We start from the raw sequence: 72,089 nt of genomic DNA, 5'->3' as shown, positions 1-72,089 counted from the left end.
TCAAGTTTGTGTGGAAAAATATGTCTGACAAAGAAAAAATTAACTATAGACCTTAAATCACTTCTCTTTAATATTGAATTTAAATGATATCTAGTATCCTATGCACTGTGTTGTTATGACATCACATTAAATTTAAAAGATTTTGGGCATAGCCATGAATATCAGTCAAACAGTCACAAATCTTTAAAGCCTAACTTCTTTGGAAGCATTATGTTTAAAATAGTTCTTACTCTACCATCATATATTTTTCAAGTAGTTTCTTTCTGCCCATAAGTTTTTATGCCACTCCCAAGGTTCCCCCAGTCTCCAGTAATGATGAATACGTAAAATTGCACTCCATCTTCAACCCCTGCTAAAATCAAAAATGTGATAGCATCTACAGAATACATTTGAATAAACTTTGAAAAAAATGTATTGGGCATCTTCTTGCTCATACTCATATTCTGTGGGTGAATAACTATAACAACTATATTGATAAATGAATAGCTGACTCTTTTTAAAAGTATCTATGATGAGAGAGACTCCAGTCTACCAAGTAATCTGTTCCGCTGTCTGGTCTTTAGCCTGAACCCTTCTCGTTGAAATTTAAGATTATTATTTCTTTTCTTCTCCATATCTGCAATAAAGAACAGATTATTTCTAATGGGAACTTACAGGAATGGGACAGATGGTAACTTTGCATTTTCTTATTGCATGTTATCCTCCTTCCAGGAGAAGGATTAATTCAGCTACTTCTCTGTAGAGAGAAGAGACATGTTTCCTCTCAGGAAGAAACAGAAGCTGGCAGAAAGCAGGGCTTCTGGAAACTGCATGCTGTGGCAAGCAGAAGAGAGTGACAAAGTCACTTGAATTATGTAGAAGTCTGCAGGTGGAAGAGAACCTGAGCTGCTGAGAAGAAATAGGGATCAGAAGAAAATTTTCAGAGGTGTTGCAGGGGTAACACAGAAAACTGGGCTTTATTTTTTGTGCTTTAGTCACTGAACAGGATGGAAGTAAAGAAGCAGTGAGTTGGAAGATATAACTATGTATAAATCCTGTATATTTCTAATCTGTTTGTATTTTAAAAGCTAGGAATTCCAGTTAATAGTTTAATAATCTCTGGCTTTTTGTGAGTTTAAGAACAATTTATTCTTCTTTGGGTATTCCACTCTAAAGAAAAAGTAGGCATAGGCTTACTACAAAAGCCTGACTAACTTAAGGTCCTTGGCTTGGGATATTCCTAAATTTCTGCCGTATTTGTTGCTGTGTATGATTTTAACAATAAATGCAAATATTTTCTGAAGTGCAACATGTGAAACTATGTCTACTGTTCCAACTGAGGCCTTACCAATCTGTATAAAGAAGGAGAATGTGTAAACATCTGAATTATTACACAGTTAGGAATAATGTGATCAGTAGTCCATAAGCCTGTTCATAAAGGCTTTGTGAAATATTTGTGTTCATAATGTTAGTACATTAGCAACCAGTCACCTGCCAAAGACTCCAGATCCTTTCTTGGAGAATTGTCATATTCTGGATTGTTTCTATCCTGTTCCAATACAGCTGGCTTTATCCATTCAGTGTAGTAATTTATAATTATGCCATTTGATCTATTAGTATTTCTTTGGCTTTAATTTTTCAAGAATACAGATATATAATGATGACACAGAAATTAGTCAAGACAGGTCAAGAGTCAAGACAGGTTCCTTTTTGCCAAGAAGAGAAGCTCTACCCCTTAAAAATTAACTCATCATTTTTATGTTATTGTGGTTCAACTCTCTTCTCTGGTTTGCTCTTGGGCATGTCATAGGAAAGAGTATTTAAAGCCACTATGATGTCATAAGTAGCCTGCTCTTTTCTGAATTTGCAGCTATTTAATGCTACTGACCAATTGATGCGGTAACATCTGAGCCATACAGGCACTTTGGAAACTCCTGCACTCCAGTTACTGGCTTTTATAATTTTCAGCCATCCAGGGTGATATTGCTCAGATACCAGCCTCAGCTGTTTGCTTCAAAATGTGTTCCCAATATACTCCTTTCAGGAAAGAATATCCCTAGCCCCATTTTATTTCCCTTTTTAAGTTCTTGGTTATTTTTAACACATTGTGCCATGTGTTCTTCCCCTGGCTACTGCTGTTTCACTTATGTCTGACATGAATATCTTATTTTACTCAAACTTGTACTTGCTAACCAACATGAAGCCAATCACTGTTAGTATCAGGAAGCATGGTTTATAACCACTGACTATCCTGTACGATATTGACAAACCTTTTTTTTTTCAATACACAGATTTGTTTCTTTCCCATATTCAGCTGCTTTTGTTACTCACTTCATCACATAGATGTAAAAATTTCACCAGAGAAATAAGAGTTCGGCTGTACCTCACAATTAACTCTCATCTGCAAAAGAACTAAATCAAATACACATTAATTCCTGTTTATTTAAATTTTATATGAAATGTAGAAAAAGTAAGTTCCAAATTTGGCTTCTATAGCCCTTCTTCATCCTTGCTCCTCTTATTCTTCCCTATCAAAATTTTATTACTCTGTCAGAAGAGGAACACAGCTTAGTTTGATTATTTCCTGAAAAACCTATGCGGGCTCTCAGTCATCTCCTTCTTATCTTCATAGTGTTTAAAAGTAGTAGTGGGCTTGTTTGTTTTAATTTTAAAAAGATCTGGTCTTATTCTGAGGAATGAAGTCAGACAAACTGCAGTGTAATTCTCCAGCTTCTTACTTTCTCTTCTTTTATTAACAGGGATTTTTATTTCTTAAACTCACTTGGTACCACAGCTGCCTTCCACAAGTTTTTGAAGATAACCACTAAGAATTTTTTGATTACATCAGCCAGTATCCTAGATGAAGTTCATCGGATCACATTGATTTAAGCTATCTAAGTGCTTGCAACTTATGTCTTTGCTATTCCATATTGAGATCCGCTCCTTTTGTTGCTGATATTAATTATTCTAGGCACTTTTCCTTAATGGATGTTTTTACTGCAGATTGGTGCAAAAAAAAGTCATTAAAAGCTTCATCCTTCTCTGTGTTATCTGCGCATAGCATTCCTTCTTGATTAGTTGCAGAACAATGCCTTCTTTGGTCTTCCTCTTATACTTAGAAACTGATTTCTTGTCATTCTTACGCCTTTTGCTAATTGCATCTCATTTCTGTCTTGACCTTTCAATTTTTTCTTCTATCCTTAGGCTTTATTTTTCTCATCAGTAATCTCTTCTGATTTTTAGTTTCTAAACACTTTCTTCTTCTGTTTGAGGCCAATGAAGAACTCGTAGTTTATCTAAGCTGATCTCCTACTAAACTTTCCACATTTTTCTGCTTAAATACTTGTACTTTCCGTGTTATAACTTTGAAGAGTTGGCAGCTTTTCACAAATTTCTTTTTTCCTTAGTTTTATCTGCTGAAGGATCTACTCACTGCTGAATTTTCAAGCCTGTTGAAGTTAACCTTTATGAGTAGATCAGTCTTCACAGTTCAAGGTGACTCAGGAAGTGTACTGGGTAATCATTTGTGACCTGGTAATATTTACATTATGTTTTATTTCTTTGCAATGAAAATATTACAAATAATGTTCTTTAAATGCCTTGCATTCATTCAAGCTTGACATTTCTACAATGCTTTTCATTTTGATTCCAGTTCTATTTCTACTGCCATGATTTTACTCTGTTTTTTTCTTTTTTATTAAGTACCAAAAACCATTAAATAAACTTTTTTTTTTTTAGAAGGATGTCCCTAGCTAGGACAAACATAGATGTTTTCCAGGTTCCATAAAAGAAGTGAACAAATATTCTGCTATGAAAGACATGTTATGACATCACAATCAGTCGTAAGGACAGTGATGTGCTGTTACAAAACAAATATACAGACAAAAAAGGAAATAAAAATATTTTCTTTGCTTCCTTTCAGAATTTTTTAAAATTATATTTACTCTATAAAATTCTGCATTCATTTGAGAAAGCATATGGGTATCTAAGACCATAACTGCCCAACTGAATGTTTGTGATCAACTTTGTCAGAAGATCGACATGTATGTGTAATGGAAATAGATTAACATAAATATATCCAGATTTTTGTTACTCATTTATTGAGTCTCTGGTACATATTTCAGTATATCCAGCTCTGCTCTGTAAAGCCTATACTAGGCCCATAAAGTAATTATAAACCAAAAAAACCTGTGACTTTTTCAAAACACTATAATAAGAAGAAAGGATCAAGGCATCAGATGTGATAAAAATGTTCTTGCACAAGTGGCAAAATTTTCCATTGTTACCTGGCTATGTTGTATTTTCAGAAATCGCCAAAGTGGAGATTCTGCTGGAAGTTCTAAAACAGGCCACAGAATATTTTTTTCCTGTTAGGTGCTCACTTTCCTACACTACTCCATGAGTACTACAATAACAGGACCTTCTTTGAAGTGAGTTAGCTGAGAAGTTTTCCTTATTGCCGCCTCCAAACAGAAGGCATCACATATATAATCTATATTTGAGAGTTTGAGATATATTTAAACAGCAACTATCACACAACATTCTAAATCATTGAATTGGAAGACCCTTTAACTCCAAGTTAAATTTCTTGCTGCCTTTTTTGAAGTAGAAGAAACTTTATCCAACTGCTCCTGATCTCCATGAAGACATGAAGATTTCTGTCCATTCCCTCAAAGGTCTGACTGGGGTTGTTCCCGGTCCACCACTGCACTCTCTCTATTGTTGATGCAAAATCCCTACTTTGACTCCCTCACTGCTCCCTTAGCAGAAATTTGCACCCTGAATCCCCAGCTTCAGAGGTTTACCATGAAAAAAAAATATCCCTTCTAAGGCTCTGTTGAACTAATTCACTTTTTAAACAAAATATAACTTGCAAATTGAGCTTGGAATAGTCGACTATTCTCAGTGCCTAACTTAATCTCATTTAGAAATTATCAATTCCTTATCAGTTCAATATATTCTGATTCTTGTCTGATTATAAAAAAGGCCTGCATGATATTGCTTGCAGGAGCAGAAAAAAATATGTAGTGAAGTCATTCATTTTAATGGATTCTTCATGTTGCAATACATAGAAAGAGATTAGACCCACTTAGAAAATCCTAGGAACCATTTAGTAGTTCCGGTGTTTTATTTGTTTATACATGCTTGCCACCTATTCTTGAAAGCAGATGTCAGGGAGAAAACAGGGTCTACAGAGGGCTATCAGTAGCATAGGAGCTAATTTGTCTGATAGAAGCTGTGAGACAATCAAAGCAGAGAGGGAAGGGAAAGAAATGCATAAACACAGGGGACTGAATTAGGGCTGTGTGACTAGAAGTTAAGTGTTTTAGCATAAGACGTGTTGCAGCTTTTCAAAGCTCTTGGGAAAACAAGAAATGTTTGGTTACTAGGTTAAAACTGCAATATTTTTTCTTTGTGAAGATTTCTGTGTGCAAAAAGGGACTATATGTGGCTGAGAACACAGAGATACTGCCATTTACTCAAGGTGTGGAAACCCCAGGTGAAATCTAAAAGCTTGGGCATAATGTGATCTTTTTCTAGAAACTGAAGACATCATCCCTGTGAAGACTGGACAGCTGTCACCACAGCTTCACCTAGAAAATAGGGCAAATGGAAGTAGAAGCATTTTGCAAGTAAGAATTTTAAAAGAGCAATGATGGTAGGGACAATAATTACTACCTTTCTCCAGGAAGAGGTGAAAGGAGAGTGTGATGCTTCTCAGAAATGGAGTCATCAGTTGAGGAAGAAAATACATCCTTTCAGCATGACTGTTTTGGTTTTTAAACAGCATTACATTTGTGAAAAATGAGGATCTTTCAGTCAAAGGACTACTCCTAATTTTCCTAACTTAGTTAAGGTATGAGGAGCCTCACTATCTACCTCTTTGATTTACCAATCTTCTTCTTTTAATTCCAAATTGCTCAGCAATGCAGATGAAGTCCTAAAGATACAACAATACCTGAGAAAAGGTGAGGTGACTGAAAGGATACAGGCTGGTGGGAGAACTGGTGTTTTCAGCTGCCATGGTTATACTCACAAACCTTCCTTTATCTGATTCTTAATTACACCTAAAATTAATTGGCTATTTCTGATGAACATTTTGCTGTTTGGAAAGTGCAGGTACCTGCATGAGACATTTCTATTCACAGGCTTGCAGCAACTCATTTGAGAAAACTGTTTGTCCTTGATTTTCAGGCCTCAGGGACTATCCAAAGTGACACATCTAATAATTTTAGTTTTCTGTCAATCAGAATCAATTAACACCTCTTTTACTTCATCATAGAATACAGCTCCATACCAAGCACTGCCAACCTTGTTTATCAGTTGTGTATGAAAAATAAATTAAGAGATGATTGGCTAAAGTAATGCATTGCTCTTTCTTGAAACACGAAAGCAGCACTGAATATGTTCATATTAGCAAGAAGAATGTTTTAAGGGGACCCTGTCATGAGAAGACTCTTGTTTGAGGCTTTTACCCATCAATAGGTCTGATTATTATATGTTTAATTACATAGGCTAAGTGACATTAAAAATTTAAAACTCCATATATTTAACAGCACTAGGCTAAAGAAATAGAATTGACAAATTAAACTTTTAACTGACATTAGTGTTAATAAAATACTTCCAATGCCTGAAAACTAGCATGTATTCCTTTCTCAGGGAAAAAAATGCTGTGACATGTCCTCATTGAGCCACAATTTATAGATTTTGTTTTAAACTGAAAAATAAGTTTCCTAATATTTGCTGCTGAAAACTGTTGTTCCTCACCTTAGTTCTAGCAACTTTTTGAGGAGCCATTCCAAGCAGTGGATAGAACGAAGATTACCATTACATAAACATTTTAATATATCTTAATGCTTAAAATTTCATAAGCCTGAGGTGAATAAACAAAATCTCAGCTACACTAAACAAAATATTTCACTAACTAAAACACTTTTTTCGTTTAATTGCATTGATACATTTCAGCACAAAAAACATTGCATACTTCAATTGTGATGTTCTAATAAATATTCTAAGATATTGTTTCTTTTCATTGGTTATTTTACTTTACAGGAGTAAAGCACAGCATTTAGTGATTCACAGAGGAATTAGAAATTGTGCTGCATTGTATTCTTTCATACTAAAAATAACCTATTTTACCATCACTGCTTAGCTTATGAACTTTATCTTAATTTTGTGGGAGATACATCAGTGTTGAAAATTTATAGCCAGAAATAAATGCAGATTTATTTCATTTCTCTATCTGATTTTGTAATTATAGAAAGAGTGTTTTGTGCAAAATATGTATATATGTTATAAGAACAACAACTTTGCATTACAAAGATAAAAATCTCTACCACAGAATTAACTAACCAAGTACCTTTGTAGCAGTTTCTGTTACTCTGAAAACATTTTTAATCCCTTTCAGCTACTTCCTCACAAAGAGGTTTTGGTAAAAGATAACACTTTGGGGTTTAAAACCAGGCTTTGTTATTAGGATGTTATTTGGTTTTGCTTCCCTTAAATTGACATTCAGAAAAACTTAAGTACACTTCAGCCAGGAATGTCATATGTTAAAACTTTACCTGATTATTCCCTTTGTGTGTGCATTTGAATAACAGGCTGCTTTTAAAGATTGTGAATAGTAAAAATAAGTTGTATAAAGGAGACCGTTGAATTCTGTATAAAAATAAGAAAGTCGTATCCTTTGCATTTTTTAATAGAATAAAAACATAATAATTAAACTTGAATTGAGTTTTTAAATCAAAATTAGAGATTGCATTGTGTTTGAGAAGGCATACTAATTTTTTCTCCATTGATGACAGAGCCAGAAGGGTCACAGCAGCAGGGATGGCAGGTTGAGTCAGGATAGCATATTTGTAGCATTCATAAAATCAAGGTGCTTATATGAATTTTTTTGAAGGCAATTTCCAAGAAAAACTTCCTGTGTATACCAGACTTTGCAAAATGGGATAAACCTAGATTTACTTTTGGGCATAAAGTGGGGCTCATTAAATAGGGGGAAAACTGAGAAAATATAAATTTCAACATCCATGGAAGACTTTTCGCTCAAAAAAAAGAATTTCTGTTTAGAAATACATATTATGATTGTAATGCTTTTCTAGTTATTTGCAGGGCCCATCTTGTGCCATACTTCTTTTCTAGCAGCTGGGCTCACGGAGTTGTCTCCTGTTATAAAGTGCTCCTTTCTGTTGCTGAGCATTTCTGCGCTGTATGACCTACTGCCGTCGCACGAACTGGAAAACACAGTCCTCATGACAGTGTCACATAGGGATAAAAAATGGGGACTGAAGCAGCTGCACATGATATTTGAATGTTTTATTTCCAGCTTTTTCTCATTTTATATCTTTTATTATTTCCTTCATTTGTGCTCATGCTTCTGAAAAAAACAGACGCTTTCTGTAGGTCAAACTTTCTGTGAATGAGGCTGGAGAGGGAGTGAAAAGCAACAACTGCTAGAAATCCTGGATTTTCATCAAAAAGCAGTGGATGGGATAAATTTGGAAATGCCTCAGATGTTTTTCTTGGAAAACAATTTCTTCACCTTGAAATAAAACAAAATCAGTCTTTGAAATGTTGTTTTTGCAAAATTAGGTCTTATAAAAGAAGTTAATTTAATGTGATGAGTAATTCCATCTGAGAAGAAAGGATTCCGTTTTCCTCACATATTCTTGGTTCTGGAGTTTTTAAAATTTTTCTGTGTTGTAAATAATGTTCACAAAAGTGTCTTTGTTTTGAAAATGTTTATATTTACCTATTTTCACTGTTTGTGAGCAATGATTGTATTGTTTATCCACCTTTACTTACCACTGGAGTATGCTTGCATTATCAAAATTCAAGAATGGAAAGCCAAGGTTTTATTCTTCCTGAGCCTGAGGATCCATTGATCATGCTAATAAGGTAAACTGGTCTGCAAATTCTTTGCCAAATGCTATCTGATGCCTTTTTTCCAGGTTTCTTATAATATAGACTTTAGAATTTAGGCTAGCATTAAAATGCTAGAACCAACAATTTTTTTTTTCTGAGAAATTTGATCATTTATGCTTTTGATATGCTCCTGGATCACCAAATATCTGGTAGCTATTTATTGGTATTGTACATTTAATACTTGCAGGTATGTCTGAATGATTTGGAAAAAAAATTATTTATCACAGTCTTGCGGGGGCTTTTTTAGATACCAGAAAATTTGGGTCTTCATGGCAGTTAAATAAATATTTAAAATAGAGGAATAAGGCATAAGATTTAATTACAATTCAAAAATAAAATGTTTCTTACACCAAGTAATTATTTAAATCTCCAAGAAATTTGGCAAAGAAAGGGAAAACTGACCATTTGGAATTGCTGAAGTTATCAATAATAAAGAAAACAAAAAAAACCAACCCTCCTTAAACAGACAAAAATACTCCCACAGTAAATAAATGATAAGAAATTCACATGCATATAAGGGATTAATTAGTACATTTTAAAAAATATATACTATATTTTTTGTTCTAGATAAAGGTATTGTATTGACCTTGGCTGGCTTCTAGGTGCCCACCAAGCCACTGTACTGTTCCCCTTCCATCAAGATGACAGGGGAGAAAATATAAAGATAAAACATGGGTCAAGAAAAGGACAGGGAAACCAGTTACCAATTACCATCACAGAAAACAGACTCACCTTGGGGAAAATAATTTAATTTATTGCAAATTGATTGTAACAGAGTGAGATAGTGAGAAGTAAAACAAAATTTAAAACACTTTCGCCCTGCCTCTCCCTTCTTACCAGGTTCAATTTAACTTCTAAGTCTTCTACCTCCTTCTCCTGAGTGGTGCAGGTGCATGGGAAATAGGATTTTTGGTCAGTTCATAAAGCACTGTCTTTCCCTCTCCTTCCTCCTCGCACACAGTTCTGCAGCTCTAGCATGGATTCCCACGCATGGGAGAGAATCCTTCACCGAGGGCTCCAATGTGAGTCTTTCCCACAGGCTCCAATTCTACAAGAGCTTCTCTGGGATGGGTCCTTTCCATGTGGTGCTGTCCTTCAGGAACAGCCCACTCCAGTGTGGGTCCCCCATGGCACCACTGATCCTGCCACGAGTCTGCTCCTGCATGGGCTCTTCACTGTAGCTTTCCTCAGGGCATATCCACCTGCTCCATCAGTGGGTTCCCAATGGCCTGCAGAGTGGATACCTGCTCCACCATGGTCCTTCATGGGCTGCAAGAGCCTGTTTCACCAGTCTTGGTCCTACAGAGCTGTTTCTCTCACATATTCTCAATCCTCCTTCCCAGCTGCTGCTGCACAGCATTTTTTTACCCTTTCCTTAAATATGCTGTGCAACAGGTGGAACCAGTGCCATTGGCTGGCTTGGCTCTGTCCCTCTTGGGACTCTGCTGGAACTCCAGTATGGAAGTGTCCAACATGGGAACAGCTTCTGATATCTTCTCTCAGGGGTGATGATGCCACCCCTGCAGTCCATCCCACCTACCTGCTACCAAAACCTTGTCACGTAAGCCAAATATAATAAATTATTTAAATTAATGATTTATTTCTCAGTGGACAAGACCTAACATATAGCTTCTCTTGCATGATCCAATATGATTGCTATATTATTTGTAACAAAGAACTGTGATTTTTTTTCTACCAATGCAATCTTTGTAACAAATCATCATGGACAAGGAAATCCGTATTCAAATGTAAATATCCATTTGCAGACAAATATGCTTTTGAATCTGTGCTGATGTTTTTAAAAATTTTATGTTCAGGACTGTTTTTTGAAGTTATTGTAGTCATTTAAGTCTCATTCTGCTTTGTATTACTGGTGGCTATAAATAGCATGCCAAACACGTTTACAATTATTGCTTAAATCTGACCATCTCTATTCACCAAAATAAAGAACCTGATGACTGACATTTATGATATGGCATAGGAATTCAAAATTTAATAAATTAATATAAGACCAAATGTAATTTTTGCTTGTCCCATAAATAAAACATATTTTCTAGATGTATTTATAACTATAATATTTCCATGGTGTTGCTGTTTCTATGCAAACCTCCTCTAAACTTTATTGCCAATGTTATAAAAACACTCTTTTCTCCATCTCCTTTAGACTGCCATTCTTATCCATTACTGGTAAATTGCAGATATAGTAAGTTAAAACATATTGTTACAGGAAAAGGTCAAAAGTGTTACCTGACTTAACATTTTCTTCATGTTTTCTGATTATTTTTTCCTCCTATATACGTTATATTTTGGTTTGCTGAACATATTGTACATACGCATCATCTAGTCAGTGTCAGTTGCTCAGGAATAACTGACAGTAGAAATATATCATAAACAGACCTTAAAGTAGTTTGCAGTGTAAGTTATGTTTTTAAGATGTGGGTATTTCAGTGGGAGCTGCGATAACTCGGGAACAGACAAGTTAATATGTTTTTTTTTGTTGTTGTTCTTTGTACTGTTTCAGTGTATCTTGTCCCCTAGTTTTAGATGCTACAGTTTATTATTTTAGATACTATTCTATGGTTCTTCTCCATATTTCTGATTGTGAGATGCAGCAGAATTCATCAGTGCATTTACTCTGTCATTGTGACTACGGTTGTAAAGGTATTCATTGGCTGTAAGTTTCAAGTGCTTATAACCTTGAAGGAGTTACCCTGTGGGTTGACATTTTATGTATTCATTGTTAGTTCATAGGTAAGATTGCTCAAAATTATGATGAGTTAGAATACCTTTTTGCTTAGAATTTCATAAGCTTGCACAATTTAAAGCCTTTCCTTCTGATAAGCTCATATACAGAAACACATAAAAGATAATACATTTGCAATAGTTTTATCCTCTGATAGATAAGGTATTTTTCCTACATGTAGAAATACTAGAGTTAAAGGACAGAGAAATAGTTGTAATGTGCTTTACTCAATGAATTATTGCAATAGAATGGGAAAAGAAAAAAGTATTCAAATAAAACTTCAGGAAAGAGAATCAAACAGAAAAAAAATTAACTCCTGATACTGGGGTAATAAGAACTAAGAAAAAGCAGGCTGACAATACAGCTTTTTTACATATTGCTCTGACTGAGTATCTGGATGATCAATTAGGTGTACACAGACTGAATCAACATGATTGGTTCAAGGTTTGATGAAAGATACCAAAACATGTGAAGGCAAGAAAGGGAATGGGAGGCTTTCACTGTGCTGAATTTCACAACTCTCACTGCTTTGTATTCATTCCCCCTCTCATCAGCTTTAAGGCATATATTTTGGAGAAAGCCATATGAGGTTGAAAGTTATTGACAATTGCATTTTAAATTTGGGTAAATAAAGCAGATAAAGGTAAGTAACTTTAGTTTTCTGATTTCTGCCTGAATCTAAGAAACTCCTTTAATACCTTTGTCTCATCCCATATGCATTTTATTTCCAGGGCTTTTAACAGAAAGGCTTTATCTATCATGTAAGTTACTCATATGTGAAGAAGTATTAGGAACTGGTCTCTTAAAAGTCTGACTTCATCCATTCTCTTCAGTGTGACCTTGAATTAAATGTTACATTTTCTCACAAGCATGTCTAAAAGCAATTGAGCTTGTGAAGTTTTGTGAAGTTTGAGCTAGAAATCAGACCTTTCTTCCAAAGGTATTCTAACAGATGCTGCTGACTCTGTTTAAACTTAAGTAGACTCCAGCTGATTCCTTCTGTCATTTCTACTGCCTCACTGAAATCCCCTGCAAGATGAAGGAAACAGCCGAGTGACAGCAGTGTCTGTGACAGTGAGCATCCAGAAAACAGATGTCAGGTGAAACCCCTTCACCGTGTTCTCAGAAACTCCTAGCTGTGAAATTCATCTTCTGACTATGCTCTTCCAATTCATGGTAACAGAACCTGTTCAAGGTTAAAAGGTACATACCTATAAGCCACAGTTTGTTCTTGGCTTTGTCTCTGTGCAAGAGAAAAATACCAGATGCTATGGTCTTATCATGCTGCCCATGGAAAGCTCACATGGCATGGTAAGCAGCAGTAAAAGGTAATTCATATGGCTGCATGCAGAACGAAGCCGCCTCCATATCACTGAGAGGTACAGCAGCTGTTTCTTAGGTCAGGGTTCAATTCCATGGTTCCTTTTTGACAGTGAACAAAAACTTTACTACGTGTAAGAGAATATCTTCTTTGTTTTGGTTTGCATTCAGAAAAGAAAAAAATCTGTAAAATTCTTATAGTGCTAAAATCTAATGAAATCAAAGGAAAAAGTAGTTAGGCCCAAGGACTCATCACCCATCATCAAGTTCAATACCACCATCACAGGAAATGTCTTGTTGTTTAGAATGTCAAATTGTATCCTGGCTGTTATTGTGGAAATTCTTTTCCTGATATTGTTAAATGAACAAAAAATATTTTAAAATTCCTCACTGCACTGATAAATTCTTTCCTCTACAATGAGCTCTGCCCAGGTTTTCACGTATGGACCCCATATTTCAGCACTGGAAAGACTGGAAATAGTGGCCTGCCTGCATCTTCAGAAGTACTTTATATCATCAGCCATAATATTTGGCAACATTTTCTTATAATAATTTGAAGCAATATAAATCTATCTCATTTGTTCATATGTTCAAATCTCATGCATTATTAATTTTCATTGCATTTATTCTCTGTTTGAATATCATTTCCAAATCAACTCTTCAGTAAAAAAGGGGGAGAAGATTTGGAAAACTGGAGATCCTGCTTTCTTGTACATTTTAAATTCATGCATTTTTATCAATTTTATAAATAAAACTGGAAGTTAGTTTCCTACATTTATCTACAGTAAGGAGCTCTATCAGTAATTCACTTTTATCAAACATATTTTTTTGTGTGGTTCACAGAATTGTAACAAAAATGTAAAATCTACTCTGTGGGGAGATTGAAAGAGTACACCTGGGTGTAGAAGCAACAGAAAAAGGGAAGCATGGTTAAGAATGGCAGCAGGAGACAATGCTTAAAGCAGCATGTCATCATGATCACAAGCTGACACATAACAATAAAACATTCATGGAAAACACAAGACTACATGATGAAAATCAAAGTCAGACTTTCAGACACAGGTGATCCCAAGATACTGGTGGAAAGGGAAAGGACTGCAGCTGTAGCTCTGGCCATTCCCTCTGTCTCTAGGAAAGAAAAAAAGAGAAATTCAAATGACTCTGAAAAGTAAGACAGGATGGAAAGAAGACTGATCTCTGTGAGCACCTTGAAGGTACAACAGGCATATCCAAATGCAACAAGACAGCCAACCTAAGAAGAAACTACAAAATACAGGTTGGACTAGGGTAGTCCAAAAATATGTCTTTGCTGTGAGTTTCAGCTAGAGCTCTCAGACGTGGGTGTATTGGTGCCTGTGAACCCTGGCAAGTGAGTGTGAAGGGAATCAGTTTTCTTTATTTAAGATTCAGCTCCTCTTCAGCAGGGTCATTTTCCTCAATTTCTTGGTGCAAATGTGAGATGTTGAAGAGTTGTATATGATGTAGGGTTGGATGAGTGTTTTCAGGGGATAAAACCCAGCTGAATCCTCACAGCCTCCTAGCTGTTGTTAAGAACAGCAGCGGGATCTACAAGCTAAGGCTGCTCCTAGGTGGAAAACACATATGTGAGATATGAATAGAGATGATAATATGGATTATCTCTTTGTTCCCCTTAAACACTGGTAAAGACAGACTCCTTGAAATAAAGAAAAGGCATTATGCTTTGCATTATAATATATTTCCTTCCATTTTAAGCTGAAGACTTTATTTTACACCTTACTGAGATCCTATTGTAAGAAAAAGGCTAATTCATCTTTGCAAATTCTGGCTCTTTTTAGAGGTTAACCTTTTGAAAAAGTAGGAGCTTGACTGTCCTTTTTAAATTGTTATCCCATGAAAAATTGTGTGTGGGAGTTGCTAATCTATTGAGAAAAATCTATTGCTGATATCCTCAGCACTTCAGTATCTAGTTGTCAGTTATGCATTTTTCCTACAGCTACCATTTTATTCACAGTAACTACATGTCACTTTTTTTCTGGCCTTCCGTATTTTATCTGTTGTAAATTCCTTTATTCATTTTTACCTTTCATCTTCAGAAGTCATGTTGTACTTCTCTAATTCTCAGTAATATTTTGCCATTGCCACACCATGCAGTCATTTATTCTTTTCTATAAATAACCTTCCAGTTTCATTGTGGAAGTCCTGTGGAGATGTGCCCCTTGCAATTATACCTTTCTTATAGAGAGATAGCTGTCCCTCTTAGGCCAAATGTACAAAAGATTCTAATATAAATATAATGTGATGCACATTTTAATTTGTCTTTCAGCTCAATAGGGGCCCTTTTCCTCCATGCTTTGTATAAAAAGCAGTGGCACCAGAGAGTTTGATTGGTTATAAAAGATGATAGCCTGGCATGAATACTTATTTCAGGCTAGGCTGATGAATTCTTGTAAGCAGCAAATCATTAGGATAGGCATGGTTATCTACTGTTTTATCTTATTTACATACCAAAAATATTGATCCTAATCTCTCAGAGCCTGTAGTCTCCTTCATTTCTGTGAAATAATGCTGTTTATCTCTAGCTCACTTCAGATTAAGGGTCAGGGAACATCAAGATCCTCTTCCAACCATGCCAGGAACGCAGTTATACAGCTGCCAGGCCTTGGACCACAGCTCTGAGCACAAATAACAGAATTCATCCAGAAGAGAAGAAAAACACCACTGGAAGTGATGGAACAGCTCAGCAATGGTGATGCTGCACCCCATGATGTGGAAGCGACCCTCCTGGCACACCAAAGGCCTGCTCCCAGAGCTGGCCAAGAGGGAGGATGCACCCCCCAGCAATGGGATTGCCTATGAACCCTCTGCATGGGTGGAGGAGGCAGCAAGGGTGTCCGTGCACGGCAAATGGGTGTATTAGCTGAGGGGCTGCTCCCATGTGAAGGGGCTGTGGGTGGACCTGAGCAGACTGTGAAGCACCAAACAATTGATAGAATCTTCACTGAGGCCTTACGAAGACAAGGCTAAAACCCTCGCTGTGTGGTATTTCTGCTCAATTGAATACAATCTCTATGGCTGAGGCCATTAACTCCTATGACATCTTCCTTGGAAATTTGAAACTGTAGAGCGTGAACAGGGTCCTGGTAGCAGGCAAAGGGCAGAAAGTGATGTCTCATCACATATCAGAGCCAACTGTGAGCCTGAACCACTGCTCTGCACCAAAAGTAAGCAGCAGGAGATAGCAGTGGGAAAACTCCTTGCAAGGGAAAGAAATCCATGCTTAGTGTGCTTCCTGTCTCTATGGGGATCCAGTAGTGCAGGGAATAGACAGAATTCACCTGTTGAAGTGGAGTGGGAGTGTCTTTGCCAGTAGGATGACCAACTTGCTGAAGAGACCTTTAAGCAAAGAAGGTGAATACAACAAGCAGTAAATGTGGTAACAATGAACAGAATGGCAAGCAAAGGAACCTAAGGAAAAGAACGGCGATAAGACACCATTCACAGCCTTAAGTCTGTGTACAAAAAATTAATAAAGCCTAAGAAACATGCAGAAAGAGCAAAAGCTCCATGAGTAGTCCCAAAACTACAGTGTTATTGGAGCAAATGAGATGCCTAAGGACAGCTTGCACAAATGGAGTACTTCTGTGAATGGAAACAAACTCAAAGGAAAAGCAAGGAAGATGGTATGGAAGGTTTGCCTCTGCAGTAAAGAGAACTTGGGTGTATCATCTGCTCTATGGGATGGACAGTGGACTCATTAGTGGCTCATGGTTCATGAATTAAGGGGAGGCCAATGAGGGTGATAACATGATGGAACTGTTTCAGATCACCAGATCAGAGTGAGAAAGTGTGCAGAGACTTCTTCAACACGTGACATAAGGAAGTCATGGGATGACAGATTGATGCTCTTGGAGGACTTGAACCCCTCTGACATCTGCTAGAAGGGCAATACAGTGGAGCCTTCTGGAGGATGACTAGGATAATTTACTAATACAGGTAGTGAAGAGGCCAAATAGAGGTAATGCACTTCTGGGTTTTCTCTTCACTGGCAGAGGAAAAGGTTCTTGTATTGGGCAATCAATCACAGCTTTTGCTGTAGTGCCCATGAAACTGAAGTGGCTGTAGAGATGAGAGAGTACCCCAAGAGAGTAGCAGAATATGTATCTGGGGCATTAAACAAACAGACCTCAGCTTGCTCAAAGAATCTGGTCCAAGTTTTGTGTGAAAGGGAGCCTAGATGAGTTTATCTACTGTTAGCAGTAGATTATCTAATACATGACTACGAATGTTAACCAACATGCCTTCAGAAAAGCTTTTGGTACTGAGTCCTACTATCTCTGCATAGACAGACACCTAGCTGGCTAAGCACTAGCTCTGTATCTGGGCTCAGAGGGCTGTGGTTAATGCATCATAATCTACCTGGAGACCTGTGACAGGTGGTGGAGGTCTGTAAGAAATGGAGTGTAGCAGAGATTTCAATTGGGACCTGACCTGTTTAACTACTTTATAAATGATCTGGAGGAGCTAATGGAGGATATTTTCACTGATTTTGTAGATTATAGTACTTTAGCAGAGTGAGTCAGTATGCAAAAAAAAAAGAGCTGTCATGCAGAGGGACCTGGTGAGACTACAGGAATAGGGCAAAAAATGCCTCATGAAATGCAACAATGACAAATACCAAGGGCTGTCCCTGGGCAGGATGTACCAGGACACAGTCTGGGGCCTGACTAGGGGCATGTCTGCAGGAAAAAACTGGTCTGCCCTAGCAGACACAAGCTGATCATAAGCAAGCAGTGTGCCCCAGCTGTGAAAGTTACCAACAGCACCCCAGGAAGTAATCATGGTGACAAAGCCATGACACTGAAAGGAGGGACTATTCCTCTCTATTCAGCATTCATGAAATCCCATCAGGATACTCTGCTCAGTTTTGGGACTCTCTGCTTCAGAAACACATGGACCAACTGGAGAAAGACCAGTGGAGTGCCAAACTAGTCTTAACTGGAGGACCTGACCCATGAGGAGAAGATGAGAGAATGGGCTTGCTCAGCCTGGAAAGTAACAGCTTCAGGGCACCCCAGTACAGCTTGTCCCGACCTGAGAGGAGGTAAGCAAGAAGATGAAACAGGCTCTTTCAGCAGTACGTGGTAGGGAGATGAGTTGATGAATATAAGTTGAAACATGAGTTTTACTCAGTATAAAAGGAAAACTTTCTCACCCTAAAGACAGCCAAGCAGCAGAAAATTCTGCCCAGAAACCTTGCAGTGTCTGTCCTTCAAGGTTTCCAAAATCCAACTAGACAAACCTCGAGCAACCTATTCTGATCTCTTGTTTTGAGCAGGAAGCTGAACCACAGATATCCTGAAATCCATTTCAGCCTGAATTGTTCTTTTATTCAAATTACCCAGCAAACTGGAGCTACTGGAGGCCATTTCCTGCCATCTGTGTTCTGCTAGCAGAACAGTCACCAGCAGAGCAGCGATCACCATTTTGCTGTTCCTGAGATTGTTTTGCATTAGGGATGTGATGGATCCACTGTTTTTGAATGATCAAAAGAAAAACTGAAAAGCTATTCTTTGACAAATATGCATATGAATAATTAATATTCTCAGGATGTTAAACTGTGCTACAGCAGGGAAATTTGGCAGGCAGCTAACAAGTTAAAATGGCTAATGCTGCTGACATGGTAGCCAGAACAATGATCTGTGGTAAATACAGCACTAACAATGCATTTGCCTGGCAACTAATGAAATACTTTCAATTACTTCATTAATGTAAGGAGAATTGTTAATTTTTCTTTGCCACCTTTAAGTTTCAACTCAGATTTCATTGCAAGTTTTTCTCTTTTAAAGGATTTAATTAGTCTTCTGTTGTGAAAAAAACCACCATGCAATAAGAAAAAAACCCCTGCTATATCTGCTTTCACTTTAACAAACATGCAAACTGTGGCTCATCAATAAAGTACTCTGGAATTTACAATGCTCAGTGATTATAAAGCTAAATAAAACAAAGGGACACAATATGTCTTTACACTGTGTCTTTCAAACTACTGTTTTTTAAAAATTATTGTGATTGATATTCACAACTGGAACACTGCTTTCCTTTGAAAAAACATGGAAGAGAGTAAGGAAAATTATTATTGAATTCTGCTCTAGAAAACTGCCAGAAGTGAAATCTTAACACTTCTCTAGATCATTGGTATGTTACTTGTTATCATCCTCCACACAATTTCAAAGATTTGGAATAGAGACCATAATGTATTTTCCTCCTTTCTCAGCCACTAGCATTTACATTAGCAAGCTTTTCTCTGACTCATGAATTATTTTAAAAGTCAGGGCTGAGAATAACCAAAACTTGGAAAAAAAAGCACAGAACACCATGAGGTTCACATGGAACTGATACTGGCAGCACTGATATTCATTTTGTAGGCATGGTTGCATTTCAATAGTGATTTAAGGAGCAGAATAAGTGCATAACTTATTTATTAAATGTTGATTGAAAATACTTAAATTTGTATTAAAATGTATCTCAGCTCAAATTAAAGGATGCGTTGTTGTCTTAAGCTCCAAAATAGACATCTGACACTTACAATCTACCAATTGTAATATAAACTTAAGCTAGTCTTTAGGTTTTTACATTTCTACCTATACCTTTATACTTGTACTCTTAAAATAGAGAATCTTTTGCTCCATTATGTTGTTGGATGAGGATCCATGTATAAGTACAATGTAGTGAACTAAACCCAAGCCAGTCAATCTGATTTTTTTTTTTTTTTGGTCATTTGATGTATTTTTCTTTGCTTTAGATTTTTAATTTGAAAGATTTATTTTGAGGCATTTTCTCTACTGACATGTTCTTTACTTACATTTACTAGCAAATACAATTTTTTTTATTTCAGAAATATCTATCATATTATTTGGGCTATACTGTTACTTATCAAATGTAAAATAGGCTGAATTATTTTCAGTTGCTGAATTAACAATGACTTGTTACCCTGCTTACTCACACCTTGTGCAGAACTAAATACACTTAAAGGCAATATTCCAGCTGTCCTGGAATAAGTTCAGTTACTGCAATTATTTTGGCATTTCTCTTCAAAAACCTAAATTATTCAATTTCAAAAGATTTTTAATTTCCTAAACAATTATTTACAATGCATATACATGTAAAAAAGCATCTAGGCTTTAGTGCACTTGAGTTTCAACTTGCTGTAACCTGGTAGCAAATGCACAGGCTGTGCACAGATACTGTGCACATTTTCAAGATTGCCAGATATACGAATTGGCAAAATGTTCAGCACTGGCTTTAGCATTTAAAAGAAGCATTGCATGACTAATGAGAATAGGGGAACAGTGCTAAAAGTAGAGATTAGCACCAAGGGAGACAGAAGAGAACTGTTTCTTGGCAACAGGACCAGAATCAGTGGTATGTTAGCTGGAATTTCTGCAGATTAAATTTCCAAGGTACCATTTCAGCTGTCTGTTGAAGGCAAAACAGGAATTGTTTACATTTTGTAGTGAGGTTATTGGCAAATTCAGCATGTTTTACAACTTTAATTCTTTCTCATTTGGAAATCAGTCTCATAAAACCATAGATTTTCTATCATTCATCAAAAGACAAAAAATATTATGGACATAACCCACTCAAATAATTGATTTTACTGAAATGTGGCTGTATGTTTTTAGAGGAAAAAAATTGTTATTTATTGTCTTTCCAATCTTTATGACATATAAACAGCTTTTAAACAGTGGAGATACTTAGTGTAAAGGAGGCTTGCTTTTGTGCTATCATTCTTTTTTTCCAGAAAAAGTATTTTGAGTGGCAAAACAATAGGATTAAAATCTTACACCTTTTGAATGCCAGTCCAACACTGAAAAGTTCATTGAACATACAGAGACTACAAAAGACTACAGGGAAGGCTACAAAACCTGGATTTGATACTGCATTTTCATGCCAAGGAAAACATCAAAGAACAAAGCTGAGATGATGAGAGATCTGATAAATATGGATGCAATGTAAGCTTGGTTTTTTGTTTTCTGTTTTTTTTTTTTTTTGTTTAAATCCTAGCATTCAGAAAATAATATATTGAATTGTAATTTGATTCTAAAAATCTGAGTGGGTAAGAACAGTCGTTTTTGAGGAAAAAATGTTAATATTTCTATCAATTCATCTATTTTTTATAGAATCTGAGACATCTAAGCATCCTTTTATACCACAGATCTCAAGCAATCCAAAGGTAACAGGACCAAGGAAAAGAAACTTCTGGCATATCAAAACCAGAAAAGCTGTGAGAGGAAGCCCTCCCAAAATTCCTCTTAAATAAACCCCAATGTCTTATGGCTTTATTTTTGTGTCATAAGGAAGCCTCTTGAGCTATCACTTTTTTAGAGAAATATCTAGAAGGAGCAAAGAACAATCAAAATTAGTTGCTGATGCCATTACAGCTCTGAAAATTGATTCAGTCCACACTACTTGCAAGAAAATGTGTACCAAATTAGTATGTAACTGGTTGCAATTTGAATCAATTTAATCAATCTCTCAAGATAACAATTCTGCTTAAAAATCAGTTTTACCTGCTAAGGTCATTAATGAGGTGAATCCCATCACTATTCATTAGACATCATTCACCATACCATAAGATCTCTTATAAAATTAAATGGTTGATTAGATTCAAATGGAAGATATTTCCTGTGGAAAAATCATTATGATTCATTTCTTCTTCTATCTTTTCATTATGCCTTCTGTACACTAACTATATGGGAGGTTCCCATCCTTGTTAAGGCCTTTTCCATTGTTCATACAGTATGCTGCAAGGAATGCTATTCCAAACCAGTGAAAAGAAAATAAAAGCTTTTTCTCTTCATTAACCAAGACAAAAAAACCCAAACCCCCCAACAATTAAACTCAACTCCCCTCCCAATACCTGAAAAATTCAAGCAGCCTTTGTTTGACTACTACAAGCCTAATTATACATCCAAAATCAATGAACATCTAATGTCAATGATTCACTGATAACCTTAATAATTTTGAAAATACCATCAAGAAACATATATTCAGGCATTATGAGGGTTTCCTAAGTATCAGTTTGGGTGTGCAACACTTAACCCCTATGATAGACCAGTTGTAAAGCCATAAGGTCATTTTCAGGTGTTTCAGTTTTTGCCAAAATCATGAACTGAATACCACACCACTGCAGAATGTTCTTGACCAAAAGCCAGGGTGAATTATGTCCTCTCATTGCATTTTTATCCACTTGTGCATTTATGTACATTTGTTCACGCAATAATTCCATTATTGGACTTGTATACAGAGATTTTAAAAGGTTGTAGTGCTTTGACTTGTACTTTTTTTAACACTGTAATATTTTCTTTATCTTCATTCTCTCAGATCTCAGAAAATCTCTAACAGGAGTTCCATTTTGTGTTGGGATGAGGGCTGCTGGGAGAAAGAAGACACAAAATGACACAATTTGCTTCAGAGCATAATGATTCTAACTGCTCAATGGACAGATCTCCAGAATCTGATACTAAATTGTAGTCTAAATTTTTTAGACAGTTCTTTGGGTTTCATTTTGGGTTTGTGAGTGGGGTTTAATGTATTAAAACTTACATTCAATTTTGTGATAAAGCTTCTGGTGGTCTACTAAAAAGGAAAAATACTAAATCTCATTTGAAGGCAGAAGTAGTAAAAGTTTCTGTTGAACAAAGAAATAATTAACTCAGGTTCCACTGAGTCTGGGGATCCTCCTTCATTTTTCAGTCAGTGAAGAACTAATAGTTTTCAGGCAAAACAGGTCTTTTGACAGCACATATAAATATATATTATTTTAATTTTATTAATTTTTTAATACAATAAAAGCAACAAGCAAGTAAGAAGAGAAATCCCTAATTTGCAATAAAAATAGTGAATAAATGGGGAAATCAGGGGTTTTTTTGTTGTTTTTTTTTCTAACAGTAGCCATTTTCTTTGCACAGATAAAGAGCAAGGAATAGAAAGAGCAAAATCCTTAACATTTTTCCTTAATTAGTCAAATATATGAAAGTAGTTACATTAGTGAAAAATTGAAAAATCACAACTGTCTCCTTTAATCAATTGAGAAAGTTAATCTGGTCTTGTTAAATATTGGACATGAAAAGCCAAAATATCAAAGTATTGCTACACATGATCCTTCTACCTAAACCCAACAGAAACATAAAGAGATCCAAATCAGCAACCCTGTGTGAGTCCTTGTTTTTGCTCTGATATAGCATAGAAAGGGAAGCCATGTACTCCTGTCATGTGGCACTGCCATTGAGAGTAAAGTCTATAAATTCTTCACTGTATCTGAATGACCTCAGGGCTGAGGACTCTCCTTCCTGTTCTGTCTGAGCTTTGTTTGACCTGACTGTAGCTTTTTTTTACCAGACTTAGCTGTGACAACAGGTTGGTTTGTTGCTTCTGTTTTTTTTTAAATTTGCCAAGTGTCTATGTCAAATTTCCTTTATTTCCTAAAATTTTAATCTTGTATGTTGCAACCACAAATTTATATAGAATATTTCTGTGTTACAGCTCTCTACCCAAAATAAGATTCTTACGACTCTAATGCCATAATGTAGTGTAGTAGAATGCAGGTCTGTTATGACTGTAGAGGGCCTGAGAAGTGGAGACACAAGATGTGGTGTAGAGGCATGTGATAAGAGAGGGGACTCAAGCTGACACTGGAGATCCCACATTTACCAGCAAATCACTACTGGTCAGTAAAAGAAATGCAGACCTAGGGCTGGCACAACTGGTTTTAGGCGCAACAAAGGGAACACAGAAATAGTATCTGACATGTAAAATCCACTTTATATAGTAAATTTGGATGCCACACAGTGCTGTAAAACAATGAAGAAAGACAAATGTATAAATGTATGTTAAGAAAATGTCTTTCAGCAGGTTACAATACCAATCTCAGGACCAAGATGAGCAGAGGAAAAGTAAGAAGAACAGCAGAAAACAAGGATAGAAATGGAAAGTACGTATTGCAATTTTAGCTGTATTATTATTGATATCAAGATTCCTTCAGCATAGAAATATTGTAATACTTTTTCTGTACTTCTGTAAAATACTTTTGAAATATTTTAAGTACATTAATGATATACAAATAGATAGATAGATAGATGGAAGATAGATAGATAGATAGATAGATGGTAGATAGATAGATAGATAGATAGATAGATAGATAGATAGATAGATAGAATTGCACTTTCTCTTTTCCTGTAAACAGGATCCTGACCAAAATAAAACGGAATCATTTTCTTGGTAATAACGGTCCTTTTCAGACTTCCTATCTGTTAGCAGTTCCTTTTTTGGGATTTGAAGTTGTTGCATTGATAAGTCATGAGGAAGTAATTGCTGTGCTTACGAATATGTTTCATTAACTTGCGTAGTTTATATTGCATGCTTAAGGAGTTTTAGACAAAACTGCTTTTCTTAATATGGGTTAATCAAAACGATTTCTTTCATAATGTTTTACAGATTAATATTTGCTCTTTCCTTGCGTTCTTGTATTTGGCTATTCAGCAAAAAGTTTACATACTGTGGATGTGAAATAAACTATACATAATCTATAACCTGGGAAATAGATATTTTTTTCATAATTCAACTGTAGCATATATGCAAAAGTAACTGGGAAATCTTGGTGGAGCTGTTTGTTTCAGTAAGTAATTCACAGAATCAAAGACTATCCTGAGTAGAACGGGACCCACCCCACAAGAATTTTTAGAGTCCAGCTCCTGCCCCTGCACAGAACCACAGTAAGAGTCACACCATGTGTCCAAGAGTATTGTCCAAGTCTGTCAGGCTTGGTACTGTGCCTTTTCCTTAGGGAGCCTTTCCCAGTGCCCAATAACTCTCTGGGTGAAGAACCATTTCCTAACATCCAGTTAATCCCTCCCTTGACACATCTACATGCCACTTCCTTGGGTCCTGTCACTGGGCAGCAGGGAAAATAGTGCCTGCCCCTCCACTTCCACTTTTGAGAAAACTGTGCACCAGGATAAGGTCTTCCCTCAGTCTCTTTTTCTCCAGGCTAAAAAAACCAGTGACTTAATCCACTCCTTGTAGGGCTTCTCCTGCTGCAGGGGATCTGAGCCTCCAGCAGACCTCCACCCAGACACCCACTCCCTGGCCATTGGAGCAGCTCAACAAACCTGTGTCATTCCAGAAGGGGTTTTAAATGTGAAGCTTGACTGGCAAAGTAGCTGTTGGAGTAAATGTATGCAGAAAATATACTCTACTCATTCTCAGCAAATGCAAGAGTTCTGCTTTGCTCTATTTAGACCATTTGATATCAATTTGCATGTCTAACCGCAAGAGGTCAATTGAATCTGTAGAATGCCTTCTAGTTTACCCTTCATCTCTCTTACACAAAAGTCTGCATAAAGTTTTTTCTAGCTTTTCACTCCACTGGAAGTGAAAGTGTTCTGAACACCACTTTATGGTCCATGTTTAACACTCAGCAAAAGAATTGACTGTCATTTAGATCCTCATCTATTTGGTAGATGCATCAGCTCTTGTGCATAGTTTTTAGTCACTAGTTTCATACTGACGATCTGTTTTCTTCAATCAAATTTTCAAAGAAGTATAAATAGAAACATGTCACAGACAGCTGAAAAACTGTTGGTTTTTTTTTTCTTTTTTTCCAAAGAATTTTTTTTTCCTGTGTGTGTAATGTCTCATAAAATACTTACATCACCCACAAGGTTACACCCACATGGAGAGAGCAACAAAGTTGGTAGTCCAGAATTTGTATTTGTGCATAACATTTTCTTGATCTATTATATGCAATATGCATTTATTAACTAAACTCATCTCAGTAAGACTTTATCTTTGAGAAATTGTATTTCTGCTTGTCCTTTAATTCAACATATTGCATGCCATTGCTATTTAAAACAAGCTGTTCAGGGTTGCTTAGCAAAGGAATTTTTCCTGTCACTGTCTTATTATAAGTAATTGTAACTGTCTTTCTATGTAGATGTTGAAAACTGTAATTCCTCCTACTTCAAAATTGTTCCCAGTCTTCCTAATTGACAAGTGCCCTTATCCAAGAAAACCCTATTTTTTTCATATTTGAAGATAGCATGTGTAACAGTGAATGTATACTGTAAGGCGGCCAGATTTCTGGGGGTTCAGTGGGAATGAATTAATCAACACCTTCTACTAAAGTGCTTGTGTTTATTTAGTTTTTTAATATGACTTGGTGTTTTGAAAAAAAATGCCATCAAACTGCCAGCCCATATATTGATTGTATGATTTGCTCTTTACATGTGCCACTTACAATCATATGTCGTGACTCAGGTGAATGATTCAGCTGTTTCTTTTCCCTCAATTGGTAACTGCAGCATCAACATAGTGTGAGACATTGGAGCCAACTCTTTAGACATGTTAGAAAAAAGGAATGCAAGATGATTCCAGGCTCATGAAGAATTGTATTCTCATATGTACTATATATTTTGTTTTATTTTTAATCCTAGGTTTAATTACAGTTTTGTCTAACTATTCAAGGCTATTTTTTTCTCTCTTTTTATATGATTTATATATTAAATTAACTTCTTACAGGTGTGTGCAGCTAGTATAAATCCTTGTTTATAAAATCTGCACTTGGTCTTCCCAGCAGTTTTGTGACCCTTTCTACATGAATTAATGTATTCCAGGACTGAAGCTGTACTCACTTAAAGCATTTGATGCTTCAGTCTTGAAAATGCATCTGGAAATATGCCGTGTTCTCATGATATTGAGAATTCCTTGGAAATGTATCTGATAACCTCTGGGTGCATTTTTTCATTCTTTTTTTTTTTTTTTTCCTATTGCTTTGACTTTTTCCAGCTGTCATTGTGGTGACAGTCAGATACACTGGAAGCAATAACTCTGCATATGCAGTCCTAACTATGAAGCTTTTATTCAAGATTTACAGTATTTGTGTCAGATTTAGACCATTTTTTAAGGAGGCAAGAGTATTTTTGTCATCTTGTGATGTAAGCAGCTGCCCACTGATTAAAAAAAATCATAAGGAAAAGTCTTGATTATTTGAATTTGACCATCTTTTTTCAGCCATCGCTTTTTTATGTTATGGACATAAAGTGATTGGAAAGTTCATGTACATGAATCAAGACTGGTGCCATGTTTTGCAGCAATGTCTAAGAAAGTTAAAAATGGCAAAAGGACCACCACTCCAGAAACATCTCCGAAACACACCACACAACTGGACCTTTCCTATATTGCCTTGCATTTCCCACATCACTCATGAAGATCTTGAGCAATAAACTTACAGGAACAGAACACCCAGAGGTCTTGCTGAAAACATGATTTTGTCTAATGCGGATTTCTTTAGCATGGGCTTCATTACAATACCTTTATTGCTGTGCCTGACAGTACCAGCATAGGGTCGTCTTTGTATCTTGTCATTTTTGATAACAAACAACTAAGACAGTAGGATAAAGAATATTATCATCTATCAAACTAGGTTCATGAAGACTATACACCATTTTCCACCTAACTGGATTTCTGGAACCTAAAATATTTTTCAAATTAAAGTGAAGCAGAACTTTTAGCATTCACATGGAAGATTAGTGAATACAGAGAAAGAAAATTAGTTACAAATACAATTTCAGGTTAAACTGATTTTTTTTTTTTTTTTCCAGTTCTAATTGTAGGAAAAGAGTATCATCTGCCTGATAATATTAGTGCTGGTATGCCTTATCTTTGAAAACTAAAGCACACTAAAACATGAAGGTATCTTTTGTTGGTTTTTTTTTTGGTTTTTTTTAATGAAAGGCACACATTTCCTTGCTTTAGGGTGAGATCAAATATCATGCATGTGTTTCAGTATATGTGTTAAAACATCATTTCCGTATATGTGCTAAGATGTCCAAAAAGATCATCTCAAGCGCTCAATCAACAATTTGATAATAACATCTGTTTTCTGGCTACTGTTAATAAGTTATTCCTTCTTGTAAGTAAGAAGTGCTTTTATAAAAGAAAATAAATTTTGTTAATGACAAAGAACAGAGCATCCATCAGAATGTCATCAATTTGCATTCAGATAAATGACTACCTACATCAATATTCTGATGTTTAGTGATTCTATTGTTTTCCATAATATCTCATTCCATGGTGACTGAAGTATAAAAACAAATATATGGATGTATGACACACAGTAGAACCTTTAGAGCTCTACCACAGGTAGAACCTTCAGAGCTACTTGCTCTACGGTGCACAATCCAAAGCCACAACAGGGACTGGGAAAAGAGGAAGGAGGAGGCTCTTCCATCGCAAGGTTCCAACAGAGAAGCATTTATTCCATGTGAAGAGTTCAGGCAAGAAAAGCCCCAAGCACAGGTGCACACAGGACTTTATAGTCTTACAAATCAAGAGGTGGATACAAAGAACCAGTGGAGAGATATCAGGGGAGGAATGAGGGGGGACGGCATCAACAGATCAGAATCAATCAGGGTCAGCAGAAGGAGAGGGTAAGTCACATGGGCCAAGGGGGCCTGGGGGTTTAGGGGAATTCCAAAGGGGTGGCACAGTCAGGTATTGGCCCAATGTGAGAGTGGCAAGGAAGGTTGGGGAAAAAGGGGCTGGGTTGCTTTGACAGGCAGGGAAAGAGCTGGAACAAGGGGCCAGAAATGGCAAAAGGGACCAGCTGTGAGGAAGAGCAAAACTGAGGGGTAAACCAACTTTGTGAGAACATGGGGGTACAATAGAATGAGCCATTTAACAATGAATAAATAAAATAAATTTGAACTGTAACAGATGTAGACATGTGTTCACTGTAGTCTCCCAGACTTCTAGACAAAGCGATGTCTCCTAGCAGCTTTGAGCTTTTATGTAGCCTTGCAATTGCAGTTCATCTTTGCAGTGAGTTTCAGAGCCATATGAAATGTCTGAATTATCTGGGTACAAATTGAATAATTGTACTTTCCACTTCTGTAATCTTCTTGGTATCAGGTGTAACTCAACACAGTTACTTTTTCTCCTGTATTCCTAAGAAGAATTTAAATTATGGTGCAAATTTATTCAGATTTGCCCTTCTATTGGAGACAATTCAGTGAGAAGCAGAACTCTTTCAGGAAAGTTCTGTAATGATACTCTCCTTCTCCATGATGCAAGTACCTCTTCCTGACTGACACAAATTATTGCTATGAGTAAGATTCAAGTAATACTGCTGTTTAGAGGTTTTTTTAAAATCTCTCTAAAATGTTTTTAAAAAAACATCTTTAAAATGTTTTTATGCATATAGATCAATGGATTCAGGTGCATGCTGCACAAAAAAAAATCTTCAGCTTTGTTTGACTCTTCTTCATGCCTACTCAAGTAGAGATTGTGTCTGGTACCGTGTTCATAATTTTCAGAAAGTTGATGCAGACATTAGCTCCCATAATTTCCATACACAACTGCTGTCACCAAAATGCGTCTTTAAGTCCTTGTCACCAAATGCATCTTTAAGCAAGATTTGGACTGCTTTGTTTTGTGATGAAAAGATAATCAGGGTTTAAACACATAGTCTACTTTCACCTTTACTCTGGGTTGTGAATCCTGGAAATACTTGCTCTTGTGGATGAACACTGAGATTATTGTCACTGCACAGAGTATCAGAGTATATACACATCATTACCTGAACCTTTGCTGTTTCAAGGGAAACAAAGTTCTTTCTTTTACTTTCTTTATTTTCTTTTTAAGTAAATATAAGTTATTGTAAGTACTTTTGTGTTGTATATAGACTTCTCAAACAAAATAATCTATTTCAGGTCTCAGTTTCAAGTTTGATGCTGTGAAAATATTTTTTTTAAAATTGCATAACCTAACATATGACTGAGGAGAAAAAAACACATTATATAAACCACAAGTAAAGATTAGCTATCCTGCACAGAAAAAAAATGTTTAATAAATTGACTTTTACCTCTTTTCATTAATGAAGACTAGAACAAACTCATGCTGTGACAGTATGCTTCCCCCACCCTTTCCCCACCTGATATACAACTACCAGCAGGGGTTGTGATGGCTTGCATCCACCTTACAGTGGACTTTGGGGGAGGGATGACAACATGGTAGCCAAGGGTGTTTGGAACAGTGACCCAGATGCCTTGCTGGCACGTAGATATCACTGTTAAATCAATCCTCTTCCTCCATAAGAAGCGGACAGCTCAGGGCCCTTAGAGCTCTCCTGCGTGGCAGGGGCTGCATGCTGGGATCTCCCCTTGAGCAGGGACAGCTTTCCAGCTTACTCCTTAGGGTTGAAAGATTCCTTGCCACAACAGATCCTTGGTCAGTGCTCGATAGTGGGCTAAACTTTGAAATCATATCTAAGTGATATAAAAGATTAATTTTGCACATATAATCCTTTAGACATATACTATTGACTAAATCTAGGACTAGGATTAGGAAGCACCTAGGCTCCTCTCCGAGAAGGAGTTTAGAACTCCAGGGGGTTCTTTCTGAACCTCATGACTCAACAGGATCTCCCTGAGAGCTTCATCTGACCTTGTCCCCTCTGCAGTACATAATCATGTGTGCCTTGCCATCAAATCTAATTAAACCACTGTTGAATTTAACATTGATTTTTTCATTAATTGACTGCTTTAATAAAGCATACGGTTGCTTCTTTCTTACAAGTGAAGTGCATCACTCCATTTACAACGCGTGCACAGGGTTTATAAATGGGAAGCATATCCATTGAATTCAACGGCTCCTGATTTACAGTCATGTGAAGATCACAATCAAGGTGTGTGTTGATTATTGATAAATTGATTTATATTATGGTTGCATTAAAATGATATTGCAGGCAATGGCATGATTTTTTTATTGATATAAATTATTTTCTTTAAATTCAGAGCTGCTGCCAAAAGGAGCAGCTCTGAATGTGTTACTTAGAGAAATGTAAGATAATCTTTCTTTTGGAGCCTTGCCTTTAGATTTGTGCTTTTTGTTTTCTACCTATTTTGTCTGTATTGTGTAGTAGATGGTAGATAGATAATGTGACACATACTAAGTTCTACTCCTCCCTTACTTTGGGATTACTTTGAGTTGGTAAATTCAAAATTGTTCCTCTAACAACGGTAATGAATTTTCTGAATTTTCTGCATTATCTAATTTTTCTTTGCACATTTGAAGTATGTTATAGAGGTTTTTAGAAGAGCTTCAATTTCACTTATTTATTGTGCATGTTGTAAAATAATTTTCTGCAACTCCACAATGTTTCTTATATAAGACTGAGGAATATGTTTTCTAGCATATATTTCTGATATCCAATTATCTTTTAGATCAAATTTTATCTGGAGAAAGACTATACATTTATAGATCAAGCAGAGTAAGCTTAGTTAGGTTTAGTTATGAGAAGGAACAAACATCTAATCTGTCCACGCAATAAAGTTTTGGATTCAAGTATAAAAATGTTACTCCACATTTACTGATGTAGGCATAGATTCTATAAAACAGTTAAAAATAAAAATGTGCTAGTTATATTGCGAAGAGATAGCTCCATTAATATCAATGCAGGACTCCTGAGTGTACCTAAAATCTCTATTTAGAAATGCTGGTATTTGCTTTCTGTGGCATTGTATTTTTTTCAGATTTGTCAGTGTCTGACATTCTGTATAAACTTAGTCATGTTGCCTTTATCTCTGGTGAGAAAATGTGTTTTCATCTTGAGAAATTTATTTATATTTTGAATTAGTCAAGTTCTGCCATTTGGATGTTGAGTATACAGCTGTAGGTGCTTCTAGTATAGTGACATTTTGCTGTAAGTAGTATAATCTCAAAGACAGCCAAAATTTCAATTCTATTTTAGAGAACTAAATCTTACTAATAGAGTTTCATAATAGTGGGTCCTGGAGCTCTGGCTTCACTTCTATTGAAGCAAGGAGTTCACGTTCCAAGAAGCCAAGAGGTGCATAGGCCTGTCTTGCAATCTAAAAGGGAAGAGATTTGCGTGTTAACGTGGTTACCCAGATTGAATTTCTTATGAAATTGTTGAAATCTCATTTCAGGTATGTGACACAACTGCCAGTAGTTTTGAGGACAGGGAAAACCTGGCAGATGAGTAAGATGAGTAGGAGCATCGTAAGTTTCTAATGTCAATTCCATGCCAGCTCCAGGCAGACTTCTTCATCCGGTTTTTCATCTTGTGTTGTAATGCAATTCTGCAGGAGGCTGTCAATGCCTGCTTCCCATCATTGCTTGATATCTGTTTTTCACATCCATCTACAATATCTGAAATGAAACACAAAACCAAAAATAGAAAAGACATATCTATCAAATTCTGTAACTTTTAACTACTGCTTACATCACATCTTCCAGAGCTACAAATTGTACTATTCCTTGAGCCCCACACTGCAGGAAGTAAAAAAGCTAATAGGATGCAGAAATGAAAGTGGGTGGAAAAACACATTTTGGCATTGAATTTGCTGGAACTGAAAGCAGAAGGGGAAATACATCTGGGAGGGACAGAGAATAGGAAGACCCTGGAGAAGGTACCATAAGTTTAGATAGACATCCCAATTCTGAACATTTAGCCAAACCTTAATGTTTGTGTCTTTGACACTGTTCCATCTGTACAACTATTAAACAGAGAGTGTGAAAGTTGGTAAGTCTATAATGCTGTATTCTGATACAATGGATATCTAAATGGAGACCTTGTTTTGAAAAATGTTGCCAATATTCTGTAACTTAAGTTTTTCCTCTGACTCTAAGTCCTAGGTATCACTGGTGGTAATTCTGAGCCTTCGACCCATCTGCTGTTTAGGTGCAGCCTGGCAAGGTTGATGACATGAACCTTCTAAATTAGACCTCCTAGGAAATACTGCTGATGAATTGCCCTGTGTGTAACCAAAGCACAGCTTGTAGGTATATAAACAGATTTACTGTGAAATGGCAGTATTTCTCTTGGTCTTGTTCTTTCTCAGAATCATTAGACAAGAAATGATTTAGGGGAGAAAAAAAACAACCAGAGAAAGTAATTAAGTAATCATCCCTTTTGCTCTTGTCCTACACAAAGGCTTGGGGCGTTTTATTCCAATTTGCTGGTTTTGCTGGTTTTGAAAAAAAAAAAAAAAAAAGAGAATTATAGGTTGAAAACAGGGAAATTAAAATACTAATTGGGCTGCATTCAATTTTAGCTAATAGAAGCTTCCTAAATTTAGTATATTAAATATTAAATTGCTCTATTTTATACCGCATTAATTTAAATGTGCATAATGTTGTTTCCCTCTACAATGTCTTATCCAGCAATGAAAAAGTAAAATGCCCTAAGAATACTTATTGTATCTTAGTTAAATAAACCACAGGCAATAACTGGGGTTTGCATAACAGCATGTCCTCTATAACAGAGAGAGCAGTTGTACCATAACAATTTTTAGGCAACTCAGTCATCTTTCCACTGAAATATTTCAGCTTTCTATGTAAAAAGTTATTGCAGTTGAACATTCTCATATTTGCTATTACCATAATTGCATCTTTCTTGTGAGAAATTCTTACATCCTACAGATATGCAAAATTGAGGCATGCAGAGACTAAAGTTTTTGAAGGTACTTATGTAAGTCTGTATCAAGGTATACAGAAAGTCTTAGATACAGATATAAGGTTCTTGAGAATTCTAAGTCATGTCTTAATTATTGGGGAGGACTGTGGTCCTTTTGCCTACTGATCTGTACGGTGCACAAACTAAGGGGTAATTTCTTGGCAGATTGAGAGCCGTGATTACCTATTTTTCTAATAATAAAGTTCTCAGAAAGGCATTATTTTACCTTGAAATAGAATTATTTCCATTTCCATTTGTAGTATTTTCCTTGGTCTTATGAAAAAACACAGGACAGACTTTATCCCTCTAGGTATATATTTAATGCTTTTGTGTTAATTTTACACAGAAATATGAATGTTCCTTTACCAAATATAGAAGCAGAATATATTTTGAATATGTACTAGGGAAGAAATATAATACTCTTGATACTGGAAATGATGCACAGGATGTTTTACACAATCAGTGTGTCACAGTTCTTGGGTTTTGTCCCAAGCTTTAGTCTTCCAAATGTGCATAGCTTTGATAGACAGCAGACTGCTGTGACACCCAGTTGATGTGCCAGTTTACCCAGCAGACTCTGAAATCTTCTTGATCATCTTGAACTTCTGGGTACTTGTCCTGGTATCTGTGAACTCCTGGGAACCCTTGGAAGAATCTGAGGGACCTCATGGGTCCCCCTGCTGAGAAGTGGCTGAAGAAAAGGAGACTGTTTAGTCTAGAGATAAGAAGGCTCTAGGGAGAGTTTTAAGCTCTCTACAACTGCCTTAAAGAAGGGTACAAGGTGAGTATTGGTCTCTTGACCCAAGTAACAAGAGATAAGATGGAAAGAAATTACCTCAAGTTGCATTAGGGAGGTTTAGATTAGGTACTAGGAAGTATTTCTTCACAGGAAGGTTTTTCAAGCATTGGACCAGGCTGTCCAGGGAAGTGGCTAAGTCAGCATGTCTGGACATATTTAAAAGACATATAGATGTGATACTTAGGGAATTGTCAGTGTTATGTGTCTAAGTAAAATGAAAGATAAGGGTTGATCAAGCAGCTTGTAATAGATTTTCATAGCTGTCCTTGATGATGGTGTGTCTGAAGCCTTAGGGACCTGCAGACTTCAGGAAGGCTCAAGCACCCTTTAAAACATGCTTATGGAGAAACCTCACCCTTTTAACCCATGTATGTGGAGAAACCTATTTAAGAGCCAAGTCTAGAGCACAGCTTCTGACACAGCAGTTTATACAGAAGAGTATGAGGGGCAGAGCAGGAGGACAAATTTTTCTGTATCCAGCACTTACGCCCTGAGATATGGTGATCATATACTTCAGGGAACAGTCTATGGGCACTGCTGGAGTAACTTTGCCTTTCCAGTTGGACTTTGGGACTCAGACTTTCAGAAGCAACATGAGCTGTGCAAGCCTCTGAAGTGGTAGGAATTGCCTAAGGCTTGTGGCTGATGTTGGGATGTGTGGTCTTCTAGTCTGCAGGGGGCATACAATTCTTGAGAAGCTATCATGAAAGAGCTGTGGGGAGGGGGTCATCATACTGTGCAGCATCAGAGAGGGTGAGAAAGAGCAATTGGATTTCGTCTAAGACCTTGCAGCTTCAAGAACCTGAACTTTTCCTAGCAGCAGAGGGGCATGCAGAGCCTTCATTTGTAAAACTGGAAAATGGAAACTACCATTAAGATTGAGGCTGGAAGCCAGTGACTTCATGTGCCAGGAGGTATCCTTATCCCACCCTGTAACTTGCAATTACAAAATGGATTAAATGCCATTGTAGTTGAAGAGAAGCTTGGAGTGTCATTAAATAGAACATCTCTGGGAGATGTGTCTGAGATACACAGGACCACTAGAAGGAAGCTGGGAAGAACAGTATTAGGGGATTACTAAAGATGATTGGAAGCCCCTGCTTGCTATACCTGATTTGTCATCTAGGAATGTTTGCTTCTTCCTCATATTCTGGATGTTGTGAAGTGATTATCTAAGCTCACCCCAGCTACTCCTAACAGGGTGATCTGGAAAGCATCAAACATCAGACATGCTGTACTCGAAATACATGAAGGGGCCAGGTGATCTCTACAATTCTGCTGGTAGGGTGGAATGCCTGGAACAGGAATTGAGGAATTCTGCACTTGAATAACTATTTGTGCAGTGCTGTTGATATCAGGGCCTTTGAGTTTGGGATTCTCTTTGAAGGTTAACAGCTTCTTGGAGGATATGAGGTCCATTTGACTAGACAGCACAAAACTATCTTTGAGATGTAGAAGTGGTGAGTAAGGCCCCCAAAAACTTTCTTAATTAGCCTCTTTAAGGGGCTTTTTTTTTTTTTTTTTTTTTTTTTTTGCTGTACTCTTAATTAGACACACAAGAGAAATAATGACAGGATATTCTCAAGATGTCAAAACAGCAAAAAAACCCCATTGCTGGCAACTTCAGAAAATCAGAGAACTTTGGCAAAATTTTGAGTAACATTCAATCAAAACATTTCGCAAAGCATTAACTTAGCCCATTCAATTTAGCAAGATGTAAGCCCATCCGATTATAAGTTACACAAAACTCTGAAAAGAGGAAATTAGAAGATGAAGAAGAAAGAGAAAATATATAGAAAAGAACAAATACAGCTAGTACTCTTGGTTCCAGAGGTGTTCAGCTGATAGAAATTCCAAGAGGAGATACCGTCAAGATATGTGATCTTCACACACTGCAACTTGTCGGTAGTTTTAATTAATTGAATTTATTTCTAAATATAGATTTAAATGTTACAGCTTTGACCTATTTTCAGTTTGTTCTATCATATATGTGGTGAGGCTGCTGGAGTCAACTGGAACAGATGTGTGCAGCATTGGGCAGCCTTGGCTGCTCCACACATGGGCTCACCCAGCAGTCCACACCTTGCTTGAGGAGAAAAAAAGGAGTAAAGAAAAAACCCCACTAACTTAAATGTTTTGATTTCCGCATGCGAGTGTTCATGTTTTACAGGATTATCCAAATGGAGGTCTCCTCTGATGCTTTAGAGATTCAGCATTATTTGAATAAGAACCATGAACTAACTTGAGTACACAAACCATGTGTACTTAAATCACAAATCATAAACATGTTTAAACATACACTTATAGACAATTTAAGTGCATTAGAACTGGCTTGGTGTGTTACACCTTAGAAGTTGTATTTAGCAGGAGCTCATGAAAGAGGAAAATTATCCTAGACCCAGTATATATGACAGATGAAGACAACTGGAATCATAAGTCCCAAGGGGAAGAAAACAACAATTTAATACCTCATAGTCTTGCAAACAGGCATGAGGTATAACCCGTTTTCTGTGCCTGCAAAGAATGACACAGGAAATAGAGGGCTTAAACTGCAAGAAGGAAGATTTAGATCTGCTATTCAGAAAGTTTTAAAGATAATGCCACACTGGAATAGACTGTTAAAGTGGTTTCATCCTTCCTTGCAAGGATTTTTAAAGAATGAATTCAATAGTCACCTGCGCAGAATGACAGCTATAATGATAAAATATTCCCTGTTGCAGGGGATAGTGTTCAGAGTGCTGCGACCTTCCTGAAGAAGCATCTTGAAAAAGACACCTCGGGGGCATGGCATGTCTGTGCTCACGCTGGGTGATTTCGTCTCTTCTGTGATCTAAGCGATGCAGGAGAGATGGGGTCTTCCTGTGGGGTTCCAAGGAGAGCCTTTATTGACCTTCTCCCTTGAAGCAATCCAGGGACAAAAGAGCTGCTCAGGCTGGGAAAGCAGGGTTATATACAGAGATCTTGAGGGGTGGGACAGAACACCAGAGCGAATGGGATGAGGGCCCCAGGGCAGAGCAAAGGGGGAGGAACAGTGGATTGCAATGGTTTAGCATAAAGCAACAAAGGATTCTGGAGGTGATCTTTTTGCTCTTCCTAACAATGAGGGTTATGGCTGAGGGGTCAGTCCTCCAAGGGAGTGGAGCAGGCTTTTTTTTGGCCAGTTCTCTGGCCTCCAGAATTCCCCAAGACAAGGGATGAACTAATTGAATCTTAGGGCCTCTTTCAGCACTACTGTTTCACAGCTGTGTAAATAAGTAATCATTACAAAAGGGGAGCTACCAAGTTTTCTTATTAAAAAAAGGCCATTTTCAGAAAAAGAAAAGGTCAATGTGGGCAATTTGTTAGGCATAGAAAAGTCTGGTTTGTGTTTTAATGAGTATTTTCTTAGAGGGGGAATTTTTTTTAACATATTTAGTGCTAAGAACAAAATTATTTATTGTTCAGTTGTATAAAAACGGAGCTGCTTTCATATATGTAAATATGATGAAAACATTAATTATTTTCTTCTTTTACCTTCTCACAAAATTTAAACCTCGATTACTCCAAATGTAGTAATTTTGGTGTTAGGGTTAGGGCAAAAAATGATATTAAATGTTTAAATTTTAAATCTATTTGATTTGTTAACTTTCACCTAATAAAGTAAGAGATGATCAAAAGAAAGTATAAGTGGTGCCTGTCAGGCTATAGAGATTGAACTTGGACAGAACTTCTGTATTAGGTAAAGATGATCATGGGTTAAAAAGGTGAATTTACAGGTGATGCTATGAAGAAGTCATCAACTCAGAAGACAGTTTTATCTGATTTGTAAGTTTCTAATTTCTGTTAACATGTTATGAAGTTTTGCTGAAAGTATATGTTATGTTCTCTAAAGACAGAAATAGCAGAACCATAATTCCTGTCATTTAGTTTTGGTTTTGGTATTTTTAAAATAACTTTGAGAAATTGAACGTATTAAAGTGAATCTGCAATACTGTTCAGTTTTCCAGCCTGAAACTATATAATTAGTCTTTGGATACTAACAATTTTTTTTACACTTTGGTGAGATAAAAACAAACAAACAAACAAAAAAAAAACAACCAAAGAAAAAATACCTCAAACAGAAATCATTAGTGTTTATGGATCATATTTATAAGTACTGTCTGGAAATTAAAACGGGTACCTTTGTTATTCTAACTTTTTCAGTTCACAAAGTGAAAAAAGTATTTTATGTTCTGGTATGGTTTATTTAGTAAAGATGATCAAAAAAGTAAACAAAATTCAAAACTTTATTGAGTATAGAATGAAAGTATATCTGGCCTACATGATAGACTATCAGCTCTCACAGAAATCATGGAAGATGTTTCTTTTTAAAAGAAAATAATCACATCTATGTATATAGAAAATAATCACTTTTATTTATATTATTTAGTTCATTGACTTGTTTTCTTCTTGTTTTTCTTTTAATGCAGCTGATAGTATTTTATAAAGAATTGCTTTTGCCTTATCTTCAGGTTGTTTGCCTATTGAATTACACCCGTCTTTGTTGTTTATTAAACTGTATTTTATTATGTTATGCTATATATTATATCATACTGCAATACATCATATCACATAATATATCATAATTACGAAATGTAGTTCATGATGCTACTGTTTCATGACGCCAACTTCCCATCCTCCTTGTTTTCTTTGGTATTCAGTAAAATCTTAGAGGTTTATTTTATACTTACTTCATGCTTTGCAGTACATTATTCACTTTTAACTGCTCTGTCCAGTCTAATAAAATGCTTTTTTTAAACATTATTTGCAATAATATGCATAAAATGCAAACTGTTGAAACTTCTGCATGTGCATAGATTCTTGAAATAGGCCATTGTATCATGTTTAAATTGTTCTAATCTTATTTATGAATCTTATCAAGTAAGACTACTGAACTGCATTCCTCCATATTACACAGATACATTTTGCTATGCTCGGTACACATTGTTGACCATAATACTTCTTATTATCTGCAGTGAACATAATCGCCCACAGCTGTAGAGTGAGAATATTGAGTAATTTGAAATTATAGCTTTTTTAAAGGTCAATGTCCTGTAACAGAAATTACTTGCAACAAGCTTTTTATATTGCTATCTTCCATGCAATTCAAATTTATTTCCTCTATTTTTACTACAACTGGTGTAAACCAGAAAATCACAATAACTTCCAGCTCCATGCCGATTCCCTGCTGCTGTTGAAACTGGCAGTCTTGCATATAAATCAAACCAGAAATCTTTCAGATCCTTAAGGTCCTTAAGGTCTTCTGGTGGTAACCTTAACTGAGGTAAAAATCAGATATATTCTTATTTGTAATCTTGATGTATCTGCAGTGAAATAAAGAAGAAAAGCCATACTTGCCTTTGCCTCTGCTCATGTGGAGGTAAGATTGGAAAGAATGGGGGCAACGATGCAGCTGTGATTCTGTTGAGGATAACCCTTTTATACTTAGCATACTCTTCCACCGTGTCTGGCCTAGGTTAAATATACTTTATATGTCCAGAACTGGGGAAAAGTATTCTAGAACAACACGTAATTGGGCCCAACATGTCTGATATTTCATTGCCTTGTATCTTCTGAAGACCTTTATCTTTGTAAAGTAAAACAAATGTACAGGTGTGATGTTGTCTGACTCTAATTTAGTTCTGCAGTCACTGCATGGGGTGTAAAGTAACAGAGAATATATTGTGCTGTGAAATGAGTGTGAAGGTGCCAATTTGTAACTTCAACCAAAAAGACTTTTGAGTAGCTGATAATTCTACTGTGTGCTGCTGAACATTATGGACTACTTAGCAGATATTGTGTTGGTATGGAGTTTCTGAAATTAAGCAGAACTTGCCTATTGCTTTATAGAGAAAGGATTAGTTTCTAGTGTTTTTTAAAGTATTATCAGTGGGCTAAAAACCAAAATATTTTTCTATGGATAGTACATTTTCAATTATACTGGAACAAAAGTTAATATAAAAGTATGTAATTATATTTATCCCTTTTCTATTTATCTTTTCATATAACTCCATATAACATCTTGATCATAATAATATTTGGGGTTTTTTATGTATTTCTTTTCTTTCTCTGAGCAATGTTAGGTAAGTAAAGAATTGTGTTTAAAAAGTGGAATCTTCAGGACTAAAATGATATACTAATTCTAGAATGCTTTTGCATAATTGTGTGTGACAATTATATGGATTCATCTTAGTCCTGCAAATGTGTAAATCTGTCATGTCTGTGTGTTTTTAATGTATCAACTTGTAGGAGTTTAAAGGACATAGTTTCTTCTTTTAATCACTATGCTGCAATTATTTCTGGGATCAAAAAATGTGGGTTTCTTGGGAACCTGCATGTAATTAGCTGCTGTTAACCCAGAAGGCTTAGAATATCTGAGAATTATCCTGTAGGAAAGCAATTGGCCCAAAAGGCTTTCCTTTTATGCACGAGAAAGGATGAGTTGGAGGGAAGAATATGATGTTTTCATTATATTGTAGACTTGTCAGGAGAGTGATGCTCTAGGCAAATATCATTAGAACTATTATTTGAGTGGAAGTTATATTATTAGATTGGTACAAATACTAAAGAACTTCCTATGAACTGAAGCCTTATTGTCATAGAGGTACAGACACTTCTATCACATTAGAAATGTACTATGTCTGATGGTTGAAATAATCAGAAATTATGAATTTCAGCCAAAGTCTTTTACAAACTTGGCTATGTTAGTCTCTTGAAAGGGTCATGCAATATTCTGACGATGGCACAGCAGTGGAAATGCCAGTCTTGAAGAATGAAACCTTCCCTACAAGCAATACATTTGTTTTCTCTGTTTTGAGACCTTAAGAGATTAACTGAGAGGTGAGTCAAAATGTGCTCCTCCTAGAAACTTAAGTATTTTGCACTCTATATCACTTGAGGAATACCCATAGTTTAGGATGAAGAGTAAATTCCATACATTCTGTTCAAGATTGAAGGCCAGAGTCCATTGACTGAGTAATTTGTGGTTAAAAAAATAATTAAAAGCAAGGCTTCAGGAATATCTTTTTTTATCAAATTCTTCTAAAGATATATAATTTCTAATTGTCTGGTTTGGTAGGAGGATGTGAAAGTGAACCTATTTAACAGCAGGAATTTTCTCAGGTCAAATGGTACCCAATTTTCCCTCTTTAGCATCAATCATTTTTCAATGTATTTATGAAAATATATTTTATTTTGGAGTCTATGACTATATTAAAGCATTCCAACTACCCAGATGCAAAGTAATATTTTTGATCAATGTCTGGTAAGTAAAGGAAAAATACAAAAGGAATGTAAATTACTGTCTTTAATCAACCATTTAGTATGGTGCTGTCGTACAAAATTTAATTTCTTTATTAAAAAAAATTTAAAATTTTCTGGAATTTCATGTTTTGAGATCGTAAATGAGTGGCTCTGTTCCCATATTTGCCCAAAAGTTTTGGAAAGAAAAGTATTCAAGTCCAGTAGTCAAATATTTATAAGCTTTTATTTATCTCCAGCTTTTTTGTATCAGACATGCTGGTATTTACTTTATTATTTTTTAGTGTGAGAGCACCATGCAGTTACTTTAAGGAGGACTGCAGCTTCACCACTTTTTAATATTGCCATATTTCGCACTGAGATTCTTTCTACAAGCTAAAAGCCTTTTGAGCAGCTGTAGAGACAGCAAACATTTGGACAGGATTGGTTTTGTCTAGAGCAGACATACTTTGTCAAGTGGAAAACTGTTGAGAGGCATTAGACTGCAAAAACCCTTTTGTTTTTTGGTTTCTCCATGGTAGGAGAGAAGCCATAAAATTTGTACTTCAAACAAATATTCTTTATGGGGGAAAAATCAGAACAAGTCCTTTGTATTGAGACAAAAATTATATTACATTCTGTCTTCTTTATTACGCTTTTTTAAAACTTGAAGCTTTAAAACAATTTCAGTGTTCTCCACTCTGTTTCTCTTTTCATGTACATCATTCCAGCCCACAAGTCTCATGTCTGCTTCTTTCATTACTGATCTTAGTTGTGTAAGAGCGGAATTTCTGGGTTTGGCCAAAATAACCTTTTAACTGTTAAATTTTGTTACAGATCTGGCAATTCTTGGTGTCATTCAGCATTAGCTGAGTATCTCCAGAGGTAAGAAATTAGTCAATAGCTTTCAGATTAGTAAACTTGAGTGACAAAGGCAAGGAGGATCTGGCCCAGTACAGTTACCTTACAGCTGCAGTTGGTTAGACTTCTGCATTTATGTGCACACGTGTGTGTGCATGTGTGTGTGCACAGTAAATGTGTAAGATGTCTCGAGAAGAGAAATTTCTGTTCAACCTTGTCAAGTAAACATGCATAAACAACAACTTTAAAATTTAGTTAAAATGGAGGAATGCCAAGTTAACTTGTTGAAACAGTATTGTGACAAAAATATGTAATCGAGACAGAAGTGACAAAACAATAGTTTCCTGTGTAGCTAGAATACCCAAGTATTCTTTTAGATCACAGTTTGGAAACATTTCCCCATGAAGGCAACTTTTGCTTGCAAGTACAGTTTTCTCCCTGATTAATGTTTGTATATGTGTGTGCATTATATGACAGTTAGGGAACTACTTCACAGCACCAATATGTTGTGATTTGGGATGAAACTTGCATTCTTCTGAGGTGGACAGCTAAAACCTGTCATATCTAGAAGTATAGGAATCTATAAAGTTATTTTTCTTTTTGCCTTTTTAGTAATAAGCCATATTTAAGAAAAAAAATGTTACTTTTTGGTCTTCCCTGGAAAAAAAAAAAAAACAAATTAGAATGACAAGGATTTTGTTTGGGTTTTGGTTTTTTTTTGTTTTTGTTTTTGTTTTCAGGCAATAATCCCCAAAATAATTTAGTCACTAAATTTATTTAAACTATTTAATTTTAAAAATTGCCTCATTCAACCTTCTGGTGATGTTTCTTTTTATGTCAAACAAGATACAGTTGGCTTTCTGAGCTTCAAGTGCACATTAGCAGTTTGCATCCAATATTTTGTCCATCAGTAGCCCTAACTCCTTCTCCGCTGGCCTGCTCTCAATCCATTCATGCCCCTGTCTCCAGTGATACTGGGGATTATCCCAATACAAGTGCAGTAATTTGCACTCGGCCTTCCTAAATTTTTTGAGGTTTGCATGGGTCCATGACGCAAGTTTTCAAGGTCTCTTTGGATGGTGTCCCATCCCTCAAGTGGATCAACTGCATCCCTCAGCTTTGGTGTCATCTGAAAACTTGCTAAGGGTACAGTCAATCTCTTTGTCTATGTCATCAATAAAGATATTAAATCATATTTGTGCCAGGATAGGCCTACAAAGACCAGTCATTACTGGTTCCCACTTGGACACTGAGCTCTTGACTTTAACTCCCTAGGTGCCATCCAGCCACCTAATGGTCCATCCCTCAAACCCGTATCTCTCCAATGTAGGGGGAATAATGCTGTGGGGGCCAATATCAAGGGCCTTACAGGAGGCTAGGTAGATGATAACTGCAGCTTTTGCCGAGTCCACTAGTACAGTCACTCCATAACACTGTCACAGAAGCCACTAGATTAGTTAGGCATGATTTTCTCTTGGAAAAACTGTCTTTCCTATGTTTTGACATGTCCTGCAGGAGGATTTGCTTCATGATGTTAATGTAAGAAGTAAGGTAGTACCCAGGGTCCTCCTTTCTACCTTTTTTTAAAATAGGTGAAACATTTGCCTTTTTCCATTCACTAAGGACTTTGTCTGGTAACCGTGGCAATTAAATATCACAGAAAATGGCATGGCAATTTCACCACCCATTTCCCTTGGGACACTGGCATGCATATTGTTGGGTCCCAAGGAGTTTATTTTCTGTTTCGTCATATGGTCTCAAACCTGATCCTATCCTTTAATCAAACAGACTTAATTCCTCCACTCCCTCTCTTGCATTTCAGGGCTTGAGGGGTGCAGGAAGAGAGGTCACCATTGAAAACAGAGACAAAAAATATTGATGAGTACCCCTAGCATGTTGATTGTCACCAGCTCTGCCATCTTATGACAAGGGGAATGCATTTTCTTCAATCTTCTTTTTCTGACCAACATAACTGTAAATTCTTTTCTTACTATTCTTTGCATTCCTAACCAAGGTCAGCTCCAGCTGCACTTTAATTTTCACAATCCCATTCCTTACCCATCTAGGCATTGTCATCTGATTCATCCTCAGATATGCATCCCAAGTTACATGGCATGTTCATTTCCTTCTCACATTTTAGTTTGACCAGAATGTCCTTACTGAGTATGGAGAGATGACTAGGAGTAAAATAAGAGGATGGAAATTATAGGGTAAAATGCAACTTCTGTTCCCTGGGAGGAATTGGGTTGGTATGCTTGAAGCCTATCGCACAATGGTTCCTCACACACATGATCTGAAACTATAAGCACTTGCTAAGAGAATAAGGGGGGATGGAGCAGAGGATGGAGCAGAGTCTGTGGCCAGTCTCTGCGGAAATTCTTGCAGGGAGGGGGACCTGATGGTACAAGTTTTGCAGCTGATAAACCACATAGCACCTGTTCACCAAGGGAGATAAGAGAAGATGTCCTGCTGCTGAGCCAACAACTGTGGCAAAATTGTTCTCCTTCATTAAACTTGGTTCATTACAGCCTAATTGTAATAGGCTGAACCTGTTTTCTCCTCCATAGGGGCAGCTGTTGGGTTGGAACTACATTCTGTGCGCTAAATATTTTTCCTGGGGATGAGAGCTTCTCTGTATTCTGTTTTGAATACATTTTTGCAGTCAGATACTCTCACCAGAAATCCTGGAATCTTAATCTTTTACAATTTTATGTTAATACAGAGTGTTATCCTGTAAACTGTTGGTGTGAGTCTTTCATGGGTGCTGGCAGCTCCTGGCAATGAGTAATATTCTCAAACAAAGTGTAAGACCCACTGAGGGATCATAAAGTAGGAGGACCTGCTGAGGGGCCTTCCTTGCGCTGTTGGTGTCCCTGAATAAGTCAGTCAAAGTGCCCTCCAGTCCAGCAGCACTGCTCAGGGAAGGGTTCCCCTAAAGGGCACTGACAGACTGGCCATGTACAAGGGTTTCCTTTCCTGGGGCACTGACAGACCAGTCAAACACTAAGGGGTGAGGAAATCGCCTCACACAAAGGGTTGAGGAAATCTCCTCCTCTCCACATGACGCTGAAAAGTGCAGGTCTCCTGCATTCCTTGAGATGAAATATTTATTTGAGTTAGCCAGAAAGTCCAGACTAAGGTAGAAAACAAAAAGTTACCAAAAAAAATTTACTTGATCGAGAAAGCATCCCTTTTGGGGTTTTTGGATTTTTTAAATTTGTTTTTTAAATATGCTGTTGGAAAACCATCCAGTTCTCATGCTTTTTTACTGTAAACTCCAATTTGAGAATCTTTGAGGCTTTCTCTTCTTCATAGCTGTCTCTAGGTATTATGCCTGAAGTAATTCCATGCAATGGAACCCTAATTTTATTTTAGAATTATTTTCTTCATTTGTAAAAAATTTAGCTATAGGGCCCTAAAACCATTTTTCCACTGGGGAGTTTAAGAGATATTTTTAAAAGCTATATTTAAAACCATTTTTTTTCTTTTTCCTCTTGCATGCTATCAATCAAGGAATGCATTAAAAGACCATATTTCATTGCAAGGGTTTTACATTTGCTCAGAAAAATGAGGAATCACAGCCTGCACAATGCATACCATACTCACTTTCACAGCAACATAAGGCCAGTCTTCCTCCATTTTTTAAGATTTCATAGACAAGAATGAGTCCTGCTGTAGCCCTTAGATCCAGAAAGCCAGAAGAAGGTAGCAGATACTGAAAAAGATATCACTGTAACACAATCTTATAATTCTTTAACTAGGAAGTGATTGTTAAATTTTAAACATAATGGAGATTTTACTGCATAACAAAACCTGCCAATAAGTGGCTGGAGTGACAATAAAAGTCTCAGTATGCACTGTTTTAATTATAGTGTAATAATGTCTTGGTGCATTTGTCTTAGACATATATTTTAAGATGTGGCATTTAAAGTATAGGCTTTCTAACCAGAGAAAAGTATTGCTCATAATGTAACTGCCATCCTTCTTAAACTTTTCTCTCTCTACAAGATTGCACAAAAAATGTGGGTTTTATTTTTATAAACCTTCTTGAAATATAACAGAAAATTTTCAATAGGTGTCTTGGAGGTGAACTGAAGGAGAAACATGTACATTTTCATAAGTCCAAACTCTTTCACTTATTATAATGACTTAATTAGGATAGGGAGGGAAATATAATACAGATCGAGTGAAGATTTTAATAGAATTTTCTACATGAATTAATAAGTCCTAATCTAAAGCATGATTTTCTAAAGATAGTCCTATTACTTCATCAGTGTTACAGCTGGTGTTGGTTGCAGTGTCTGTAAAGCTTTGGGCTTTACTACAGCTGAAGAATGAGTCACTTCCAAGAAATTAGTAAAATTTTACTTCTTTATTAAATGTTTCTTTAGAATATGTCCATGTGGTTTGCAAATGAAAGCCTTGAGCATAAATCCCTGATTTTTACTGTGAGCTCTGTGCACTTTTGCAATGATTTAAAGAAACAGTTAATATTCTGCTGACTATAGACTTACATTACACATAATCTGATGGAGTATAGTTGGTGAGTTCTGGAGTTACTTCCTGATGAAGTAAACCAAGTAGTTGAAGAAAATTATCCTGAAGGACTTTAAAAGTGGTGTTACTGTTAGAATCTAATTAGTGAGAGATGCCTTTACTCAAACTAAGGTGCAAATCAGACCATGTGCCAAAGTCAGTATTACAGATATTACTTAATGATAAATGTGAGGTAGAGAAATAAGAAAGAGGCAGAGGGAGAGAGAGAGAAATTAGGCTGAAAATAGTCACCACTCCATGGATCCAACGGCATCCCATTGGTCCTTCTTCACTGTGGTCTTCACTGTGGTTACGGTCCCAGAGTTGTTCTTCTGGACATACCACCTTTATACAGTCCAAGTTCCAGGTATCCATGGGGTTGTTGCAGGTGTTCCCATACCTTGGGATAAACAGTTGTTTCCTTTCTCAGTCTGCCACTGCCCTTCATCCAGATGCACTAACCAGAATGTGTGAACTAGACCTCACCTGTGCTAGGCCTGGAATTAGTGTCTCCCTGTTGCAAGCCCCTCTCTTCTGTACTTATCTCAAGTTCCCACTAGTGATGGCTTGTCTTATGATAAGTTCCTTCTGTGGCTTTTACAGTGTTTGAGGCAATTGTGACCTTTAAGTCTCTTACAGTTAGATGAAACAAAGCCATGTATTTGTGCTTATTCTACTGGTATAAATCAATTATGTCAGTGTGAGTAAGGGAAAAAATAACTTCATTGTGTGAGCAGCTAAATTAATCATCGATATTAGAAAGTCTTTTGCCATTGTTCATTCACAGCTTGTCAAAAGAAGACATGTTCAATTACTAAACACGAGAACAGCTACACAAAAGTAACTGTATGTCTGCAGAAGAATGAAAAGAGGAAGCCTAAGTCAGCACATTCCTTTTTACAGAGTGCTGGTGAGTTGGAACGTATGTTGACACCTGGTTTTCTCATAACAGTTAGTCTTTAAAACTTGAAATTAGGGGAGTGGAGACTTTCCCCAGACTATGTCATTAAAACCCCTCAAAATCAAGTGGTTTGTTCCCTTTACCACTTCCTTTGACACTCTACCTTCCTTTCCTACTCTCTTGCCTGGATTTAATATCCACTGAATATACCATGTTTGGGTTTTTTTGTTTTTTATGAAAGTATTTTAGACTAACTTGAGACTTGATGGGTGCTATGGCAATTTAAAAAAAAAAAAAAATTTTTTTTTGTGGTCCTTTGAGAATCTAAGTCCCTTGGGCTTAGATTCCAAGCCATGATTTTGCCATTACCCTTGTGTCATTCATAAATATATTTATTTCAAACTGTTTGTTGAGTTGTGGTCATCTGTGGAGCTGATAGTTTGAAGGGGAGAAATGGCATGCAGGAAGCTGGGTATTTCTAAACATAGCTATTAAATGGATGTGTTGAATTTTTAACTTCTCCAGGAGTAGTTAGGGAGGGTACCAAGTGGGTCAGGACCTGGCAGACAGGATCCTCCCATCACCCCAGACTGGAGTGCGGCAGCTCAGGGACACTGGGACAGCCCCAGCCCTGGGCATCAGGCACCTCTTGGGGACAAAGCCTTGTGCAGAACCATAGGTAAGATGTGAGGCATCTGCAACATGATGGCCACTGCCAAGGGCAAGCCCCTTGGCACATCCTCGGTTCAGAGCAGCTGCCACGACTGGAGGGTGTCCCTGGTGACCACATCCCCAAGGTGCTTCTGTAGCTTCTCCCAAGTACCACCAGGAAAGAGACTGGATGGAAACTGTGTGAATGGATAGGTACATCCACAACTTGTCTGTCTGTGTATAGTTCATGTAAGTAGCACTCCTGTATGTGTCTGGGTGTGCAGCTGCATGCAGTTACACGCATTTCATGCTGCAGGGGAGTCTGCTGTCACTCTGATGACTGCTTGATGATTCTGTGTATAGCTGATGCTCACTGCTGAAAGAGTTACTTGCTCAGGCCAAGGTTGAAATTCTCTAGGTATGAGGCACAGAAGACATATTATCAAAACTGGGATATGTATTGCTAGTGGGAAATTCAATTTCTGATAATTTTTTTTTTGTTTTATCACAGGTCTAAATCAGGATTTTCTGTAAAAGTGCTGTTTCCTAATTTTTTTTCTGTAGGCTTAAGTGATAACTGCCTTCATTTTATCTCTTTCTCTGTAATTGAAGTACAGTGTAATTTTGCATGTGGCTTGCAGGCTACACAAAAAATATTTGAAATATACTGTTCTATCATAAAAAAATATTTGTCATGCTTACTCTGAGACGACTTTTGCAATATTCTGAAGTATTTCATTGGTTTTAATATGCTCAATATCACAGAGTATTAGGGAAGTTATTCACTTTTAGACTGCTATGGATTTCTAAACTGCCCATTGTTTCTCATATTTTGTTTCTTGAGTTCTTCTTCAGTGCATCCACCTTCCTGTGCATAGAACCTAGGAGATATGGCTCATTAATTATACAGGAATTGCATAATCTTGCTGTATTTGCCTCAGAATCTGGATGCCAAAATTGTTCATGTGGGAAATAAAACTTCTTTGGCCTTTTTCCCAGAGTACACCATTTGATGCTTAGTGACACTACAAGTAAATTAAAAAAAAAAAAAAATAAAGAGTGAATACCTTTGTACTTCAGTTATGACTGTAGGCAGGAGATGAAGTAAGTGACTGCAATCTATTCTGGTCAGCAAATATTGATCTGACTGAAAGATTGTTTCTTTAGTAGTAGAGATTTCCACATTTTTTTAATCTTCTTCAATATCATGTTTAAGAATATTTGCCACGAAAATTATAGTTTTGTAGACTGCATTAACTATTTTTAACTGTGCAAATTTTACATTGTTTATAGAACTATGTTATATCTTGCAAAATTAATGGAAGATTCAGTCAACTGAAGTAAAATTCTACCTTTTTTTCAGTTTTCTTGAATCCTTGTATTGCGTACTTTAGTATTGTTATGCAGAACTGCTGTACTTCTATAGGTACATAGAACATATATTAACTTAGAAGTTTCTAGTGATTTTGAAAACTCTTATGTACAGAAATTTCTAATTTAAAATGCTTCTATACCGTAGCAGAAATTTTTAAATCAAATAAGCTAAAAAAAATATTAAAAAGTGAAGAATCTCTTCTTTGTTTCAAATATAATTGTTCCAAATTATTTTGCAAGAATATATTCATCTTGCAAGAATCACAGGATTTTACCACAGCTCACTCTTTGTTTTCATTATTACCAACTAGTTGCACTTGCAGAATATTCTTGATGAATCACACCAGCTATTTATGTTGGAATGTTATATAAAAATCTCATTTTAGACCCAGCCTTACTCTTAAAGTGTTATATCAAAGTATAGGAAGTTGTTTTTGCTGTGAAAGGTTGACAGAAAGAAAAAGATGCAGTACAGAAGGTACTCATCACGATTTTTTCCTTGTTTTACTAATTGTAATATTTTAGCTCTTTTTCCAGTTTGGAGAAAATTAAAATTGTTTACTTGTAGGAATATAAGGCTGAACCACTGTAAAATTTTCATGTTTATCATTTTGGGGTGACTGGAACAAAATACAACCATTGCATTATTTTTTTAGCTTTCCAACCACCTGTATTCCAGCACTGTAACATGCACTTTGGAACCTTGTGTCCTCAGAGCACATTAGCTAAAGGTCAGTAATCATTGTCAAGAGCTAGATATTTATAAACAGCACAAAGCTTTTTGCAATCCCAACAAATCTAGAATAAATTTCCTATAATGCAAAAGTGCTCCCTCCAGATGCTTTCAGATTACAATGAACAAAATGCATTAGCTTAAAAAATTCAGGCTTCATGTGCTCTCTTGCTTTTGTAAATAATTGGGTTGTTCCTATAAAGCTTGTAAAATGTGGTATTACACAACATGAAATTTCATTTGTAATAGAAAACTTTGATCTGTTAAGACCTAGATGTAAAAATGTCTTTCAAAATCTTCTTGTTTTGTTTTATTTTCCTTTCTAAATGATGTTGGGGTCCTTGAAAGAAAGCAGTACCTTTGGTTTTGCAAGTTTTTTTACTTATGATGCTTGCAGAGATCATAGTGAGGACAAGATAATCCTCCATTTGGCATCCTAATAGTTTCCATTATAACTGACTGACAGAGCTTTACAGTGCAGTGAAATACAGTTAAAAATAGGATCAAATTGTTTTCTTCTTCTGGAAAAAAAAAAAAAAAAACAACCAAAAAAACAATTGGAAAAGGTCTTCCTGAAATTTTCATGGTATAGTGCACTTGACAGGGATGAGCTTCTAATATTTTTCTCTAGGGACAATCTTGCAATAAAATAAATCAGCATGTAACCCTTGAAAATATTGACAGTATAAGTGAGTAATTTTTCACCTCCTATCTCAAAGGCTTTTAGATGACACCATAAATGTAATGAAAAAGAAAGTAATGAAGAGTGCTTTAATTTTGGTCATCTTCAGGTGTCCACTTGTTACAAGGAGGGTTCATACTATTATTCCCTAGTGAATGAAGCACACAGGTCAGAATGGAAATGGAAAAAAACAAGTCAGTGATTAAATCTTGGGTTGATTTTTGTAATTGGTTCCTTTAATGATCTTTGTGGTGCAGTGCAAGGTCTTTTGCCTCTCTCTGTCTCTTCCTCAGACTCTATTGAATTCCTTAAATATGTTGTGCTGGGAAATAACACTTTGGAATTGTAAAGGTTTCCCTTTTCAAGAGGAGAAATGTGCTTTTGCTCTCTCTCAGTAGATTTCTGAGCAATTTAGTTATCTGCAGTTGAGCAAAATTCTACTGCCTGCTGTTCAGTAGGACTTTTAGCCTGAGGTCATAAGGAATTATGTTTCAAAGATTTTGGTTTTGGCTAACTTAAATCCTAAATTAAACAGGATGATATTTTCAATTGCAAATTAATTTTGAAGTCGGTTTTTTCTGTGCTAAATTTTTGTATTACTATAATAGTAATTTTTACTCTCTTGGTTCTATTTAATAAAAGGGAAAAAGTTTCCTACCCACTCTAGGCTAGGTAGAGTAAGGTTAATGAGAATTTTTTTCCCCAGGGACTAGGCAGTGGAGGAGAGGAGCCCAGCTAAGCATGTGCTTAAATAAGAGTGAGAACAGAAATATATTGTCTAGCAATGTATTAGAAATGTGTCGGCAAACGTGAAACGAAATGAAGTCTGAGCTGTCCAGCAAGATGCCAAGAAAACAAGTTTTCCATGTTCAGTTTAGGAATGTAGTCAGTCTCTTATTTCAACCTGTTTCTTTTAGAAGCCAGTCAGATTAATGGGTAAAATAATCATCCTTTTTTCAAGCGAAATAAATTTATAAATCCTCCATCTTTGCCCTCTTGCACTATAGAGCATCCTGGAATATATTGTTTTGGGGCCTACTGCTGTCTATTATTGTTGATCAAACTCCTTAAATATGAATTACCACAGATTCATTGATCTTCAATACAAGGTTTGAAATTACCAAATTTTGTTCTGTAATGTATGCACTTTTACTTATTTTAGTATTAGTAGAAAAGAAAAGCATTCCTAAACTTTAGGAGTGCTTGAAATAAAGCCAAGACAAACTCTTGCAAAAATAAATTTACCACAAAGAACGATTGTTCATAAGTAAAAACAATGTGGCAAAAACTAATCCTTTGCCAGTATTAAAACAAGCAATCATTTCCCACTGCAGTTTGAATATACTGTGCAAGGCTTTCATTGCCTGTAACAGCACTTTATCAGTGCTACATCAAGAACAGAGAATGTCTCCTTACAGGGCTTTCTCAGTGAACTTGTCAGTCTTTTGTGCTTTTTTTGTAGGGGTCAGAAAAAGTCCTATACATCCCCCTCCCTCCATCGCCACTGTTGTGTCACAGAGGGTCAAAATGGAGCAGGTGCTCCTGACACTCTTTTTCATTTCATTCTAGTATATGTATGTATATGTATATGTATATGTATATGTATATGTATATGTATATGTATATGTATATGTGTGTCACTGTAAAAATGAACTGCCCTGTTTCTGGTCTTCTCTTTTGAAATAAAAATAGTCTTACATAAAACCCTCTCAATAACAGATGCAAAAACCCGATTGTATTGGTGAACAAATTTTGCATAAAAATCTTCCAAATGAAGGAAATACACGGGTGGACAGGGAATACTGGCTTAAAGTGTGACCTGTTAATCTGGTTCTACAACTTATCAAGAAGAATGAGTCAGAAAGTGATCTTAAGATCAAATCTCAATATTTTCAACAGCTACCACAGAGGAAGATGCTAAGACTACAGTATAAGCATTGTATAATTTTGTTTCAATATGAATGCTGTTTAATCAGTTACTGTATTGCAAATTAATTGCTAGTTAATACAAAAAATAAACCTGTAAATTTTCACCTGCTTTGATAAATTTTGGTCTACTATCTACAGGTAACATAGCATGCACACCTTTAGCGTGTAGTGTGATTTTTAGTGTAGTTACAGATTAATGTACCTGACAATGAAAATGTCACAAAACCATGTGTGACAGTGTAGATATTGATAGAATAAATCAGCTGATATTTATGTAGTTTATAAAAAAATTAGTATAATACCATGATTTTTAAAATACAGGTGTCAAAGCACATGCAAGAGTTTTTACATACACAGGTTGGTCTTCAAAAAAATCCTAGTTGTTTCAAGAATCTGTTCAAACCAGAAATGCTGAACAGATGATAATATACACATTTATACAATTATACAGATACATACACATACAATTAACCTGATCTTATTGTATAAGAAAAAGCAATTAGTAGTGATTGCAAGCAAAATCTACTTGGAATGTGAGAGGGACAGACAGAGTACTATTTTGTGAAAAAGTATGCACAGTGAACTTATTTTTATGCATGGCTTCTGCAAGCATTTTCAGTTAATGGAGATAATATAAAGGAATATGGTACATGTAAAGCAAATCCATGTTTTATGGGACACTGACAAGTTTTTTTCTCATTGTAGATACTTTATTATATAATTTTGTTGTTTTGACAGGTTTGCAAACTTCAACCTGATGAATTGATTTTTTCTGCCTTCACTCTTAGTAATGCACTTAAGTATGTATTGTTCTTATACTTTTTTCAACTCCAATTGTTTGTTTAAACAAAAGCGTATTTAAATTCTAAATCACACTTATTATGTATTTCCACATCATAATGAGTGCCTTTTATCAAAGGATTAAGATGACAGTTGTCTTCTAAGATCGTTTAATTCTGTTTCTTAAAAAAAAAATCAGATATTAAACTAGAAATTAAATGTTGAAATTGAAACCTGGAGATTTAATAACAACATTTTAAAAGTCCAACAAAAGAATAGAAAAAAAATCCCTTAATAAGGCAAAAATGAAACAGCATCAAGTTGGCCCACATCTTCATGCATACTGCTAAAGTATGCAGTCAATAGTTTAATACATTTTTTAGAAAGAGAGAGAAAGAGGGAGAAAGAAAGAGAGTCGCCAAAACAAGTCCTGTCTAACCAACTTAGTGGCATTCTATAGTGGAATGACTATGTTGCTGGACAAGTGAAGGCTTACAGATGAAATTTTGGCTGGACTTCTGTAAGGCCTTTCACATGGTCCCCTTCAACATCCTTCTCTCTAAACTGGAGAGGGATGGATTTGGTGTGTGGAAAGTTGGTGAAAAGGAGTTGTTTGGATGGTCCATCCAGAAGGTAGTGGTCAACAGCTCAAAATCCCAGTGGACATCACTGATAAGTGGTGTCCCTCAGGAGTCTCTACTGCGACTGGTACCATTGAATGTCTTCAGTAATGACATAGACAAAGGGATCAAGTGCAGCCTCAGCAAATTTGCAATGACCTCAAGCTGAGTGGTGCAGCTGACATGCCTGAAGGACATGGATGCCATCCAGAGGCATCTGGATAAACTCAAGAAATGGACCCAGAAGAATCTTATGGGGTATAACAAGATCAAGTGCGGGGTCTTCCATGTGGCTTGAGACAACCCCCAGTGTCAGGACAAGGGATAAACAAACCAAAAGCAGCCCTGATGAGAAAGACTTGCTGGTACTGGTGGTTGAGAGGCTGGACACGATCCAACAATGTACAGGTGCAACCCAAAAAACCAGTTGTTTCCTGGGCTGCATCCAAAGCAGTGAGGCCAGCAGGGTGAGGAAGGGGATTCTCTCCCTCTGCTCTGGTGAGACCCAACCTCAAGACTTTGGGTCCCGAATACAGGAAGGACAATGATCTGTGCACAGATATGATTAGAGGAATAGAGCACCCTTCCTGTGAGGAATGTCTGAGACAATTGATTTTTTTCATCCTGGAGGTGAGAAAGCTTCAGGAAGATCTCATTGCAGCCTTCCAGTGCATGAAAGGAGCCTACAAGAAGGATGGAGAGAGACTTTTTTCAAGGGTGTGTAGTGACACAGGAAGGGGATAAAGCTTCAAATTGAAAGGTAAATTAATGCTAGATATTTGCAAGAAATTCTTTATTGTGAGCATGATGAGGTACTGGAACAGATTGCCCAGGTCAGTTGTGGAGGGCCCAACTCTGGCAGTGTTCAAGGCCAGGTTGGATGAGACTCTGAGTAAGCTTGTCTAGTGAAACATGCCCCTGCTTATGGAAGAAGCTTTGGAAGTCGATGGTCTTTCAGGTCACTTCCAACTCAAAAGTTTGTTTTGTTTTATTTGTTTTTTAATGAAACACGGTGAATTCAAAGAAGTGGTAAGACCTACGAATCCTTAAGAAGGTGTCTTGTATTTTTGGATTTAACCTTGTGGAAATAAGAAATTTATTTTATATCAGTACTGTATTTTATTATTCAAGATGATATTAACCACAGTATGGGTCTGTAGTAAGTGAAAGAGATAGAGTTGCTGAGAGGCATCCTGGCTAGAAACACATTAATAAGTTATGAAGCTAAATGCATTTGCATTTATTTTTAAGTGTCTTCAATTATCAATGAGCAAAACTAATGAATATCAACGCAATGATATATCATTGAAGTTTGGAAATATTTATACTGTTTTTCCTGAAATTTTATTGATATAATGTTGTTGATAGTTTTTGGTATAGAAAGTGGCTTACAGACCAAATTCATAGGCAAGAAACTGAAGTACATAGAAAACAGTGATTAGTAATCTCTCTAATTGTTGAATTTATATAGTTATAATTTCACCATGTGGTTCTGCAAATTCCTCTTGAATCTTAAAAGAACCTAGAAATAAAACAACCCACTTTCAAGAAAATATTATTATAGGAGGTAATATAAAGACTAGTCTTTATTGGAAGCCTTCATAGGCTGATATGGAAAAGGTCCACAATATGCCACACCTGCCACGGGGTGAATACAGTTTTTTAAGTTTAGCAAATTAGCATATCTGAAAAAAAATCACCAATTACGAGCACAAGAGGTGATGCAATTTCCCCCAGTTCAACCCTTTCTAAATAGTCTCTCCTCAAACTGAAATTCAACTTTGTAATGAAAATATTAAACCAGCTTGAGGAGCTGGTTTTCGGCCTTGGTTCCCTGGAAGTACCAAGACAGGATAGGGGCCTTGTACACCCCGGGGCTTGGAGCTCTGGAATTTTTATATGTCTTTCTGCCTAGGGAAAAGGTAGGGAAAAGTACTGGAAATAGCTACTAATACAATAATAGGCTATGTTATTAATATTTTATATTATTATTATCTTTACACATATATGTGTAAAGAATAAAGAGAAAATTTAAAAGGAAAAAGGCAAAACCGTTTGGCATCATTCTTAATTCACATGACTTCTGTCGACTGATTGAGTTAAATATTAGGATGTTAATCAAAATGACAGAAATATTTTCTTTTTTCAAATTAAAAAAACCCGTTAAGCTTCTTAAGAAAATTGAAAGCAAAACTAATTAAATTTAAACTCTAACTATATTTGCCTTTTTTGCCCTTGAGTTTTCTCTAGATGATGGGTTAGTTTGGAAAACCATAACATTTTGCAGTTCAGAAAAATTTAAAAGTGTTTGTTCTATGTTCATCTCAATTCAGCTTACTATTGTCAAGAAACATCTTCACTGTAAGAGTAAATATCTTTAAACTGCATGGAATCATAACTTTAAAATCCTATTCCATTTCTTAAGTAAAATAGGAGTAAAATTGTCATGAGGAAATTAAGGACAACTTTGCTTCCATTCTTTAATTCATATACTTATCTATAATCTGATAAAATAACTTTGGTTTTTGACTGAAAGCTTTAAACTAGAGCTCAGTTTGGTTCATATTGTGTGACTTGTCAGCTATAGCACCATTTCCCAGAAAGGGTTGTACAGGTGAGTGGATGAGGCTATGGAAATTGGGTATGGCTATATAAAAAGGTTCTACTGAAGTCTCTGTTACACTTGACCAGGCAACTTTTTCAAATGCACATGCAGAATGTAACTCCTTCTCTCCAATACTTAATATTATTCCATGTCTAGTGTTCCATGAACTTGTATTTAAAATCAGATTTTCCAAAACTTGCTTAAATGTATGCCCGTTTGATTTTAAAATCCAGTATCTTCTTCTGTGGTCCCTCTTAAAATATGAAAACCAAGTTACCTTTCAGGAAACTGGTGGGATTAAAGATATATATGCTTTTATACAGATGTAGTAGGTCTAATGCTAGGAGAATCAACTATGTTGTCACATGCAGGAGGGTAGAAAAAACATTCTCATTCAGTTGCTTCCAACATTTTAATCACTTTTGTTTTTCTTATCTTAGTATTCTGTAGGTTGGAAGGTCAAATATATTACACTGCCTTTTATTAGAACAGTATTTGATGTTTACAGCATGTTTTGATCACTCTGATTTTGGCATAAAATGTTGTATATTAGTAAAATGGCAAAATGAGCAATGTATCAGAGCACAGATCTTGGTGCTCTCTTTTGCTGAAGATGTAGACAACCATTCTCTCTTTAGGTAAATTATGCTTTTGGCATTCTATGGGGTGAAACATTCATTCAAATCATACTTCGAGTGAAGGAACTCTTTAGTTGTCTCTACTACAGGAGACACATATTTAAAAGAGGATGATAATAACCAAAACCCATAGAAATGTTTAATAACATATCCAAAATAGACTTCTCTGTCATTCGTTTAGTGGAGCACTTTTAAATGGGAAGTGAGAGGCTTTTCACTTTTCTACAAATTAACAGATTTCTGCTGACTCCAGGATATTGAAGTCTTTTCATATGACTGTCAGATATAAAAAAGAGAAAATATTTTAAGATCTGAGTTGATAATTGGATGCATTTCCTTGATGAAATCTCAGGCTATTAAAATATTTGGGGAAAATATTCTATAAGTTTTTTATAGTAAGTCAAGTGAATCTCATCTCTTGATTTATTTCACAAGTATTGTACTTGTATCTCACAAGTATTTTGTACTTGTATTTCACAAGTATTTTGTACTTCTTGTACATTAGGTCAAATTGTTATAAGTATGATAGTTTGAGTCATGTCACTAGAGAGGGTTATCCTGAAGAAATGCCTTCTGAACATGCTAAAGGATTCTAAGGGAGCTATGTGTGCAGTCCTGTGTCTTTCCTCCTATTTTGGGATTCTATGTTGTCTCATCCATCAGCCATGAAAGGAAAAAAAAAATCAAAAGGTTTCATATAACTCACAGGACTATAGAAATCAAAGGTGTGGTCTTAACCATGATTTCCTAAGGTCCTAAAAGAGATTTCGCTTTCTAAATTGAGTTTGAACCTTTTTCAGGATGCAGATATTTAAATTATCTGAAAAAAAAAGTTGTTTTTAAAAATTCAGTTCATCTTCATAAAGTATTTTGATGATAATATGAAGAATTTTATGTCAAACTTAAAAAAAAAATTGACAAAAAAAAGATTAACATAGGAAGGGAAAGATATAATGAAAATCCAAAATCTCATCTATCTGTTTTAAAAAACTAAGTTTTTGTGAAGGTTTTTTTTTAAAAAAATCAAGCTAAATAATTATGGCATACAGATCATGGTAATTCTTATCACAACACAGAATTTGGTAGGAGTCCAAAGCAGATCTAGTTGTGTGATTTCTTTTGAAGTGGAAACATTTTGCCCACTTAATAACTTCTATTTTCTATCAGTATTCTTCTCACTGTATCCCATTCCTATTTATAACTCAAAATTGTTGATGGTACATTTTCTTCTTAAAGTTCCTTACTTTCAGTACAATAATTGTGTTATTGAATCTCTGGCTGTGCTATGGAGGAAAGGGTCTGGTTTAGGAAGGAAGATTATTTATGGCTCAGGATTTGGGGGTTTTACAGAGTCAAAGAATTTTTTTTTCACAGTTACTTTATTTTAATATTATTTAAAACAACCCCCTGAATAAGTATGAAATAGTGAAATGAAAGCACAGATCAGATGTCAAAGGATAAATCATTGGTTTAATAAAAGATTGAGCTCAACTGATTTATCTCATCTCTCTTGGCTGATGACAGAAAATCTTTATGTTCCTAAATTTACTATCCACAGCTTGCAGCTTTTCTATATTTTAAATTCTCTGTTTCAGATCCTTGCCCATTTCAGCTTTCTGGTGATATATAGCTGAAACTTGGATAACAGCCTTTGTGCATTAGTTTTCTCATTTTCTAGTATATGTGTGTTAAATTTTTCTTGGTACAAGTTCTCTGTGATATACTAACATTAATATTTTTCTTTCAAAAGCTTAAAAAAAGTAATAGGATAAAAAGTATTAACACATCCTCTCAATGTTGACCCTAGGCAATAGTAAAGTATAAATGGATATGTATGCTTTCCATGGGAGTGAGCCACACATAATGCAATATTACGCTACTACCATCTTTTCTGTGAGTGTAAGTTAGGATGAGAAATGACAGGATTGTTCAGCTTGAGGGTGATAGGTTGAGGAATCACATGTAGTGAAAATACAAATCAAATGGTCAGTCCCTAATGCAATTAGCTTTATCTATCCAGATGGGGATTATAGCAGAATTGGTCCTTGTCAGGATGTTAAAGGGGCCCCAAGAATTGAGCTCTGTTTGAGAATACATGGTCATATTACTTTTTGGGGTTTTTTTCTAATCTCTGTCCTTGGTGCAAGGAAAATTTCTCCTCCTGCAAAATTTACATTTTCTTTGTGGTTGAGCTTCATTGCTCAAAATTGGTATCTGTCTTTTGCTGCAAGCCACTAAAAGAAACAGAGACATTTTGCCTATAACTAGCTGTTAACCTGAATTGTTCTTTGTTAAATAAGTACATAAGTCTTACAAAGTTTCATAGTAATCAGTTTTACTGAAGTTTCTTTTAAAATTAAAATACATATTTTTTGTGCAATTCTTCATTGCTCTGATAAGAGGACATTTAACTCTCAGAGGCAATGTGCTCTAGGATACCCACATGCCCTTGCACTCTGTAAAAACCCCCATGTTTTTTTCGTTTTACATATTCAGTTATATGGTGTATGAGAAATATTAGTAAATATGTTATTTAATACGTGTCCTTTAACAAAACCTAGGCATGAGGCATCATGTGCCATGTCTGTTTGCTTCGAGAAATAATTTGCACACTAATGATATTTTCAATATGAAAATTGCTGACTTTGTAAGTGATGAAAACTTTCAAGGTGGAAAAACAAAAACCCCTCATTTTTTACATCAAGCAAAGTGCTTGTAAACAGATGATTTATGGCTTGTTATGTGACCTGTCTCACTAATAATGAAATATTCAAATACCATAACCTTTCCCATCTGTTCAGTAAGCAACTGTAACTTGGTGTTTGGCATCTGATCTTTGCAACAATTAAACTCACTCTTTACATAAGTTACACAGGTGATGATGATATGTTAAAGGCCAAAAATATTTTCAAGTGATTTAGTTAAAGTAACACACACAGATGTAGTTGGGTCCTGTTCCCAGCATAATGTAAAGTTTACAGTCCTTTCTGGTCTTGAAGATCTAAGAAAGGAGGACAAACTGGGGTCTTACTTTCCAAATATTTCAATCAGCCTTAATCAGATTATGGAAATCTCCTCATTCAGCACTTAATATTGACTGCCTTCCAAAATTGCCTATAACAAAATAAGAAATGCAGCTTTGCAAATTTATCGATATTTTGTAAGAATCTGTGAGCTTACTATCAATTACTGATCTAGTCTAGTATTTCTATAAATTTTCCTCACTTTTCATAGGTTTATACTGCATATTGATTCTTGACATTTTCCAAAGTAAAATGGAAGTAGAGCTTGCTCAGTGGATTACAGAAAAATTAGTTGATTAAGTGTTGTTGAAATTGTAACTTGTACTCAGAAATCTCAAGAATTTCAAACATCTCTTTTTCCAATCCCCCAAATAAATTTTTTGTGTAAGTTTGGTACACTGTGCATAGCTTCATCTATATACCAATCTTAGGCTATGAAATATCTCAACAAGACAGCTTAGTTTTCAGCATTCCTTTAAAATACATATCATGATATAAAATATAGAGTAACAATTTTATAGTTCATGTTGAAGTCCTTTCTCATTTATAAGATAAGTAGAGATCAACAAAACATTGGCTAGAGATAAACAAAACATTGGCTAGAGATAAACAGATTTGTTATAGACCTGTTTCTGTAGGTGGTTTATGTGTTCAAGTACAAGAACTGTTTTTTTTTTTTTTTGTGGAGTGGAGGAAAGATGATGCCTTGTTAATGACTCATGACTGACCCTTCAATACTGAGATTTTGTTTCCCTGCTACTGCTCTGACTTTCCTTTTATAGCAGGAAATTCTCTCTGGAGACCTAACCTCACTGCTGATGCCTTTGACACCTTGACTCTTCTTTTTTTTGTCTGACTTTGAGGAATAAAATTTGATTTCTCCCATGAATTCTAGTACTCACCATTTCACACTAGCTGGTTTTGTTTTTTCTTTTTTTTAATTAAGGTTTTGTGGTTTTTGTTCTTTAGTGGTTTTTGTTTGTTTTATTTCTGAAATTTGTAGAGATAATTTTGGTTATCATTTATTTCCCTCCTTTATTTTGTCTTTGTGTGGCCTCCTTTATATAAACTTTTGTCTTTATTCAAATTTATCCATGGTTGCAATATCTGACAGTATCATATAACAAAAAAGTTAATGCATTTTAGTTGATTTTGTGTCATTTTAGGGAGCTGCTGTAATGTCTGTCATCAACTTCATATTTGTCTAACTGTTCCTTTATAACTGGTCTGTTCTTAGCGTACTTTGACCTTTCCTGTGCTTGGCTCTTTCACATACCTTGATATCCTGAGAACTTATCTAAATATTCCTTTGAGAACTTAGATGTTTCAGTGTATTTATGAAGAGAATGTCAAATTAATTTAGAAATCTTTGGGGGTGGTGTACAGAGATGTTGTTTTGGCTGCGGGAACTCGACCTTGTGGACTTTTTATTTGTCTAACCTGATATTGTCAAGCTCTGGTATTGTTAATGACATCTTCTATGCAGAAAATATTGGGAATTTTTCCACCTGAATCAGAAGTAAGAAACATAAAGATATTAATTATTTGATAGAAATTTATTTATTGGCATTGCTGTGAAATTATTATTTGTAAATGGACTCTCATTTTTATGTTATCTTTATGTTTTACAGGTCTTTATTTCCTGTGAATTGTAGCTGTGGTGAGAAAGCTTGGAGTTTACTCTTTCATTCTGACTCCTTTGTAAAATTATCATTACTTTTGAGTAATTCTAGAGGATATAGAATATCTTGAAGATAATCTCAGTTTCAGAGATCAAACCATGTATTTGTGTAATTACAAAATGGTCTTTTTTCCCCCAAGTAACTTTGTAATTTTGAATCAGACTCTGTCTCATGGGAGAGAAAGAGATGTTAATAAAACAAAACTTACTCATTTTTCTCATGTTTCTGAAGTGTGTGAATGACATTGAGCTTTAAAAACTAGTGTTCTGATCTGGTAGTTATATACAATACATGAGAAAAGAAGGAAAAGGAAGGAGAGTTGAGATACTGTAAAAAATACAAGTAAAGACAGATGCAGAAGCGCTGGTTTTGGCTAGGGTACACTTTACCTAGTTTTGGCTAAGTACAATTTTCTTCTCAGTAGCTGCTTTAGGGATATATTATAGACTTGTGCTAAAGAGAAGGATGTTTCTGTTACTGCTGAGGAATGCTTACAATGAGTCAAAACCTTTTCTCCTTCTCACTCCATCCCTCCAGTGAGGGGGCTGGGGAAGTTGATTCAACCAGGACAGCTGACCCAAACTGACCAAAGGAACATCCTGGACCACATGGCATCATGTTCAGCATATAGAGCTGGGGGAAAAAGAAGGAAAGGGAGGGATGTTTGAAGTGATGATGTTTGTCTTTCCCTACTCAACATTACACATGACGGAAAGCCCTGGTTTCCTAGAGATGATCAAACACCTGCCTGCCCATGGTAAGTGGTGAATGAATTCTTGTTTTGCTTTGCTTTACTTCGCTTATTAAACAGTTTTTTTCACCACCCACAAGCTTTCTTATTTTTACTCTTATTATTTTCTGCCCTATCCCAACAGGGAAGAAGTTGGTTGCTCTCTGGTTCTTAGTCTATGTTTGGGGTTAAACCATGACAGCAATGTAAGGAAACCATTTAGTTAGTTTTAAATGTAAAAGTCATATCTTGTAACGATATTTATTGGTATGAATTCTTTGAATCATGAAAGAAACTGGATGAGTAAGTGACAACACAATCATGAAGAGTGAGATAACACCCTGGCTGCATAACAAATTTATCCAAAGATATGCTGATACATCTGTTATTTTGTATGTCAGTTTTTGGAGGTTTTGAGGAATATTTACAGATGAAATGTTGGCAGTGGGTATCAAACATAACAAAAAACCACAAGATCTGTGTACAGTGTCTAATAAGACCTGAAATCTGTTTCTCCACGCAATTGCTTCATAAATTATACTTAGGCATATTTAAATGACTTCACATACCTCTTGCCAGGGTAGCCATGAATCACTTGAACTGTCAAAACTCTGCAAAGAAGTGTTTGCAGAAATAAGATAATCATTCCTGAGGAAGCTTTCAAACTTGCTCTTCATATTCTTTTTGGTACAAATATTTTTATCTCCAAACAGAAGAGTTCATTTTTAAAACTTATTCTTGACTTTTCCCCCTGAAGTAATGGAATCACTTTTATTTCTATCTTTTCTTTTATACTAAACATTTTACAGTGTTTAGACAATGCAACTAACTATGAACTATGAAGTGTTCTTAGCCTGCAATTCTGTACTACAATATTTTTGAACCCTGCTGTGGGAAAGATATTTTGGTTTTTGTAATTAAATGTATATTCATTATGAATAACTCCTGGCATGAGGACAATAGAGATAATTTGAAACTCATTTTTAAACAGATTGCTAGAAATAAGTAAAACAAAACCATAAAACTAAAGCATGTCCCTGCAATATAATACTCAAGCTAGCAACTGTAATAAAGTAAAACCAATAGTTGTTTTAATACTGTGTGGGGAACTAATACCTTTGATTCTTATGCAAACATCTCATTCTCATATGAATATCCATAATCTTAGAAAGACCTATCAAAGAAAAACTACCCAAGGGTGTGTATGTGAAGCTTTTTAAGAATCTGAATATGCTAATTGAATGCTTCTGCAGTTCTATTAAGCTAAACAATTCTGCGTTAATTACACATGATTCTGTGTAGGCTAACTTTTTATATTAAATTAAATTACCATGTTTACATTAAAATAGGAAATTTCTATGCTGCAGCTAGAATTCCATAATTGTGTTATAAGATGTATGAGTGCAAGCAAATTATCTATTTAAAATAAATCTATATCAAAAGTTCTACTGTTGATATTGGTGGAAGTAAGTGTAGGGCCTAAGTGATCAAATATGAAAAACTCAAATTTTTTAATTTCATACCTTGGATTCTTAAATGCTATTCCAAAGCAGAGATGATTTTCTATTGAAATGAAACCTACATGAACTTGCTTCTTTTGCAATCTTTATTTCTCTCTGCAACTTCTGTTAAATCTTGTTTTATAAGATAATTTCTCCAGCAATTTTAACCACACACGAGTATTCAAATATGTGCCTTTTTTTCTGAACTTGTAGATTTTGTCATCAGTGTTTTTCATTAGATGCATAGAGAAGCATTAAAATTAGTAGTGTCTTAACCGAATGAAGGCAGGTTGATTTTTAGGAAGTAAAAGGGGACAACAAAAAAAGAGTTCTTTTGTGAAGATCATGTGTAGATTTGTCTCTGAAGTTAGGTGGAATTGTTCTGTTCAACATGTAGTAACTCCCAAGCAAAGGCTTAATTTTAAGAGAAGTTAACTTATAACAAGAACATAATATTTTACAAATTATGTTCTTAAAGGATTCATCTTTGAAGCGCATCTTCTCTGTGCTCTCTTAGTTGGAAATCAGGTTTATTCCATGAATGGAAAAATATATGTCTACTGCAATGTTAATCTACAAAGACTTTATGGGTAAGGGGTTAATTTAAAGCCTCCAAAATCTATGCTTCCTTACCTATGTCCCCCAAATACTGGCAGTGCTTTGTTTATTTCATTTATATATTTCCTGCTTCATACCACTCCATTATGTGAGGTTTTTTCTCCTATCGATTTGTAGCTGCTGATTGAAATCTGGACATAAGCCTTTTCTTTTTTTTTTTTTTTTTTTTTTGTTGTGACGATCTATTCCCTTTAGCTTCAGCAGCTCAGTTCTTACCTGAATGATTTTTACATATCTGCTGCACTCCCAATCTCACAGCCAAGACACATCAAGTCCATTGATTCTTCAGACATCACAAGATTTTGCAGACACTGCAGCAACTCTTTTTTTTTTTCCCCAAAAGTTGCTATAAACTTTTAGTTTCCAGTTGTGTGATTTTCCATTAAGATTTCCTTCTAACTTAGGTAAAAATTCAATAATAATTATTATCATCTCCTGTATGCTATGTGGGGTAGCAGATAACTGCAAAGATAGAAAACCATCTGTGAATGTGAGCAAAGATAGAATGATCTAGTAGGAAGTATGTATGTATACAAATTCATCATACCAGTACCTAATTCTGTAAAACATAAAACTTCAACCAGAATACACATGGAATGTAATATCTGTTGCAAAAATGTTTGTTTTTTTTAATACTGAATTGAAAAGTTATTGAATTGCTATAAAACAGCAGACTATGCAATTATGTAAATTGTAATGAAATGGAAGAAATTTTAAACATCGTGTACAGAAGTTTTTGTCATATGTTTTGTTTATCCCAAAAGTAAAATATAAAAACCTTAATGTGGTGTATTGAAAATAGTTTTATTTAGTAAAAATGTTCTGGCTTATAGGTTTTAATAGACATAAGTGAACACCTCCAGCCTTGTTTCTGTAAGTGGTGCAAAAGAAGCTTAGCATAGACATCTGATGCCTTGGGGAAATAGTGCTTATATGTTGTCAAAAATTTAAGAACCACTCAACCAAGCTACAGAAATAGTAGTACATAACTATCCATCTCAGGAGTATTATCTGAGGTAAAAGGATCTATAGAAATTGTATGTGTCATTTTCTGTATAAATGGATGGATTTGATCTTTCACCCACTATAATTCAGGTATTATTTTTCAATTACATTCTCTGAGAGTTGTAAAGGAGACAAAGCAAATGAGATTAGTGGATAATTAGATAATTCAGGAGTACATAAACAAGACTAAAAAGCAGTCTCTGGGGAATTAGTGGTTTTGTGGTTCAGCTTAATGTGTATGTGAGCTCGGGTTTGTTAGTCTACCTGATCCCTTTGTGTCCAATCTCCATATAGGGAACCATTAATTTGAGTCCCCCAGATAACATGGTAAATAGCTGTGGGGCTATACACATAGCCTAATAAATTACCTCCTCTTTATTGTCCCTCATCAAAAGAATAAATGTCTTTTTAAAAATTTCCACTTTTTGCAAATTTTCAGTACCATTATCAGATCACACAAAATCCCAGAGTGTTTGGAGTTGAAAGGACCCTGTGGAGATACTCCAATCCAAACCCCATAGTAAAGCTGGTCCACCTTGAGCAGATTGTACATGACTGTATCCAGGTGGGTTTTGAGGATCTCCAAAAAAGGAGATTCCACAACCTTTTTGGTCAGTCTGTTCTAGTGCTGTGTCATCCTAAAAACAAAGATAACTTTCCTCCTATTCAGATGGAACTTCAAGTGTTCCAGTTTCTTCCTGTCCCTCCTATTCTGTTGCCAGTCACCACTAAGGAGAGTGCGACCCCAACCTCTTAGCACCCTTAAGATATTTTTATGCACTTGTTTATGTGCTCTTGTTCAGTTAAGGTATGCTCTCAGTTACAAAAATTCCTGTCCAGAGCTGTTGTAAGAAAATTAACTGTCCATTGCATTAATCTCTGGCTAGATTATTTTTGTGCTAAAGAGAAAGCAGATTATTTCAAGAGAATCTCAGATTTAATTAAAGAGCATTAAAAGAAATTTTCATCTTAGTCAGAATATACCAGGTCCAAGACAGAAGAATAGACACACTGCTGCCAAAGCAGACAGAAATGTGTTGGTATTTATAAAGAATTCTCATTAAATCAGGAGGCATCAGGGCTTAATAGACTTGGAGTGCAATTGAGTCCAACCAGCTGTCTGGAAAACCTCTGAGTTGTGCACCTGTTCAAATATGATTTTTCTGCCTTTGTACCCCATCCATGGGGTTTTTTTTTTTTCTCTTTATGTGCATCTACTTGAAAATTTGACAAACTGTTACCAGGAAAATGTGTAAAAATTATTCAGAAAGAGAAAGGAAAGGGAGAATTAATTTTATTGAACTGGTAAAACAGAGAATCATGTATACTGGAATAGGTAAACTACAGGGAACTGTATTGTGGCAAACATGTACAGACTTAGGAAAGACCTGTGTGAGTCTTTTACATTTTCTTTCTCATTAATTTCTATTTTGCTCACTACATTAGTTATTAAATTGTCTGAATGAAATAAGTAAAATTGTGCATAGAATTGTGTACCAGTGAGAGAAAGTAATAAAATATTTTAGACTATTTTCACTCTTTTTATGCATTCCTTCCCAAAAGAGATATGCAAATGAACTATTTTAATAATACTTCAAAATCTTTTAGGCTTTGGTTCAGTTATGTGTAATATTTCTAGTATTATTTATAGACTGCAACAATTGGGCTATAATTGATATATCTGCTAAGTTGAAAAAACATTTCAGAAATTCATTTACACAGTAATTACCATTTGTCTTTTGATGATTTATCTGTTGATTTTCATTCTAACTATAGCTGCTGGAAGATCACATCATATTTCAAATCAAGGAAACTGCAAATTGCAGAGAATTATGTTTGTTCTATAGTGTTTGCAATCAAAATAATTAAAAATGTTTACTCCTGATTTTGTTTAGTTTAATTTCATTTTTTTCTCTTTGCTATAAATTTTTCTCAATTTTAATTTTCTGCTCTGTCTTTCAAAACAAACAAGGTTTCCAAAAATTAAAATCTTATCCTTCTCCCGAGCCCCCCTTTTATTTAATTCCAACAGTGACTGTATGATGCCAAGTTCTGGTATTTTATGAGAAATATTAATTTTATTCTCATCAGATTACAATCTTTCCAACTAAATTTTTTCTGGGCATTTTCTTTAACCGGGTTCTAATACCTGGTTTGTTTGACAGAACAGGAGACACTGTGTTAACGGGACTGAGAAAAAAATTCCACATGGCAGAAACCTAGAAAAAAATAAAAGTATTTCAGTGGGCAAGAAAGAAGAAGCTGCCTAAAAAGCACTTGTAAGTTCTATTGAAATCAGTGGGGTCCTGGTGATCTGTAGTGTGTTAGAGCCATTTTTTACAGGTGTCTGCCACTTGTGTCCTGGATGCATGAAAAATACAGCACCAGGCCACAAGGTTTAATGCTGGTAGATACCTGACACCTATCATCACTCAGCAGTAGCAGAAGCACTGAATAATTTAGAATTATCAGTCCTGTTCTGCCAGTTTAAACTAAAGGCACAGAATCCTTAAGCAAAGTATACCTGACACAGCTGGGAAATGCCAAGAAAACCCTCTTGAGACCACTTAATGAAGAATAAACAGGGAGGAAAAGTCATTCTGCAGTGCAGAACTTTTATGGAAAATACAGACAAAGTCCTACAAAATCCTGTTTAATGACACATGCAAAGAGAAGTATGGGAGTCCAGAGCTCTCAGAAATATTGCATGTGGAAAAAAAAAGCATATATTTTTAAGAACACAGTGCATTCAAAAGCCATGCCACCTTTTTTCTGTTCGTTTAATTGGCTACCTTATGGACTGGCACCTTATGGACTTCAAACAGAGAGGAAACAAACATGTAATAATTGATTTTCTGTACACCATATATTTTTTGGTTCGTGGATATGTACTTAGATATAGGAAACTTTTCATAACTTTATAAAGAAAGGTTTGAAAAAAGAACTCCTTTAAAATTCAGTAAGAACTAGAGACTAAGGACTGAAGTCTCTGTTAGTTGCCTTACCTGCTGTGACACTGAGAACTCTTTATTCTGTAATACTTCTCAAGCTGGCAGGGGAGTTACTGCTCGAAAGGACTTCACACAGCAAGAGGCACATTGAGGTTGGTGGCAAAATACCCAGGTGTGATGTGCAGCAATACTAGTTCTGTCAGTGAGTTCATCTGAGACACCGATGTTGTTCCTGAAAAATAGTGGAGTTGGTACTCCATGAACTAATGTCCAGCAATAATAGTGGTGACTTGAGTAGAGTTTGCCTCTGCAAAATTTAAGTACTTATAGCACAGGGGTCAGAACTAGTTTCTCAGATACAATCAGCGGAAAGAAATGAAACTTTCAGGAGAGAAAAATAATTCTCCAATCCTAGAATAGATCAGATGAAAATTATAGAGGATTTCTATTATTATGAATAATTCTTTCATCTCCTAATGCTTAAAAAACAAATTCTTGAGTCTTTATGTGGAATTAATTGGAAATTAAAATGGTACAATCCTTAGTAGGAGATCTTTACAGAGTAGAATTCAAAATTACCTTAAAAATTCCAGATTTATATTTCTATTTAGAAAGCCTCATTCCATCAACTTTTCATGGTTACTTTAGGAAAAAAAAGTCTAGTATTTCAACCTTTCTCAAGGCGTAACATCCATTTCCTTCTTCCAAATTATATCTAGAGTTCAATGTGGAAATACAAATTATTTTACTAATACCAAAACAAGTAATGAACTGGAATAGATTGCTCAGAGACATTGCAGTCTCCTGCTAATGGCGGCATCTAAGAAAAAGGTGAGACAAATGTGCCACAAGTGTTGTTGATATAACTGATATTTGCCTATCAGCATGGTGATAGAACAATCTTCAGATGCTTTCTTCTGCCTCATTTTCTATGATTGTAGTTTATATAAGCTATTAAAAAGGATCAAGTATGTGTGATATTTCATTTTGATTCTGAGTGAAACAAATGCTTAAACCATAGAACTCCTTATGAAGTTAAAATCCTGCTGGTGACACACTATTGGGCTGGTCAAACATTTCTGAGCCTTGGTCCTGGTAACTTCTTCAGACTTCTGGAACCTCCTGTCTGAGTGTAGCACAGTGGGAGACTTCTCTAGTTCTGCTCTTTTAAAGGCCAGCTTAATAACCACATGATCCTGGGTTCAGGAGCAGAATTTTGCCCTCTGTTTCACTTTCATGATGAAGTCTAATGGTAGTTGGGCATAGTCGGTGTATACAAGAGGAAAAAGAAAGGAAATTATACTTTTTTAATGAACTGTAGAAATAGACACAGCTACAGAAGGGTACAGTGGTAATGCAATATATTTACATTACGCCTTTTTATTTGGATGAGTCACTACAAGGAGAATTCATTCATAATACTGTATTGTGTTAACTTTACCTTTTTATCTTGTTGAGGGCATATTGCATGACTAGTCTTTCTGCAGGTCTCTAGATACTTAATTTAGAGGATTTTGTGTATATGTTTACAATGAAGCAAATTTCAGTTTGCAGAGAAGTTCTACCTCCTGTATAGATATTTTGCCTTTTTTTTAAATATAAACATGATTTTGAAATCAAATATTAATGATGGTAATTTAGGGTCTTAAAATCCTAAGCCTTTTAGCATGGATGACAATCCAGAGAATATTGCATACCCTGTTTCCTCCACAAAAATAGAAAATACAGCACACACAGATGTTGACACCCTTGTGCTTGCAATATGAGTTTCACACTGAGGAGTTAATAGTATATTTCAATATGATTCTCAGCGATATCAGAGCTGTGTAAATCATTAATACATGCTTTATGTACTGGTACCAGATACCACCAACTAAAAAAGTATGTCAAAACACACTGAGATTCAATATATGTTGTCCTTGCCAGAGAGAACAAATAAAGCATAGTAATACAGTGACTCACTTAAAAATAATGCATTCATGTCTAAAGAAATGTTCCTAAGTATTAGGAGGCATCGTTTTACTGCTGCACAGGTGTGGCTAAGAGTATGATGATTTTTTTTTTTTTCCACTGGGGAAAGGCAGAAAATACTCCTGCACACAGAACATTACTTCAAAAAACCATGAGATAGAATACAAAACAGGTACAACTTATCATCTGTGTATTCCCTCTTGCCTAGTTTTGCTGCTGTGTGTTTACCTATAATTTTTTTTGGTTTGGATTTTGGTTTGGAGGGTTTTATGGAGGGAGGGATGCCTGCTTGTTTATTTTATATAAATAATGTTCATTTTTACAGCTACAGATTAACCAAAAGATCTTAAAAAACCAAATTACTAAAAGGAGTTTGTAACAGATGTTAGAATAGTAGAATAGCTCATTAACAAATAACTGAGAGGTAGAGATGACTTTTTACAAAGTTCAGAATGTTTTTATTTAGGAAACAAAATACCACGGGTTGAAGTTGTTGAGCAATGATGTTTTCAGATATTCCTTAGAGTAATTTTGTATGGGGCAGGTCCAGGCCTGTAAGGACCCTTGTAAGTAACTCAGATGATATTTAACCTATTTAGAGCAAATGTAACCTGTGACATGCAGTACACTCACATGAATAAGATGCTTGGGAAATATTGGGTGCTTTATACTTTATTAACTGTAGTCCTCTCAAGGGACTCTCGGGCTGTTTCATGTGCTGATCAATTTGTAAAGGCCTCTGGTATCTACTTACCC

The sequence above is a fragment of the Haemorhous mexicanus genome, chromosome 1 (assembly GCF_027477595.1).
Source record: "Haemorhous mexicanus isolate bHaeMex1 chromosome 1, bHaeMex1.pri, whole genome shotgun sequence".
Taxonomy (NCBI): Eukaryota; Metazoa; Chordata; class Aves; order Passeriformes; family Fringillidae; genus Haemorhous; species Haemorhous mexicanus.
Note: the sequence above shows the minus strand (reverse complement) of the source record.